Below are 72,089 nucleotides of genomic sequence, written 5' to 3' on the forward strand. Positions count from 1 at the left end.
TACATACATGATGGTTTTAGTCACATAAAGAACACAACCCATTACCAGTGCAACATTCCCATCACCAATGTCCCAAATCTCCCCCCTCCCACCCAAACCCTGCCTGTACTCTAGACAGGCTTTTTATTTCCCTCATACATTCTCATTAGGATAGTTAAAGCGTAGTTATTTCTCTAACTAAACTCATCCCTGTTTGTGGTGAGCTTCATGAAGTGAGCTGTAACTTCCAGCTCTATTCTCTTTTATGTCTGAAAGTTATTATTGCAAGAATGTCTTTCATTTTTCTTAAAACCCATTAATGAGTGAGACCATTCTGCGTCTTTCTCTCTGACTTATTTCAGTCAGCAAAATAGATTCCATGTACATCCATGTATAGGAAAATTTAATGACTTCATCTCTACTGACAGCTGCATAATATTCCATTCTGCATATGTACCACTGTTTCTTTAGCCATTCATCTGTTGAAGGGTATTTTGGCTGTTTCCAGACTCTTGCTATGGTAAATAGTGCCGCAATGAATATGTGTAAGGTTGGGATTTTTGTATTGTATTTTTGTGTTCCTAGGGTATATCCCTGGGAGTGGTATCGCTGGGTCATATGGGAGCTCGGTTTCCAGTTTTTGGAGAAATCTCCATATTGCTTTCCATAAAGGTTGAACTAAACGGCAGTACCACCAGCAGTGGATAAGAGTTCCTTTCTCTCCACATCCCGCCAACACTGCTTGCTCTCATTCTTTGTGATGTGTGCCAATCTCTGGGGTGTGAGGTGGTACCTCATAGTTGTTTTGATTTGCATCTCCCTGATGATTAGTGATGTGGAGCATTTTTTCATGTGTCATTTGGCCATTTGTATTTCTTCTTTGTCAAAGTGTCTGTCCATTTCTTCTCCCCATTTTGTGATGGGATTAAATGTTTTTTTCTTGTAAAGTTCTGTCAGTGCCTTGTATATTTTGGAGATTAGCCCCTTATCTGATGGGTATTGGGTGAATAGATTCTCCCAATCAGTGGGGGGCTCTTGTATCCTGGGTGCTATTTCTCTTGAGGTGCAGAAGCTTCTCAGTTTAATATATTCCCATCTGTTAATCTCTGCTTTTACTTGCTTGGAGAGTGCAGTTTCCTCCTTGAAGATGCCTGTAGTCTCAATGTCCTGGAGTGTTTTACCTACGTGTTGTTCTATATATCTTATGGTTTTGGGTCTGATATTGAGGTCTTTCATCCATTTGGATTTCACCTCGTACATGATGTTAGCTGGGGGTCTAAGTTCAATTTATTGGAAGTGACTAACCAGTTGTGCCATCACCACTTGTTGAAGAGGCTTTCTTTGCTTCTTTTAGGATTTATTACTCCTTTATCAAAAATTAGGTGATTGTATGTCTGGGGAACATTCTCTGAGTATTCACGCCTATTCCACTGATCTGAGGGCCTGTCTTTATTCCAAAACCATGCTGTTTTGATAACTCTTGCTTTGTAGTACAGTTTAAAGTTGGGGAAAGTAATTCCTTCCATATTCTTTTTCCCAATGATTGCTTTAGCTATTCTAGGGTGTTTATTGTTCCAAACAATTTCAAAAGTGCCTGATCCACTTCTTTGAAGAATGTCATGAGTATCTTTAGAGGGATTGCATTAAATCTGTACAATGCTTTGGGGAGCATTGCCATTTTAATGATGCTAATCCTGCCAATCCATGAGCAGGGTATGTGCTTCCACTTCTGTGTGTCTTCTCTATTTCTTGGAGCAGAGTTTTATAGTTTTTTTGTATAGGTCCTTCACATTTTTAGTCAAGTTGATTCCAAGATATTTGAGTTTGTGTAGCACTATTGTGAATGGGGTTGTTTTCTTAATGTCCATTTCTTCCTTATTACTATTGGTGTATAGAAAGGCCATTGATTTTTGTGTGTTAATTTTGTAGCCTGCCACCTTGTTATATGAGTCTATTATTTCTAGAAGCTATTTCATAGAGACTTTAGGGTTTTCTAGGTAGAGTATCATGTTATCTGCAAACAGCAAGAGCTTGTCTTCTTCCTTCCCTATCTGGATTCCCTTGATATCTTTTTCTTGCCTAATCGCTATAGCAAATACTTTTAGTGCTATGTTGAATAGGAGTGGTGAGAGAGGACAGCCTTGTCTTGTGCCAGAATTTAGAAGAAAGGCTTTCAGTTTTTCTCCATTGAGGACTATATTTGCCTCTGGCTTGTGGTAGATGGCCTTAACTATATTGAGAAAGGCTCCTTCTATTCCCATCTTGCTGAGAGTTTTTGATCAAGAATGGGTGTTGGACCTTATCAAATGCTTTCTCTGCATCTATTGAAATGATTATGTGATTTCTATTTTTCTTGTTATTGATGTTGTGTATTATGTTGATAGATTTGCGGATGTTAAACCAGCCTTGCATTCCTGGGATGAAACCTACTTGATCGTAGTGGATGATCTTCTTAATGAGGCATTGAATCCTATTTGCCAGGATTTTGTTGAGGATCTTTGCATCTGTATTCATCAGCAATATTAGTCTGTAATTTTCTTTTTTCGTAGCATCTCTGTCTGGTTTAGGTATCAAGGTGATGTTGGCTTCATAAAAGCTATTTGGAAATGTTCCTGTTTTTTTTGATTTCATGAAAGACTCTTGCCAGGGTTGGTAGAAAGTTTTGAAAGAATTCATTAGTAAATCCATCTGGGCCTGGGCTTTTGTTTTTGGGCAGACATTTGATTACTATCTTAATTTCCTCAACAGTGATGGGTGTGTTTAGATATGCTACATCCTCTTCATTCAATCATGGAAGATTTTAAGAGTCAAAAAATTTATCCATTTCTTCCATGTTTTCATTTTTAGTGGCATAGAGTTTCTCAAAGTAGTTTCTAATTACCCTTTGGATCTGTACCATAACAATAGGGATCTCTCCTCTTTCATTCCCAATACGAGTTACCAAGTTTCTCTCTCTCTTTCTTTATTAGTTTTGCCAGTGGTCTATCAATATTGTTTTACTTTTATCAAAGAACCAACTCTCTTCTTCCATTGATCTTTTGGATTGTTTTTCAGGTTTCACTTCACTGATTTCTGCTCTCAGCTTTGTTATTTCCTTCTCACCTATTTTTGGTTTCGGTTCCTTTTGTTGAGTACTTTCTGCATTACTATGAGCTGTGTCATTAAGCTATTCGTGTATGCCCCTTCTTCTTTCCTGATGTGTGCTTACAAAGCTATAAATTTTTCTCTCAGTACCGCTTTTGCTGTGTCCCATAGGTTCTGATAGTTTGTGTCTCCATTGTCAATTGTTTCTAGGAAGGTTTTGATTTCCTCTTTGATTTCATCTTGGACCCACTGGTAATTCAATAGTAGGCTGTTTAACTTCCAGGTATTAAAGTTTTTCTTCTGTGTCACTTTGTAGTTCACATATAATTTCAGGGCTTTGTGGTCAGCGAAGGTAGCCTGCAAAATTTCTATCCTCTTGTTATCATGGAGGTATGTTTTATGTGCTAGCATGTAGTCAATCCTGGAGAATGTCCTATGTACATTAGAGAAGAATGTGTATCCAGGCTTCTGGGGTTGGAGTGTCCTGTATATATCTACTACGCCTCTTTCTTCCATTTCTCTTTTCAGGTGTAGTATATTCTTGTTGGGTTTCAGTCTGGTTGACCTGTCAAGTGTTGACAATGCCATTTTGAGGTCTCCCACAATTATTGTGTTGTTATTGATATTATTTTTTAGATTTGTCAACAATTGTATAAATATTTTGCTGGCCCCTCTTTCAGTGCATATATGTTTAGGAGAGTGATTTCTTCCTGCTGTATGTATCCCTTGACTAATACAAAGTTTCCATATTTGTCCCTCACAACTTTCCTAAGTATAAAGTTTGCATCATCTAATATTAATATTGCCACTCCAGCTTTTTTATGGGTGTTTTTTGCTTGGATGATTTTCCTCCAGCCTTTTATTTTGAGTCTATGTTTGTTGTGACTATTCAGGTGCCTTTCTTGTAGGCAGCAGAAGGTTGGATTGCGGTTTTTTTTTTTTTTATCCATTTAGCCACTCTGTGGCTCTTAAATGGTGCATTTAGTCCATTGACATTGAGAGAAAGAATTGTCCTGGGAGATATTGCCATCTTTATATCGAAGTTTGGTGTGTCTGTTGATCAGTCTTGTCTTAAAGTAGGCTGTTCAGTTTTTCTTTTAAGAATGGTTTTGAGGCCGAGAGATAGCATGGAGGTAAGGCGTTTGCCTTTCATGCAGGAGGTCATCAGTTCGAATCCCGGCGCCCCATATGGTCCCCTGTGCCTGCCAGGAGCAATTTCTGAGCCTGGAGCCAGAAATAACCCCTGAGCACTGCCAGGTGTGACCCAAAAACCACAAAAAAAAAAAAAAAAAAAGAATGGTTTTGAGTCTGTAAAGTTTCTGAGCTGTTGTTTGTCTGTGAAAGCATGTATTGTTCCTTCCAACCTAAAAGTGAGTTCTGCTGGGTGCAGTATTCTAGGCAAAGCACTTATTTCATTGAGTTTTGTCACTATGTCCCACCACTGCCTTCTGGCCTTGAGTGTTTCCGGTGACAGGTCTGCAGTAAATCTCAAGGATGTTCCCTTGAATGTAATTTCTCTTTCAATCTTGCTGCTTTCAGAATTCTGTCTCTATCTGTGGGATTCATCATTGTGACTAGGATGTGTCTTGTGGTGTTTTTTCTGGGGTCTCTTTTAGTTGGTACTCTTCGGGCATGCAGGATTTGATTGCATGTATTCATTAGCTCTGGTAGTTTCTCTTTAATGATGTTCTTGACCGTTGATTCTTCCTGGATATTTTCTTCCTGGGTGTCTGGGACTCCAATGATTCTTAAGTTGTTTCTGTTGAGCTTATCAAAGACTTCTATTTTCATCTGTTCCCATTCTTTGAGTAATTTTTCCATTGTTTGATCATTTGCTTTTTTCCAATTTCTTCTGCTGTATGGTATTGTTATTCATCTCATCTTCCAGTATACTAATTTTATCCTCAGCTGCTGTTAACAGGTGGGAAAGCTCAACCATATTTTTCTTCAATTCATCTACTGAGTTTTTCAGACCTGTTATTTGACCTGAAGTTTTTGTTTGGAGTTTTCTGATTTCTATCTTCATATTCTCTTGATTCTTTTTAGTGTTCTCTTCTATACTTTCTTTGAGTTCTTTAAACATCTTCCCTATTGCGACTCTAAACTCCTTATCTGAGAGACTAACTAGTTGGTTGGTCATGTTCAAGTCATCAGAGTTGCCATCGTCATTCTCTATGTCTGGCGTTGGCCTTCATTGTTTCTTCATTGTCACACTTGTATTGTGGTTTTTTCTATGTGTTGTGGTTGTATTCATTGGCTAAATGATGTGCACAGCTGAGAATCAAAGTGGAGTGGCTGGGCTCCTCTGGCTCCACCCTTTTTGGGCTTGTAAATTCATCTCCAGGGAAGGCTCCAGGGAAGGCGAGCCATCTGCAGATGAGTCACACACGGGATAAAATCACGGTCTCGAAAATGGCTGAGCACAGCACAGGAAGACCAGGCACGATAGGGGTTGCTGGCCATCTGAGTTCCAGCAGAGTTACAGTGGGTTCCCCCTTTTCAGGTTTGTAAACTCACCCTCCAGGGAAGGCAAGCCTGTCCGCCAGATGAGCCACACACAGGATGAAATCAGGCCAAAAATAGAGCACAGCACAGAAGACTGGCAGATAGGTGTGCTGGCATCTGAGTTCCAGCAAAGTTCAGCGGTTTCCCCTTTCTGGGCTTGTAAACTCACCTCCAGCGAAGGCTCCAGGGAAGGTGAGCCATCCGCAGATGAGCCACACACAGGATAAAATCAGGCCAAATATGGAGCACAGCTCAGAAGACAGACAGATAGGGGTGCTGTCATCTGAGTTCCAGCAGAGTTCAGTGGCTTCCCCCTATCTTCCTCCTCTTAAATACTTCCAATTTCCTCCATCTTAATCACCTCTGGTCTCTCCCTTTTCAACTTAGACTCAGGGAGGTTATTTTCCTCTGCTTGGATTCTCCCTCTCTGATTCACACCTGCTTTAATACCAGGGCTCACCTTGTTCTTCCATTTCTTTCAGAGGTCACAATCCTAGTTGATCTATTTTCTGAAAACTGTATTTTGTGCAATTTTCAAATTGTTTCTTTCAGCATTATGGGTCAATCTCAGTCCTAGTAACTCGGAAAGGTTGAAGCAGAATCTCTGCCTGTCTTTTTTTAAAAAAGGATTCATTCCCCTTTTTGTAGTTCCATGTTGCAGTCAGATGTTCTCCATGAGTGTACAGATTCTGTTCAATATGCAAAGAAAAGTGTCATATAATCTGCCTTTTGAGGAGTTATTTCTAAGTATAATTCAAACTGAAAACTGGTCTCTTCCTTTGGGAAGAACTATGGATGCTATGATGCTTCTGATTTACTGCAAATGATCATTAGAGAGTTACCCTTTTCTTCCCTGGCTGTACTAGTACAAAGTGTGCTATTTCTACATTGCTTAACATCCTGCAAAGAATTATGTAAAGTACATAGATATTCATGTATGCCCTCCAACTTTGCCACACCCAGAAATACTCAGGAGTTATTCCTGGCTCTGCACTCATGAAGTATTCCTAGTGGTGCTTGGAGGGACCATCTGGGATACAAGGGATTGATCCCAGGTGGTGGGTCAAGTGCAAGGCAAATAACTTACCTGCTGAACTATCTCTCTAGCCCCCAAAGAAAGTTTGTTTCTCTGGGCACATTGAGAAAAGGCTCCAGTGGAAATGCAGGGGAAGGACAGTAGCAGTAGGACCAAGATAATACATACTCCAGTGGCACCCAGCATTGACCAGGAAAAGTCTGAGCACACAGAGCCTGTCTGGAGAAAAAGCTTTTATTTCAGTGCACAATGGAACCCCAATGAAAGGTCCATGGAACACACACACACACACACACACACACACACACACACACACACACACACATTTGTTTGTTTCTTTTGGGGGGAGCTACCCCAGAAGCACTCAGGGGTCACTCTTAGCTCTGCTCTCAGAATTCGCTCCTGGGAGGACATAGTTGGTGATGGGTATTCACCTGATTCAATGTTAATATGTACCTAAAATACTACTGTGAAAGATATGTAAGCCGTAATGGAAAAAAATTGTTTTTAATCAGAAACTTTCTTTGACTTACATGTATTATTATTATATCAATTATACTATATGTTATGTTTGTATCACTATATTATGTTAATCAATTTTGTCTCTTGAATAAATTCTTACAATAAAATAAAAAAAATCGCTCCTGGAATGCTCAGGGGATCATATGGGATGGGAGTCAAACCTGGGTCTGTCCTGGGTCAGCCTCATGCAAGGCAAAATCTCTACTCCAGTGCTATCTCTCTGGCCTGTTCCTCTTTCTTTCTTTCTTCTTCTTCTTTTTCTTTCTTCTTTTCTTTCTTTCTTTCTTTCTTTCTTTCTTTCTTTCTTTCTTTTCTTCTTTCTTTCTTTCTTTTCTTTCTTTCTTTCTTTCTTTCTTTCTTTCTTTCTTTCTTTCTTTTCTTTCTTCTTTCTTTCTTTCTTTCTTTCTTTCTTTCTTCTTCTCTCTCTCTTTCTTTCTTTCTTTCTTTCCTTCCTTCTTTCTCTTTCTTTCCTTCTTTCTCTTTCTTCTTTCTTTCTTCTTTCTTTCTTTCTTTCTTTCTTTCTTTCTTTCTTTCTTTCTTCTTTCTTTCTTTCTCTTTCTTTCTTCTTTCTTTCTTTTCTTTCTTTCTTTCTTTCTTTCTTTCTTCTTTCTTTCTTTCTTTCTTTCTTTCTTTCTTTCTTTCTTTTTTCTTTCTTTCTTTTCTTTCTTTCTCTCATTCTTTCATTCTTTCTTTCTCTCCCTTCCCTCTCTCCCTTCTTCCCCCTCCTTCCCCCTCCCTCCCCCTTTTACCTCCCTTCTCCCTTCCTTCCTTCCTTAGTCCCCTCCCTCCCTCCCTCCCTCCCTCCCTCCCTCCCTCCCTCCCTCCCTCCCTCCCTTCCTTCCTTCCTTCCTTCCTTCCTTCCTTCCTTCCTTCCTTCCTTCCTTCCTTCCTTCCTTCCTTCCTTCCTTCCTTCCTTCCTTCCTTCCTTCCTCCTTCCTTCCTTCCTTCTTTCCTTCCTTTGCCACACCCGGTGATGCTCAGGGGTTACTCCTGGCTCTGAGCTCAGAAATTGCTCCTTGCTTGGAGGACCATTTGGAACACTTGGGGATGGAAATACTGTCCATCCTAGGACAGTTGTGTTCAAGACAAAAACCCTACCACTGCACTAAGGCCCCAGCCTGTTTCTTTTTTAATGTTTATTCTTTGGCGCAATTTTTGAGCATAGAGCCAGGTGTGAGTGCTGCCAGGTGTGACCCCCCCCCAAAAAAAAAGAGTAGTGATTCATGACTTCCTCTCAAAAGAGATGTGTTTCTGGAAGCTTTGTTTTGTACTCAGAGGATTGTCAGAATGATATTTAAGATATTAGCAATACATTAAAGGTAGACAAGGTAAATGATGTTTTCCAAATTTCCCTCAAAGAAATAATGAGAAAGAATTAAACAATTCTGCTTTATAAGGTCTTACAACTTTATTCTGAGTCAATTTATCTGAGTCCATTGGGACTATTTATCAAGAGTATATTTTAAATAAGTGCTTAATATGATTTCTAAATTAATATAAAGTAATAAAATTCAATTTTGCGTTTTCAGCTGTCTTAGTTTTTAAAGAAATAGCCTAGTCTAATTCAAAAGCGTATTGCAAATGTGTTCTCTGTAATCTATTTAATCATGTCCGGGGAGAGCTATGCTTTTACACAATGTGAGGCTATAAATCAAGCGCCACCAGGTGGCAGTTTAAACAAATTGCCAGTATAGCCTCTGGATGGATATAAATAACTCCAGTATGCCAACTTTAAAAGCTTTGTTGGTTATAGCACATAATCACAATGACCAACATCACCATATATATAGACACATAAGAAATGAAGTGGGCTTTATAGAAAACTGTGGTTAAAGTGATGTAGTAAATTGACGAACTTCCTATCCAAATCTCATAACTTTTCTTTCTGAATTCTTTCCTACTTTCTTAATTTAGAAGAGTGGTTGTCTAGGAAAGATATTTAATACATCAGCCATTGGATTCCATTTTTATTGGGTACCCATCTCATGTCAAATTCCAATGTAAAACATGTGGTTATATGGAAAAACTCATATCTAGAAAAGATAAATAATTTTAAATATAATTATAACATATCAATGAGGAAGAAAAAAACTGTGAGTGAGATTTCTTTTTATATAGTGGTACCTAGTTATGAGCAAATGAAATTGTCCTAGATTTCTTTAAGAAGGGTGTCATTTTTGGGTCTGAGAGAATGTATAGCAGGTAGAGTGTTTGCCTTGCACATGGCTGATCTACATTTGATCCCAGGCCCCCCTTATGATTCCTCAAACAATTCCAGAAGTAATTAGTGTGTACAGAACCAGAAATAAATCTTTAGCATCGTTGGATATTACCCCTTCCCCACAAAGAAGGATGTAGTTATGGATATCTATAGGCAGAGATATTAAATCTTATTGAAAATTCTGTTTATTAAATGAAATCTTGGGTTTCCCACATGGCTGTAAAAGTGTGATGATTAAAATAAGATATTAAAGCAACAATATTCTAAATAAATGTGGGAAATAAAAGATTTGCTCAATAAATAACAATTAATATTTAGTAGCTATGATGATACACATAATATAAATAAAATATCTTTATTAGTTTTCAATTATACAAAGTTATTCTACAGGTTCAAAGAAGTTTAATTTTTTTGATCACAGTCCTAGTGAGTGTCGAGAACTTAATATTGTATCTATGACCTACCTGCCTGAGTTCTACTTTGACCATTCATTTATTCATGTTGAATGTTAATAATATCTACCAGAAAATTAATGATATGCTGCTCAATGATGCTATAAAGCTGTTGTTTGATATGTCACTCTTATTGATTTATCTTTTTCTTTTTATTAAAAGTGACTTATGATATGCTCAAATGATAAATCTTAGAAGTTGGCAGTTAGTAGTATAAGCCTACAAAGAGCTGTCCAGAGTAGAGACTGCTTTCTCTTTCTGAATAAGGAAACTTGTGATTTTTTAAAAAAGGAAATTCCCAGAAAGCAATTTGGCTATTTATATCATTAACACTGAAACAAAATATTCATTGAATGAATGCTATTTTTTTTTAATAAAAAGGAGTAAAAGGAAGAGATGAAAGGGCAGAAAATGATAGTGAATGAAAAAAAAATACAATTATTGGCCTATGTGTATCCTCCCTGTCGCCTTCTCCTGCTCTCTGGACCTGGTCTTGAATAAGTAGCTGCACGCACTGGTATCTTGCTTTGCTCAGTAAATATGTTCAATGGGCAGGGGAAAATGATTATTTCCCATTGCACTGTTATTAGAAATTGAAGTCCCCACATAACAGAAGCAATTTTTCGGTTCTGTTGAGCTGCAGCTTGCTACCTTGTGAGAAATAAAGGCTGTGCAAAACATACACCCTGAGATGACAACTTTAAGCTTTAAAACATCAAAAAAAGGCATCTTTTTCCATTTAAGGCAACACTCACACACACAAGCATACATACCACACATACAGAGAGTAAGAGAGAGAGAGAGAAAGAGAGGGAGAGAGATGGAATTAAGGTAAAGGAGGAAATTTTCAAATTGGTAAATTGGGGAATACTAATTGGCTAATCTCTTATTCAACTTGTGGCAATGCATGCATATAATACTTTTGGCTTGAGACAATTAAAGAGAACAGAACTGATTTCATTTTACAACATGTCTTAAATTTTTATTACACTCTATCATCTTTACCTATCTACAACTATCTACAAACAATCTTGCCTTATTTATTCTTGGTGTGGCAGTGAGGCACAAGTTAGGGTAACTATTTGCACATAGGCTGATTTTATTTAGGACACAGACCTCTAAGTCTGTACTGATTTGTGTGGCAAATAAGGCAATTCCCTCCAATTTTAAGGGATTTTAGTTTTGTAAAAGTCTAAGTTGCAAAGGGTAGCCTGAGAAACAAATAGCAGAAGAAAATTGATTGGCTACTTGGCCTGAGGGCTTGTCATGTCTAATTCATTTTCACTCAGATGGCAATGAATACTTTGTTATAGAAAACACAGCAGTTGTTGAGCATGTCCCACACCTTTAAGCATAGGATAGTACAATAAAGAAGGTGGATTTATGAAAGAGCAACATTATACCTTAGAGTGGCTGAGGATAGCTGCAATATGGAAGTAGGCACACGTATGGTAAAGTTTATAGGAAGGAATCATGTAATCATCCTCTTTAGTTAAAAAGCTGGACATTAGGGCCGGGGAGATAGCATGGAGGTAAGGCATGAAAGGTAAGACCTTTCATGCAGAAGGTCATTGGTTCGAATTCCTGCATTCCATATGATCTCCCGAGCCTGTCAGGAGCGATTTCTGAGCATAGAGCCAGGAGTGGCCCCTGAGCGCTGCTGGGTGTGACCCAAAACCCAAAACCCAAAAAAAAAAAATCCTGGACATTAACTTTTAATTTATTCTCTCTCCCAATCTATTTATGTTATTTCTAACATTTTACTATCTTAAAAACACAATTCCTTTTATTCTTGAACATTATGTCTTATTTTAGGAAGCCCCTATGTCTCATTGCTAAGTTCTACCTGCCTAACTTTAGTAGAATCAGTTTTCCTTTCCTCCCATTGCCTGCTCCACAGTCTTCTCTATATTGAGTGCTTCAATTATTCCATCATTAAATTAAAAATTATCCAAAGAGAATCTTGCTGGGATCTTATTTAATTAATTACACTGATGTTTATTGAGCATCTACTATGAGTCTTACCTTGCCACTCATATCAAAATGCTTAAGAATCTTGTGGATAATGTTACCAGACTCACATTCTTGTTTTCAGGAAATCAAGACAGAAAGTTTAGGAAAAGAAACAAGATTGCAATTACTTATTTGAGGAAGGGCATGGCAGGGTAGAGCAGAGCAACTGTAAGCTGTTTAAGGATAGTTACTTAAGAAAGAAGCTGGGGGGACAAGAGATAGCACAGCAGTAGGGCATTTGCCTTGCATACAGCCAATCCAGGTTGGACGGTGGTTCTATTCCCATACCCTGGCACCCTGGCAGGCACGGGGGACCATAATTTTCTTCTTTTTTATTAATATCTTTATTTAAACACCATGATTACAAATATGATTGTATTTAGTTTCAGTCCTGGTAAAGAACACCATACTGTAACAGTGCAACATTTCTCATTACCAATGTTCTCATAATCGCCCTCTTCACACCACACCCTGCTCTATACTTCTAGACCTGCATTCTAATTCCCTCATTACAATTCACTTTGATATGGGATAGTTCTAAATGTAGTTATATCTCTAACTACATTAATACTCTTTATGATAGAGCTTCATGAAGTGAACTGGGAACTTGCAGTTCTCCTCTCTTTGTCTCTGAGGATTATTGCAAAAATGTCATTTAATTTTTTAAAACTCATAGATGAGTGAGGACTATTCTATATCTCTCTCCCTCTGACTTATTTCACTCAGCATAATAGATTCCATGTACATCCATGTATAGAAAAATTTTATGACTTCATCTTTCCTGATGGCTACATAATATATACATATATGTATATGTATATGTATATAATATACATATATGTACCAGTTTCTTTAGCCATTTATCTGTTGAAGGGTAACTTGGTTGTTTCCAGAGTCTGGCTATTGTAAATAGTGCTGCAATAAGTATCATTGTGATGAAAGAAATTTTTAATTCTTTTTTTATTTCTTTAACAACTTTATTACATACATGATTGCGTTTGGGTTCCAATCATGTAAAGAACACCACCCATCACCAGTGCAACATTCCCATCACCAGTGTCCCAAATCTCCCCCCTCCCCACTCAACCCCCGCCTGTACTCTAGAAAGTCTTTCTATTTCCTCGTACATTCTCATATTAGGATAATTCAAAAACGTAGTTATTTCTCTAATTAAACCCATCCCTGTTTGTGGTGAGCTTCATATGGTGAGCTGTAACTTCTAGCTCTTTTCTCTTTTGTGTCTGAAAGTTATTATTGCAAGAATGTCTTTCATTTTTCTTAAAACCTATAGATGAGACCATTCTGCATCTTTCTCTCTCTCTCTCTGACTTATTTCACTCAGCTTAATAGATTCCATGTACATCCATGTATAGGAAAATTTCATGACTTCATCTCTCCTGACAGCTGCATAATATTCCATTGTGTATATGTAACACAGTTTCTTTAGCCATTCATCTGTTGAAGGGTATCTTGGCTGTTTTCAAGGAGTCTTGCCTATGGTAAATAGTGCTGCAATGAATATAGGTGTAAGGAAGGGATTTTTGTATTGTATTTTTGTGTTCCTAGGGTCTATTCCTAAGAGTGGTATAGCTGGGTCGTACGGGAGCTTGATTTCCAGTTTATGGAGGAATCTCCATATTGCTTTCTATAAAGGTTGAACTAGACGGCATTCCCACCAGCAGTGAATAAGAGTTCCTTTCTCTCCACATCCCCACCAACACTGCTTGTTTCTCATTCTTTGTGATCTGTGCCAATCTCTAGGGTGTGGAGAGGTTGGTGGTATCGTCATAGTAGTTTTGATTTGCATCTCCCTGATAATTAGTTATGAGGAGCATTTTTTCATATATCTTTTGGCCATTTGTATTTCTTCTTTGTCAAAGTGTCTGTCCATTCTCTTCTCCCCATTATTTGCTTTTGTAAATTTCTGTCAGTGTCTTGTATATTTTGGATATTAGCCCCTTGTCTGATGGGTATTGGGTGAATAGTTCCTCCCAGTCAGTGGGGGGCTCTTGTATTCTGGGGACTATTTCCTTTGAGGTGCAGAAGATTCTCAGTTTAGTATATTCCCATCTGTTAATCTCTGCTTTCACTTGCTTGGAGAGTGCAGTTTTCTCCTTGAAGATGCCTTTAGTCTCAATGTCCTGGAGTGTTTTACCTACGTGTTGTTCTATATATCTTATGGTTTCAGGTCTGATACCGAGGTCTTTCATCCATTGGATTTAACCTTCGTACATGATGTTAGCTGGGGGTCTAAGTCAATTTTTTGCCAAGTGGCTAGCCAGTTGTGCCAACACCACTTGGTGAAGAGGCTTTTCTTTGCTCCATTTAGGATTTCTTGCTCCTTTATCAAAAATTAGGTGGTTCTATGTCTGGGGACGTTCTTGTGAGTATTCAAGCCTATTCCACTGATCTAAGGGCATCTATTCCAATACATGCTGCATTGATAACTATTGCTTTGTAGTACAGTTTCAAGTATGGGAAAGTATTCCTCCCATATTCTTTTTTAACAATTATTGCTTAGCTAATCTAGGGTGTTTATTGTTCCAAATAAATTTCAAAAGTGCCTGATCCACTTCTTTGAAGAATGTCATGGGTATCTTTAGAGGGATCGCATTAAATCTGTACAATGCTTTGGGGAGTATTGCCATTTAATGATGTTAATCCTGCCAATCCATGAGCAGGGTATGTGCTTCCATTTCCGCATGTCCTCTCTTATTTCTTGAACAGAGTTTTATAGTTTTTCTTTGTATAGGTCTTTCACATTTTTAGTCAGTTGATTCCAAGATATTTGAGTTTGTGTGGCACTATTGTGAATGGGGTTGTTTTCTTAATGTCCATTTCTTCCTTGTTACTATTGGTGTATAGAAAGGCCATTGATTTTTGTGTGTTTAATTTTGTAGCTTGCCACATTGTTATATGAGTCTATTGTTTCAGAAGCTTTTTGGTTGAGTCTTTAGGGTTTTCTAAGTAGAGAATCATGTCATCTGCAAACAGCGAGGAGCTTGAGTTCTTTCTTTTCTATCTGGATTCACTTGATATCTTTTCTTGCCTAATCACTATAGCAAGTACTTCAGTGCTATGATGAATAGGAGCTGGTGAGATGAGGACAGCCTTGTCTTGTGCCAGAATTTAGAGGAAAGTCTTTCGTTTTTCTCCATTGAGGACAATATTTGTCTCTGGCTTGTAGTAGATGCCCTTAACTAATAATGATAAGGTTCCTTCCATTCCCATCTTGCTGAGAGTTTTTGATCAAGAATGGGTGTTGTACCTTATCAAATGCTTTCTCTGTGTCTATTGATATGATCATGTGATTTCTATTTTTCTTGTTGTTGATGTTCTGTATTATGTTGATAGATTTACAGATGTTAAACCATCCTTGCATTCCTGGGATGAAACCTACTTGATTGTAGTGGATGATATTCTTAATGAGGCATTGAATCCTATTTGCCAGGATTTTGTTGAGGATCTTTGCATCTGTATTCACCAGAGATATTGGTCTGTAATTTTCTTTTTTTGTAGCATCTCTGTCTTGTTTAGGTATCAAGGTGATGTTGGCTTCATAAAAGTTGTTTGGAAGTGTTCCTGTTTTTTTTGATTTCATGAAAGAGTCTTGCCAGAATTGGTAGAAGTTCCTTTCGAAAGGTTTAAAAGAATTCATTAGTAAATACATCTGGGCCTGGGCTTTTGTTTTTTGGCAGACATTTGATTACTGTTTTAATTTCCTCAATAGTGATGGGTGTGTTTAGATATGCTACATCCTCTGTATTCAACCGTGGAAGATTATAAGAGTCCAAGAATTTATCCATTTTTTCCAGGTTCTCATTTTTAGTGGCATAGAGTTTCTCAAAGTAGTTTTCTGATTATCCTTTGAATCTCTGTCATATCAGTAGTGATCTCTCCTTTTCATTCCTAATACGAGTTATCAAGTTTCTCTCTCTTTCTTTGTTAGTTTGCCAGTGGTCTATCAATCTTGTTTATTTTTTCAAAGAACCAACTTCTGCTTTTGTTGATCTTACGGATTTGTTTTTTGGGTTTCCACTTCGTTGATTCTGCTCTCAGCTTTGTTATTTCCTTCTGTCTTCCTATTTTTGGGTCCTTTTGTTGAGCACTTTCTAGTTCTATTAGCTGTGTCATTAAGCTATTAAGGTATGCCCCTTCTTCTTTCTTGATGTGTGCTTGCAAAGCTATAAATTTTCCTTTTAATACCGCTTTTGCTGTGTCACATAGATTCTGATAGTTTGTGTCTTTATTGTTATTTGTTTCTAGGAAGGTTTTGATTTCTTCTTTGATTTCATCTCAGACCCACTGGTTATTCAGTAGTAGGCTGTTTAACTTCCAGGTATTAAAGTTTTTCTTCTGTGTCTCTTTGTAGTTCACATATAATTTCAGGGCCTTGTGGTCAGCGAAGGTAGCCTGCCAAGTTTCTATCCTCTTGCTATTATGGAGGTATGTTTTATGTGCTAGCATGTAGTTAATCCTGGAGAATGTCCCATGTACATTAGAGAAGAATGTGTATCCAGGCTTCTGGGGGTGGAGTGTCCTGTATATATCTAGTAGGACTCTTTTTCCATTTCTCTTTTTAGGTCTAGTATATTCTTGTTGGGTTTCCATATTTGTCCCTTACAAACTTTCCGAAGTATAAAGTTTGCATCACCTGATATTAGTATGACCACTCCAGCTTTTTTATGGGTGTTGTTTGCTTGGATGATTTTCCACCAGCCTTTTATTTTGAGTCTATATTTGTTCTGACTATTCAGGTGTGTCTCTTCTAGGCAGCAGAAGATGGGTGTAGTTTTTTGATCCATTTAGCCACTCTGTGTCTCTTAAATGGTGCATTTAGTCCATTGACATAGAGAGAAAGAATTGTTCTGAGAGATAGTGCCATCTTTATATCGAAGTTTGGTCTGTCTCTTGGTCAGTCTTGTTTTAAAGAATGTCTTGTCTTTTAAGAATGGTTTTGAGTCTGTTTCTGAGCTGTTGTTGTCTGTGAAACCATGTATTTTTACCTCCAACCTGAAAGTGAGTTTTGTTGGGTGCAGTATTCTAGGTGAGCACTTATTTCATTGAGTTTTTGTCAATATGTCCCCACACTGCCTTCTGGCCTTGAGTGTTTCCGGTGACAGGGTCTGCAGTAAATCTCAAGGAATGTTCCATTGAATGTAATTTCTCTTTTCAATCTTGCTGCTTTCAGAATTCTGTCTCTATCTGTGAGATTTCGTCATTGTGACTAGGATGTGTCTTGTGGTGTTTTTTCTGAGGGTCTCTTTTAGTTGGTACTCTTCGGGCATGCGGATTTGATTGCATGTATTCATTAGCTCTGGTAGTTCTCTTTAATGATGTTCTTGACATTGATTCTTCCTGGAGATTTTCTTCCTGGGTTTCTGGGACTCCAATGATTCTTAAGTTTTTTCTGTTGAGCTTATCAAAGACTTCTATTTCCATCTGTTCCCATTTTTGAGTAATTTTTCCATTGTTTGATCATTTGCTTTAAGGTTTTTTCCAATTTCTTCTGCTGTATGGTATTGTTATTCATCTCATCTTCCAGTACACTAATTCTATCCTCAGCTGCTGTTAACATATGGGAAAGCTCAACCATGTTTTTCTTCAATTCATCTACTAAGGTTTTCAGACCTGTTATTTGACCTGAAATTTCAGTTTGGAGTTTTCTGATTTTTATCGTCATATTCTCTTGATTCTTATTATTGTTCTCTTCTATACTTTCTTTGAGTTCTTTGAACATCTTCCATATTGCGACTCTAAACTCCTTATCTGAGAGACTGACTAGTTGGTTGTTCATGTTCAAGTCATCAGAGTTGCCTTCGTCATTCTCTATGTTTGGCGCTGGCCTGCGTTGTTTCCCCATTGTCATACTTGTATTGTGGGTTTTTCTACTTGTTGTGGTTGTATTCATTGGCTAAATGATGTGCACGGCTGGGAAGAGAAGTGGAGCAGCCGTGCTTCTCTGGCTCCACCCTTTCTGGGCTTGTAACCTCACCTCCAAAGAAGGCTCCAGGGAAGGTGAGCCGTCAGCAGATGAGCCACACACAGGATGAAATCAGGCCGCGAAATGGAAGCACAGCACAGAAGACAGGCAGATGGGGGTGCTGGCATCTGAGTTCCAGTAGAGTTGTATGGCTTTCCCCTTTCTGGGCTTGTATAGTCAGCCATTTCTTACTCACTCACTTGCTTGCTGGGTAACTTTAGAATGCAGTTTTTTGGGGGTTTGTTTCCCAGGGCTTTGAGGAGTGTTTCAAGGATTCAGAAAAGACAAAGAACCACAGGACAGGGCTCCCTTGAGGTCCTCATTATCCTCTGAAGAAGCACAGCAGGGCGGAGACTCCACAGGTGAAGCAATCAGCACTTCACCTGGCAGTCTCCTCAGTCAGCCATTTCTTACTCACCGATGAAAGGATTTTTGTATTGTATTTTTGTGTTCCTAGGTTATAACCCTAGGAGTGGTACAGCTATATTGTATGGAATCTCAATTTCCAGTTTTTGTAGGAATATCCATATCACTTTCCATAAAGTTTGATCTAGACGGCATTCCCACCAGCAGTGAATAAGAGTTCCTTTCTCTCCACATCCTCGCCAGCACTGTGTGTTCTCATTCTTTGTAATATGTGCCAATCTCTGTGGCATGAGATGGTACCTCATAGTTGTTTTGATTTGCATCTCCCTGATGACTAGTGATGTGGAACATTTTTATGTGCTTTTGGCCATTTGTATTTCTTCTTTGGCAAAGTGTCTGTTCATTTCTTCTCCCCAGTTTTTGATTGGATTAGATATTTCTTGCTTGTAAAATTCTGTCAGTGCCTTGTATATTTTGGATATTAGCCCCTTATCTGATGGGAATAGTTTCTCCCATTCAGTGGGTGGCTCTTGTATCCTGGGCACTGTTTCCTTTGAGGTGCAGAAGCTTCTCAGTTTAATATATTCCTATCTGTTTAGTGAATGATCTTATTGATGAGGCATTGGATCCTATTTACCAGGCTTTTGTTGAGGATCATTGCATCTGTGTTCATCAGGGTTTTTGGTCTGCAACTTTCTCTTTGGCAGCATCTTTATCTGGTTTTGGTATCAAGGTGATATTGACTTCATAAAAGCTATTTTCAAGTATTTCTGTTTTTTCAATTTCACGAAAGATCCTTGCCAGTATTGGTAATACTTTCTCTTGAAAGGTTTGAAAGGGGGCCTGGAGAGATAGCACAGCAGTGTTTGCCTTGCAAGCAGCCGATCCAGGACAAAAGGTGGTTGGTTCGAATCCCGATGTCCCATACAGTCCCCCGTGCCTGCCAGGAGCTATTTCTGAGCAGACAGCCAGGAATAAACCCTGAGCACAGCCTGGTGTAACACCCCCCCCCAAAAAAAAAGAGAAAGGTTTGAAAGAATTTGTTGTGTATGTAAACATTTCCATGGTATTATTATGTTGCTGATCCTAAAATGATCAGTGATTGTGCCCTACCCTAGGGAAGGAGAAGAATGTCAGGTCACACAATCAGGGTAGGATCAGTAACATCATAATACCATGGACATGTTTACATACACAGCAAGAATTCATTAGTAAATCCATCTGGGCCTGGGCTTTTGTTTTGGGGCAGACATTTGATTACTGTTTTTATTTCCTCAATATTGATGGGGGTGTTTAGATATGCTATATCCTCCTTATTCAACTGTGTACGGTTATAAGAGTCCAAGAATTTTCCATTTCTTCCAGGTTCTCATGTTTGGTGGCATAGAGTTTCTCAAAGTATTTTCTGATTAATCTTTGAAACTCTGCAGTATCTGTACTGATCTCCCCATTTTTATCTCTAATACAGGTTACCAAGTTTCTCTCTATCTTCCTTTGTGAGTTTTGCCAATGGTCTATCAATCTTGTTTATTTTTTTTGAAGAACCAATTTCTTCTTTCATTGATCTTTGGATTGTTTTTTGAGTTTCCACTTCATTGATTTCTGCTCTCAGCTTTGTTATTTCCTTCTGGCTCCCTGTATTTGGATCCTTTTGTTGATCATTTTCTAATTTTATAAGCTGAGTCATTAACTATTCATGTTTGCTCCTTCTTTCTTCCTGATGTGTGCTTGCAAAGCTATAAATTGTCCTCTCACTGCCGCTTTTGCTGTGTTCCATTGATTCTGAATAGTTTGTGTCTTCATTGTCATTTGTTTCCAGAAAAGTTTTGATTTCCTCTTTGATTTCATCTCAGACCCACTGATGGTTCAGTAGCAGGCTGTTTAATTTCCAGTTGTTAAAGTTCTTCTGTGTCCCTTTGTAGTTCACATCTAATTTCAGATCCTTATATTCAGCAAAGGTAGTCTGCAAAATTTCTATCCTCTTGATTTTATGGAGGTATGTTTTATGTGCCAGTATGTTGTCTATCCTGGAGAATGACCCATGTACATTGGAGAAGAATGTTTATCTAGGTTTCTGGGGATGGAGTGTCATATATATTAGCCCTCTTTCTTCCATATCTCTTTTCAGGGGTAGTATATTTTTGTTGGGTTTCAGTTTCGTTAACCTATTAAGTGTTGACAGGGCCATATTGAGGTCTCCAACAATTGTTGTGTTATTATTGATATCTTCTTTCAAATTTGTCAATAATTATATTAGATATTTGCTGGTCTCTCATTGGGTGCATATATTTTTAGTACTGAGATTTTTTTTGTTGCACATATCCCTTTATTAGTACGAAGAGGCCATCTTTGTCCCTTACAACTTTTCTGATTCTAAAGTTTGTGTTGTCTGATATTAATATGGCCACCCCAGCTTTAAGGGTGTTGTTTGCTTGGATGATTTTCTTTCAGCCTTTAATTTTGAGTCTGTTTGTTCTGACTTGTAAGCAGCAGAAGGTTGGATTCTTTTTTTTTTTTTTTTTTTTTTTTTTTTTTTTTTTTTTTTGGCTTTTGTGCCACATCTGGTGATGCTCAGGGGTTACTCCTGGCAATGCCCTCAGAAATCGGTCCTGGCTTACGGGAATCTAACCGTGGTCTATCCTAGGCTTCCGTGGGCAAGACAGATGCCTTACACCTTGCATCACCACTCCAGCCCTGGATTTGTCTTTTTGATCCATTTAGCCACTCTATGTCTCTTAATTGGTGCATTTAGTCCATTGACACTGAGGGAGATTATTTTTATGGATTTAATGTCATCTTTGTGTATAAGTTTTATGGGTCTGTTGGTCTGTCTTGTCTTTAAGTAGACCTTTTAGTTATTTCTTTAAGGCTGGTTTTGCATCTGTACAGTTTTTGAGCTGTTGCTTATCTGTTAAGCTATGCATCCTTCTTTTCAACCTGAATGTGAGTCAGGCAGGGTGCAGTATTCTAGGTGAAGCATCCATTTCATTCAGTCTTGTCACAAAATTCCACCACTGTCTTCTGGTCTTGATAGTTTCTTATGACATGTCTGCTGTAAATCTTAAGGATGCTTCTTTGAATGTAATTTTCTTTTTTGATCTTTCTGCTTTCAGTTTTCTATCTCTATCTCTAGGATTCTTCATTGTGACTAGGATTTGTCTTGGGGTGTTTTTCTTTGGGTCTCTTTTAGCTGGTACTATTTGGGCATGCAGGATTTGGTTGCATGCAGTCTTTAGCTCTAGGAGTTTCTTGTGATGATGTCTTTGACTGTTGATTCTTCCTTGGGATTCCCTTCCTGGGCCTCTGGAACTCCAATGATTCTTATGTTGTTTCTGTTGTTTATCAAAGTCTTCTATTTTCTATTTTCTGTTCACATTCTTTGAGTACTTTTTCCATTGTTTGATCGTTTGCCTTAAGGTTCTTTTCCAATCTCTTCTGCTGTATGGAGTTGGTCTGCCTTTGATCTTCCAGTTCATTGATTCTGTCCTCTGCTGATATTACCCTGTTAGAGACTTTTCATTGAGCTTTTCAGTTCAGGTACAATGTTTTTCAGATATTATTTCAGTTTGAAGTTTTTTGATTTCTGTCTTTGTATTCTGTTCAGCTTGGGCTATGTTTTCTTTGATTTCCATGAGGATTCTCCATATATCTAATCTAAACTCCTTATCTGAGAGATTAATCAGATGGTTGGTTTTTTTGGGGGGTCATTAAAGCTATCATCTTTATTCTCTGTGCATGGTGTTTGCCTGCAAGGTTTCCCCATTGCCACGCTTGTAGTGTGATTGGTTTTTCTGCTTGTTATGGTGGGATTCATCAGAAAGAGCACGTGGCTGCAAAACAAAGTAGAGCAACCATGCTCTTCTGGAACCTCTAGGAGACAGTTTTTGCTGGGCCCTTTCTTGGCCCTCTCAGGAGAGTTTTCAGAGACAGAAGAGTAGAGAAACACTCAAAGGTGGCATGTCCCCTCAGTCTCTCTCAGTTAGTAATCTCACAGCAGAGGCATATCACTCCTGCCTGCCTTCACAGACAAGGAATGGATTTGAGGACCAGAATTTTCTAGTACTGAGCCAGGAGTAACTGCTGAGAGTCTCTGGGTGTGGACCCCCCCCCCAAAAAAAAAAACAAATGAAAAGAGAAGCTGGGGAAAGATGAAAACCATTCTTTTTATATTCTCTTAAATAGATGGAAGAATGGGTACTCTGTATAGGGTTTAAGATATGCAGGATGATAAGATAAAATTATTGGGAAAAAGCAGGATGTTTAATAAAATTATCTTTTGCATTCTGATCCATTTTTCAGGAAAGTTTACTGAGGCCATCTCTTTTTTTTAAATTAACTCACTGGTATAAAATGATTATTTTAAAAAATTAGATTATTATGCTTTACAAAGTTGTTCATAGTTAAGTTTTAGACATGAAAAATTTGAGCACCAGTCCCACCAGCATCATCCTCCCTCAACCAAATTTCCCAAATTCATCCCATAGGACCTGCACACATTTCCAACTCAGTCTTCCTATCAGACAACTTTTTAAGTTTGGTTGTTTAAATTTTTTAAGTTTATTCTCATTATTTTATTGTTGTTGACTCTGCAGTTTAAATGTTTAGATTTTTATTTTCATAATATCACCAATGCACCTGAATCCTCTTGGCCCTTGGGTACAGTAAATTCACAGTTGTTTTTTTCCTTTCCACTCAATGTTTTTCATTCTTGACACTACTCTAGGGAAAAGAGTTTCCTGAACATCCCCCTCCCATTTAAACTATTGCATTTTTCATGCAGTTATTCTAAAACCATATATAAATTATATCATGCTATATTTATTCTTCTTCTGGCCTACTTTATTTAACATAAACTTGTCCAATTTCATCTATGTTGCCTTGAATTGCATCATTCTTTACAATTAGGTATTATTCTATTTTTATATATACCACATCTTCATTTTGCACTTATCTGTTGTTGCAATCTAGGTTGATTCCAACTCTTAGTTATTGTACCGAGTGCTGCAATGAATAGTGGTATGCATATGTTATTTTGAATGAATATTTTTCTTTTCTGGTGATAGATAACCAAAAGTGCAATTACTGGGTCATATGGCAGCTAGATTCTGAATTTATTGAGTACCCTCCATACTGTTTTTTATATAGGGTCTGAAACAGACAAAGTTTCAACCAGCAGTGGATGAAATTTCCTTTTTCACCATAACCAAGCAAACAAAGATTGTTCCAGTATTTTTGATATATGCTATCCTCACTGGTATAAGATTATATCTCATTGTTGTCTTGATTTATATTTTCCTAATGAAAAGAGATGATAAGCAGTTTTTTCATCTGCTTGTGATCACCTTTCTCTCTTTCTTTTTTTGTTTTCGTTTTTGGGCCACACCCGGTGACGCTCAGTGGTTACTCTTGGCTCTGGTTCAGAAATCTCTCCTGGCTTAGGGGACCATATGGGGCTCTAGGAATCGAACCCAGGTCTGTACTGTCTCAGCCACGTTCAAGGCAAACACTCTACCACTGTGCCATCACTCCAGCCCCAGCCATTCTCTTTCTAATCTTATATGACTTATTTCCTTCCTGTTCCTATATCACTACTGTTATTAGGAGCACTGTCCCCTGGTATAGGGAAAGGTACTTTAATACTCTTTAAAATGATGCTTATTTCTAATCATTACTTCTAAAGTGGCTTACAGTAGTGATTAGGAAAATATAGGTTTAAGTACTGGATCTACCACTTATTGACTCTGTAACCTTGAATAAGTCCATTAACCTGCCTAAACTTGAGATTATTCAGCTGTAAAAATGGGATTATAATAACACTTCCAATTTGTTGTAAGAAATAAATGAGAATATGCAGGAAAAGCCCTCAGTTTCATGCCTGGCATGCAACAACATCTCAATAATAAAAAAAAATGCATGTGATTTTATTTTTAAAACCCAGGGAATCAGTGTACCAGTGCATCTCAAGAGCACAGATAATGAATGCAGTGATAGTACAATAGGTAAGGCATTTTCCTTGTTTGTGTCTAACCTTGGTTCTATCCCCCCGCATCCTGTATGGTCCCCTGAGCATCACCAGGAGCAATTTCTGAGTATAAAATCAGGAGTAATCCCTGAACACCACAAGGTGTGGTCTCCAAAATACCCCCAAAAGGAAAAAAATAAAGCAGAAGATATTTTGAATCATATAATTTTCTGTGCTTGTTTGTCTTCATCTGTCTTTCTTTGGCATTTCTTCCCCCTTTTCTATTCCTATATTCTAACCCCAAAACTTGATTTAAAATTTCTATTCAAAATATGTTGTTTTCAAGTAGCAAGATGCTGAAGAGAGAGGACAGTCATCACTGAAGGGGGCAATTAATGTCCATTGGTGAATGTCAATGTGCACAGAGCAGATCTACCATTCAGAGGCTTATTAGTCAAGCGATTTTTAATCAAGCCAGATCCAGGTGGGAGATGACAAATTTGAGCCGACTAGAAAAATGAATGAGACAGGACAAAGGTTCACCAATGTAGAGAACAAGAATTTCCTATGGAGGACTCATGAAAATGCTGACTCTTTAGACAGAGAAAGCATGCTATTTAGTTTGAATTTAATGTATATCTGTATATACTGTACTCTCTTGGGCATTATCATAAAGGCCATAATTTTTACAAAGCTTAGTTTTTTTCCAATCCAAATTGAGGTTGTTTCTAAGTTAATGGTGCCCAGGGAGAGCGTATGGCTGATCTTTTTCTGAAAGTGTTCCCCAGGGTCTTCATTCGGAAACTCCTGCCTGAAAAGAGGAGACAACTTTGCTGAGATCATTCAAGCAAAAGGAAACATACTTTATTTACAGCATTACCAATAAATCCTACTGCATTATAAGTTCCTGCTCTTTGAGTAGTCTCCAAGAAACCTTCTCATAAAGGGAGTGGTATATATGTTGTCACTAAGCATGCCTGTTTAGGACACTTCTCTGAATAGTACGTCTGGAGCAAAGTGCAGCTAAATAACCCCAGGGAGAGTTTTAATACAGTATGATCAGCCCCAGCTTTTTTGTATCCCTCACCACTTTTTATTTCTTTACTTAGCTAGCAAAAGCATATTACCTAATAGCCTGGAGAAAATTCCTCATAAATATACTAGCTTTCATTGGATTTAACTACAAGTTTTCCCTTTGTTTCTTTTCTTCTTTCTCAATTTTCTTATTAACCAGTTTTCTTAACTGTGCTTTGTCTGTTCTTTGCTTCCTTTTTGTTTTTATCCATTTTTACATGTTCATTGATGTAGAAAAAACTTTATTATTTCTTTTATTTAAAAATTTTATTAAATCATTATTAAAAAGTTGGTGATAACAGAGTTTCAGGCATTCAATTTTCCCAATATTCATCCGCCCATATACTTCACTCCCCCCCTTTCTCTCTCTACTGGCATTTTCATTTCTATGTCTAGAGCCAGTGGTTTGCTCATTTTTGATACCTTTCATTCCTTAGACATATTGCTCTATATACCACAGATTAGCTAGAACATCCTGTATTTATTTTTGTACTTTCTGATTTATTTCAATTAATGTAAGTTCTATCCAAGTTGAAGACTTGTGTCATTTTATCATCCTTTATGAATGCATTGTATAACATCATGTATATAGATATAGGTATGGAATATTATATCTCTACATGGGACAAATTAATTATCCACTCTTGTGTAGTTGAACATCTAGGTATTTTTCCTATTCTGGCTATTGTATTAAGTGTTGCAATGAACATAAATTCACATATATCTTTTCTAATGAATATTCTGTGTATTGGGGCTAGATATAAAGAAGTGGAATTACTGGATATATGAAAGATTCATTCTTTTGAGAAATCTCCATATTGTATTCCATGGAGGTTGAAGCAGACATTCTCATGTATAGTGCCTGAAAGTTTCTTTTCTCCTACTCTGTTCTTGCTCCCAACACAAATTGTTCTGAGCCCTTTAAATATATGCCATTCTCACAGGTGTAATTCTCATATTCTTCTCATTTAGATTTCCCTGTGAGGAAATCCAAATAAGTGAGGATGTCTTCTTTTCTTTGTTTTGGTTTTTGGGTCACTCCCAGTGGTGCTCAGGGGTTACTCCTGGTTGTCTGCTCAGAAATAGCTCCTGGCAGGCACAGGGGACCATATGGGATACCAGGATTTGAACCAACCACCTTTGGTCCTGGATCGGCTACTTGCAAGGCAAACGCTGCTGTGCTATCTCTCCAGGCCCAGATGTCTTCTTTTCATATGCTTACTGGACATCCATTTTTCTTTTTAAGAGAAGTATCAGTTTATTTTCTCTTACCATTTTAAAATGGGGTTATTAAATAAAATAAAATAAAATAGATTTACTTATTTTATTTATTAAATAAAAATAAATTTATTATTGTTAAACCTTTTTTGCTGTTGTTAAGTAAGATAATCATCATTTTCCCCCAGTGCTCTCAATCCAGTGTCAGAATATATTGTCCTTTTCTGGCATTATTTTTCTTTTTTTCCTTTTTTTTTTTTTTTTTTTTGGTTTTCTTTTGGGCCACACCCAGTGGTGCTCAGGAGTTACTCCTGACTGTCTGCTCAGAAATAGCTCGTGGCAGGCACGGGGGACCATATGGGACACCGGGATTCGAACCAACCACCTTTGGTCCTGGATTGGCTGCTTGCAAGGCAAACACCGCTGTGCTATCTCTCCGGGCCTGGCATTATTTTTCTTTAAAATTATTGACCATATCTTAAAGATGAGTCTAATAATAGTCACAACTTGCATTTTATTAGTTTTTTAATGTTTTTGAAGTGTTTATTTCCTTGTTTAGTTTTAAAATTAGGCCTACCAGAGAAAATTTCAATGTTTATAAATTATAGCAGCCTTCTAAATATGAGTTCATCAAGATTACCATAGTCATGGACCCTGATAAATAGCAAATGTTGATGTACTTGAAACAAAACTGAAGAACCTAAATACTTGGCTTTTCCAGAGCTCATATTCATCACACAGAAGATCAATGCAGTGCTCGCTTCAGCAGCACATATACTAAAATTGGAACGATACAGAGAAGATTAGCATGGCCCCTGCACAAGGATGACATGCAAATTTGTGAAGTGTTCAATATTTTTTGGTCTCACTCATCTATGGGTTTTAAGAAAAATGAAAGACATTCTTGCAATAATAATTTTCAGACACATTGGTGATGGGAATGTTGCACTGGTGATGGGTGGTGTTCTTTACATGACTGAAACCCAAACACAATCATATATGTAATCAAGGTGTTTAAATAAAATAAAAAATAATAATAATAAATTAAAATAAATAAATAAATAAAATTATTTCATTAAAAAAAGTTCAATGCAAAGTTCTAATAAGTATAGAACTAATACTAATAAGTATTATACTATTGATATAAAAAAGTGCCATCAGCACATAAAGGAAAGTTTGATTTTTTTTCCCCTGATGGTAAATGAGTGTCACAGAGCCTATAGGTTTTTTTTCAGACTGTCATATGCTGTGCTGAGAACATTTTAAGAAAAGAAGCAACATAAAAATAATATGAATCAAAATATAAAATATGTGGTGTATTTTTGTCATTAGTTACTAAATGTATATGGAAAATATTAGTTATATAAGAGTAGTGAAAGATTTTTTTATTTGTCTGTTTTTGGGCCATGCCCACTGACACTCAGGGGTTACTCCTGGGTATGCTTTCAGAAATTGCTTCTGCCTTGGGGACCATATGGAACGCTGGAGGATCGAACTGCAGTCCTTCCTAGGCTAGCACAAGCAAGGCAGACGTCTTACTGCTTGCATCACCACTCCGGCCCTGGAGAGTAGTGAAAGATTTGTCCAAATGTTTTGCTGCAAAAATTGTGAAGACATCAGATTATAAAATTAAGAATATTGTTAAATGTTTGGAGAATGATTTTAGAGAGGTCCCTGAGTTGTATATCCTGTTTTAACAATTTTTAACATAAATTACTTAAAGACCATTTATCATATATTGAACATAATTAATCATAATATATTTGTTTCCAGATAAATGGAGGCAAAATTATTTAAAAAACGAAAAAAAGGGGAAAAAAGTAGAAAGAAAACAGTACAGCAATAAGAGAACTTGTGAATATTATTGTATCTCCCAATGAGGTCATTAAGTCATTGTCAGACGGCTTAGTAAGCTCTTGTTGCTAGTTGATCAATCTGTTACTTCTTTTATTTTTAAACATTAAATTGGTGTGATCCTATGGGTATGACAGTATTAAAAAATCGAGTTGTAAAATGGCTGTGAATGTGGCCATACAGTTCAGAAATACCAAACACTATTGCTGATACTGCAAATTTTGTGGGGCGTGTTTTTGGCTGCTAGGCCTTCAGGAAATTTAAGAAGGTAGTGGGACGGGGCCGGGCGGTGGCGCTAGAGGTAAGGTGCCTGCCTTGCCTGCGCTAGCCTTGGATGGACCGCGGTTCTATCCCCCGGTTTCCCATATGGTCCCCCAAGCCAGGAGCGACTTCTGAGCGCATAGCCAGGAGTAACCCCTGAGCGTCACCGGGTGTGGCCCAAAAACCAAAAAAAAAAAAAAAAAAAGAAGGTAGTGGGAGGGTGCCTGCACTTACTCCAAAAAAGTCCTGGTGATGTCAGTCCAAATCTTTTGTATCTCTAGTTTGGTCAGATTGGTATATCTACAGAGAGGTGTATAGGAGTGGTAAGCACAACCATTGGTGAAAGAGCAATTGTGGGTGATGCAGCTGGCATGGCTTTAGCAAGACTAACTCTCTCTTCCTAAAATTATCACTTTCAGCTGCAAGACCAGGTACCATTATTTTTCATGGCTTTGTATACTATATATATGTATATATACTATATATATGTATGTATGTATGTATGTATATATATATATATCTTCTGAGAACTGGCCAAATGTAGACATGGCAACTGTTTGTAAGAGTGTTTTCCCAGTTTTTCTTCATGTCAGAATAGATACATTAGCCCATTTTGATTAGTTTTCCTAAATGAGTTATTAATTGGCTTTTTGTTTGCTTGTGTTAACTAATATAGCTGTAATTTTGTTCCATGGAAGTAAGAATATCTATGTTACCCCACTTTTTCTGAGATTTTTGTCCTTAATAGAGGACCAATGTGATCTCTGTCCAGAGACTAGACTTGTCATAAATTACGTTGATCAGTATCCTACCTATGTTATTGAAAAGACTACAAATGTTCAGAGCAAATAGTGGACACTTGAACCTTTTTTCTTGAGGAAAAAGGCTAAAAGACCTTTGGGAACATCAAACTTTAACCAAGCACTGAATTCAATAAGAAATAATGGATATGGGTAAGTTTGTGATTGTTTTCTATTTCTTGGCATCCTGATTTAATTAAATTTAATTAAAATAAGAAAATAAAAATTTTGATCTTGCCCAAAGAACAGACTCTTTACAACTTGGCATGATTTCACAAACTAATTATTGGTTTCAGAGGAGACTTATCACAGGGAACTGGCTGAAGATAAGGATTCATTAATATTCTATTATTATTCATTTGCTGTAATTGAGTTAAGAGCTGGATAAAGGAGAAAAGACAATAATGGAACTAATAAAACTAACAGAACTAATGGAACTAATTGAAAAGACAATAATGGAACTAATAGAAGAAATTTTATTTTTAAAAACTGAATTGATAAATAAGAAATTTTAAATAAAGGTTGAAGAAAAATGAAGACTTAGAGTGTTTATATGGTCATTATTTATATTGATGAGGAAGTAGGAAGAGAGATGAAGTGATAGCTGAAAATAAAAGAGCCACAAGTTGATATGGGGAATACTAGAAATGGGTTTAAGGGAATGGCCCAACAGAAGTATTCAATAAACAAAGGGAAATTTGTGTCTGATATTCAGAAAAGAGATGTAAACATTGAAAGCTTTTGATTAGTATGCATAGAATATGATAGATATAATAATGCAGAGAAAGTTGGAATTCTTGAATCTGATCCTGAGTTTACAATCAACTCTCTGGATAAAATTGAACAACTTGACGATTGATCTTTCTGGACATTAAAATATTTCTCTACGTTCTCCTCTGTAAATTGTGTTGAACAGTGAAATGCCTTCCCTGGCTTTATCACCTACTTTATACTTTGTGTAATGGGCTCAGGAGAAGAGACACATGGGGAATAAACCATGTAACATATATCATGGTGTGGGGGACCTACCTCTACTGAGTTGAAAATATTAAGAGACAAAAGGTTTACCTTGCTTGAGCAAGACAAAATTAAATGAACCAATTTCAAGTCTCTCTGTCTTTCTCTATTTCTCTATGTGCCTTCCTCCTCTCTGTCTGTCATCCTTCTTCCCACCACTCTCTCTTTTATTCTTATATGTTCAGGCAGGACCTTAGATAATTTCTCATGAATATATATCAGTTCAATTAAATAGATGTCCAGATACTGAACACTATAAAGAGTCCTAGGAAGATATGTGCTTACTATCAAGTATCCTTTAGTGATGTCCAGTGCATAACTCTTAAATAGATAGTACTCCCCTCTGAGAGAAAGACTTTATCATCTATATATATACTCCATGAAGAGCATGGACATAAATATTAACAAAAATGCTGCATAATATGAATTTTAAAAGCTAGAACAATGTGGCAAAAATTAAAGTTGCATAAAAATCTACTCTAAAGAACTTTGATTAGTATATTTAAAAATAATACATTTTGTGAAATATAAAAATATTTTAAATACATTAATACATGTTGAACTGTATAATGAAAGGAAATCACTCTTTTGTGAGGGTCAAACTCAATAATGCTCTGAGGTTACACCTGGGTTTATACTCAAAAATTACTCTTGTGGAAAAAAATATAACAAACAAATGGGACTGCATTAAACTAAGAAATTTCTGTACCTCAAGAGAAAGTAATCACTTCTGCACCTCACAGAAAAAGGTAACTAGGATATAAAGACTACACACAAAATGGGAGAAGCTACTCACCCAATACCCCTCAAAATATCTAAGTTATACAACGCACTGATAGAACTCAGCAAAAAAAATACATCTAACCCCATCCAAAAATAAGAAGAAATCAACATTTATTTTATTTGTTTTATTTTCTTAAAGAAAAAATACAGATAGCCAAAAGGCACATGAAAAATTGCTCCATATCACTAATCATTAGGGAGATTCAAATCAAAACAAAAATGAGGTATCATTTTATACCACAGAGACTATCACACATCACAAAGAACAACTAGTGCTGGTGCACATGCAAGAGAAAGGAATTCTCATTCACTGCTGGTGGGAATGCTAACTAGTTCAGCGTTTTTTGTAATACAATATGAATATTACTCAAAAACTTGGAAAATGTGGGGCCAGAGCAATAACACAGTGGGTAGGGTTTTTATCTTGCACAAGGCAGGCCTGGGTTTAATCCCCAGCATCTGATATGGTCCCCTGAGCCAACTGGAAGTGATTTCTGATAATAGAGTCAGGAGTAACCTCTGAGCACCACCAGGTGTGGCCCCCAAACAAGAAAGAAGACAAAATTGTAAAATGAGCTCCCATATGATCCAGCAGTACCACTCCTATGGATATTCCCTAGGAACACAAAAACACCATACAGAATATGCCCTATACACTCTTACATTTATTTAAGCACTATTTGCAGTATCAGAATCTGGTAATAACTCGAATGCCTGAGAACAAATGAGTGGCTAAAGAAACTGTGGTATATCTACACAATGAAATACCATGCAGCTGTTAGGAAATAAATGAAGTCATGAAATTTGCTTTTACATGGATGTATATGGAGAGAATTGTGCTGATTGAAATGAGTCAGAAGAATATATATATGCATATATAATATCACTCATTTATGGGCTATAAAAATAAAAATAGTATAGTAATAATATCTAGAAAAAATAGAGAGGAGGGCAAGTCCAAAGTAGGAAGCTTGCCACAAATAGTGGAGCAGTGTAGTTAGGGCAGAGAAAGAACCATTATGATAATGATACAGATAGCCAATAGTGATCAGTTGGAACTTATCACTTGGGACAATAATTGGGTATTGGACAGAGATAAAGTGATACCCATGGAGCCCCTTCATTAACAATAGTGCAAACCACAATATGTAAAATGGAGAAATGGAAGAGAGAGAAAGAGAGTGAGTGAGAGAGTGAAAGAATGAGAGAGAGTGAGTGAGAGAGAGAGAGAGAGAGAGAGAGAGAGAGAGAGAGAGAGAGAGAGAGAGAGAGAGAGAGAAGACTATTATGCCTGCCCAGAGGTAGGCAAGGTAGAGAATGGGAGGGAAACTAGGACATTGGTGGTAACTAATGTTCATGGGTTGGTGTATATTTTAAAACTAAAACTCAGTCATGAACAAATTTGTAATCATGGTGTTTAAATCAAAGAAAAAAATTGAAAAAAAAATAAAAAAGAAAGAAAGAAACAATGACCAGGATACTAACACTGACCCATTATGGAAGAATATCATTCACCAAATATTCATTTGATAAAGGGTAGCAATGGTAGAGCTTGATAGAAAAAATCTTACCCCATCATAAAAATGGGGATAAAAGATGAACAAGAACTTTCTCAAAGTAGAAATATGGATGGCCCAAATGCACATAAAAATGGTCTTCATCACTAATCACCAGGGATATGTAAATCAAAGCAACAATGAGGTATCACCTCACACCACAGATACTGCTGGTATACAAAAAGCAAGAAAGGTAGAAAGGTACTCATTTACTCCTAGTGGAAATGTTAACTGGTCCAGACTTTTGGAAAAACAATATGGATATTCCTCAAAAGAACTAGGAATTGAGCTCCAAAATGACCTGGAAATATGCCTTATGAGTTCCAAAACACAATGCAGAAAAGACTTCTGCACTCCTATATTTATTACAAAACTATTCACAAATGCCAGAATCTGAAAACAGCCAAATGCCCAAGAACAGATGAGTGGATAAAGAAATCATGGTACATCTACAATAAATACTAGGCAACTGTTAGAAAAATGAAGTTATAAAATTTGCAGATACAAAGATTTATATTATGCTGAAGAAATGAGTCAGAGGAAAAGGGATAGACAGAATAATAACACTCATTTCTGGGATATAAAAATGTTTATAGTATTACCCAAAGGCAGTAGGGATTATGTCTAGGAGGACTGATCCATGGGTGGAAGATTGCAATAATGAGCAGGGTAAGGTAGTGAAGGCAGAGAAGGGACCATTAAGACAATGATAGTTGTAAATATCATTCTGGACAAGAACTGGAAGATGAATGGAGGTAAAGTGATATGCATTATACTCTTTCAGTTAGCAATATTGCAAATAATAACGTCTAAAGGAAAACAGGGGGCCAAGCAATAGCTCAGCGGTAGGGCTTTTGCCTTGCATGTGGCAGACCTGAGATGGACGCAGGTTTGATCCCCAGCATCCCATATGGTCCCCCAAGCCCGACAGGAGCGATTTCTAAGCACAGAGCCAGGAGTAACCCTTGAGAGCAGCCAGGTGTGGCCCCAAAACAAAAATAAGCAAACAAAAGAAGAACAGGAAGAGTGAAAGAGAGAGAGGAAGAGAGAGAGAGAGAGGAAGAGAGAGAGAGAGAGCGAGAGAGAGAGAGAGAGAGAGAGAGAGAGAGAGAGAGAGAGAGAGAGAGAGAGAGAGAGAGAGAGAGAGAGAGAGAGAGGAAGAAAAATGTCAGAAGCAGACAGGGCAACAGTGGGAGGGCGGGAGGGAAATTTCGGACATTATTGGCTGAAAATATGCACTGAATGGGTATTAGGCATTATATGATTGAAATTCAATCATGAACAACTTTGTAAATGTGTATCTTATTGTGATTCAATTAAAAAACATATTAAAAAAGAATTACTCCTGGTGGTATTTGGGGAATATTTGAGATTCCAGGGATTCAAAAGTAAGGAACCCACCAACTGCACTATTGCACCAACCTCCAAAATAAGTCACTACTAATTGAAAGATAACTTTAGAAAAGGAATAGAAATATTGATAAACATATGAAAAGCATTGATGAACCAATATTAGAGTAATAAATGGCCCAGAAAGATTAACAGAGGCACATATAGGAAAAAAGGACATTAACTTGAACTAAAGAAACCAGTAAGTCTTAAATCACAAAATTACATATATTATTTCATTTATATAGATTTTCTAGTTTAGAAATTGTGAGGCTAGAAAACTCTTGAGACTAGTCCAACCCACCAATAATTATCACAGGACTTACAGAAAACTGAAGAGTTGGTTTGAGTTTAGTATTTGTAACTGATTTGGATAAAAATGTAGGAGAGGCAGATTTTGGTGAAGGATAGAATTGAATGGATTTAAGGAATGTTGTGGACTATGAGGGTCATTTCATATTTTCAAACTTTTATATCAAATAATTATCTTATAATTGAGTCCCAAGTATTGCTTTCTGAAATGGAAAGTTTTGAAATGGAAAGTTTTGTTGCACTGAAGTTGAGGAAATTAAGGAACCCTGAAGAGACAATGTATAAATTTTACTAAATCACTCCATGATCCATAGATGAGAATAAATAGAGATATAGAGCTAAAGAGATGATGAATAAGAACTTGGAGTCTCAGAAAGTGATTGATAGCATGCCAAGTGATTGGGAGGACTTTAGTACCAGTGAGCAAAGAGAAGAATAAAAATAGAGATCAAGGAATACGTAAAGGTATGTAAGAGAAATCAGCTTCCATTCATCTAGTTCTGAGGAAAGTTCTTAGAATAATATATGCTCAATGGCACAACTAATTTGATAGTCTTTTTAATAAAATACATCAAAACACATTTAGTATGCATATATATCATTTAAACCATATTAAATGCTAATATCATATAATAATAATAATAATAAAAATGTCAATTTTCTTTACCATTTTTTTGTAGGGCCACATTTTACAGTGCTCAAAGATTCTTCCTGGCTTTGTGCTCTTGGAACACTTCTGGAAGGTTCTCAGGGTCCTCCTGGGTTCCCAGAGATTAAACCCAGGTCAGCCTTAAGCAAAGCACGTGCTTTACCTGCTGTACTATTTGTCCAGTCCTTCTTTCTGTCTACTAGAGAAAAATGTTCTTATGAATCTTTGACATACTTTCTGCATCTAATTTTAGGTAACTGAAGAACTTTACTTTTTCTGATGTATTATGAGAAGCATTTATTTAACATATGGCTATTACTGTGCACGGGAAATGAGGTATGAACAATAAAGACTTTTGTATGACTTTAGTTCTATATCTCTCTCTTCAAAAACTCTTGGAAAAAATGTTAGGGAATACTGAAAATAGTCATTCATCGGTTTTTGTTTTATACATAATTGGAAAAACTAGAAAATAAGTTGAAATTTTGTATTCCAAGTTTTCAATGATTTCACTTGATGTGATTAGATCTAAGTATCTTCTGTTATGTATTTGGACATTTTCTACTTATATAATCACATGTTAGTTCATTTATTATTACCCAGAATTTAATTTACTTCATCTAATAGCAATTATTTATGTAATTCTACCCTTTTAGGCAGTATTTTTTTATTTTACAAATGGGAAATCAAAGTCAGAGAAGTGATTTAGTTACTGAGATTAAATTAATACTGGAACAGGGAATCAAATCTTGACTAGGATGTATATTTTATGTTTTAAATGCCAATGTAAAAATATCATCAAGGATAAGATATGACCCTATTATAAAAAGACATGAAATATTTATTAACTAGGTTCATACAATGATACGAACCTTTTATTATGTGTATTGCTGGAGATCCAACTAATGTCGTCACAATGCAAGGTAAGTAAGTGTTCTAAGGCTAAGCCACATCCCAGCCCTTTACATTTTATTTTTAGAGAAATCATTGGCATTGTAACAAATTATACATTAGTGGTATGAAATTACAGGTCTACGTAAGTTTCTGGAATGCTTAGGAATAAGTAAGATAAGCAAGAATTTATCTTCATATTGAGATCATTGTTATTTTATGGATTATGATCCCTTTGTGAATTGGCTTGCAGAGTGGTCCCTTGAAAAGTTTTGTCTTTAGGCTTAAGATTTGAAGTGGTTCTATAATAAAGCTTAATTTGTAAAAAAAAAAAATTATCTCTAGTTTTACATTGGATCAAGTTCATGGATAGATATTTTTATTTTTTAGTAACATACATTTTTGAAACAGAAATTACTATTTTTATTGATACACTATTTTTTTGTTTTCCTTCTTGGCACCAAGGAAGAGTGCACTTCTTAATCCAATTTCTCGAAGTTAAGTAAAACATTATATTTTCTTTGATTATGATAAAATTAAAATTAAAGCATTTAGGGGCCAGGAAAGTGGCACTAGAGGTAAGGTGTCTGCCTTGCAAGCGCTAGTATAGGAAGGACTGTGGTTCGATCCCCCGGTGTCCCATATGGTCCCCACAAGCCAGGAGCGATTTCTGAGGGCATAGCCAGGAATAACCCCTGAGTGTCAAACAGTTGTGGCCCAAAAACCAAAAAAAAAAAGCATTTAATTTTTATATACCCTTTAATCTGCCTCCATTTCCTGTGGAAATCCACATAATGATGCATCCATCATCTTTGGATAGAATGGAGCAGAAGCTACTGCCAAGCTTCAATAGATACATAATAGGAACAAAAGTAAACCTACCTTAGTTATTATAAACCATAGAAATTTAGCGTTGTTACAGGAACATAACCAAGCTAATCATGGCAGCAATTATATTTACTAAAATTAAACAACTTTTATCTCATAAAAATAAGTATATTAATGGCTAAGACAGTATAAAAGAGTTAATTAATTGTGACTTATTTTAATGACTTGCCTGATTCTTCTTAGAAGCATCTTAACTAGTCATACCAGGTTTCTTTGCAATTGTACTAAATAAATATTGTGAGCAAACATATCCCCAGCAATAGTCCTTTAGAGAATTCAAAATGATTGGATTGGACCAGTGGTCCAGGCAAATAAACACTATTTGCTTCCTTTTCCCTTTCACTTTCTCTGAGAAATGAAGAATACTCCAGTCATTTAGGTTCCTCCATGGGGACAGTGGTGACAATGATCCCTTTATTCTCTGGAGATGCCATGTCATGGTTAAGTCACTTGAAACTGTTTAATAATATGTGAAGGTCTTGTTGGGTTATGAAGTCCCAGAGCCACTTCATCATATATTATCTGCCACCTCCCTCATTTGTTCCCATGAACAGAAGAGTCTCCCAGGATCCTTATAAAGTGGATGAGCTATCACAAGCATGACAATAATAGGAAAGAGGTGGAGGAAAGTGTCTCCACTGTTAGCAAGCACAAGTTGAACATATCCTAATAAGTGACAGCAACAGGTGATAAAGAGCTAATTCTAAAATTCTAACAATTCACCAATGGCACCATTTATCATTCCAATTTTAGTATATGTGCTGCCGAAGCGAGCACCAATGTGACCCTTTAATTTAACAGAAGATGATATGTAGGTAAAGAGGCAAATGTTTTCATGTGAAGAACAAAGGATGTGGAACAAATTATCTTTTCTCCAAAGTGATCTCTACCATTTACCAATATCATCACTACATGTTTCTGTTTAATATAAGCACAGTTCATCGCCAGCCCAGTGAGTTCAGTGATACCTGCTATGTGTGTTCATTCTCACTATTCTTCACAGAAACTTTAATATTTTTGTTCTATATTCTTTCCTTTGTACTGAATCAGGTAACATATACAGTAATATCGAGATATCTACAGATAACCTGTCTCTTTCAGGGTCATATTTTTCTTAAATATTCAATGATAACCTAAATTTCTATGCTGTCTAATTCAAAATTCTATGTTTTGTCTTATTTGACTTCTTGGGATTTTATAAGTATCCTGAATTATATACACATATTTCATAAATAGATCCTGGCAGTGCTTTTCCCCTTTACTATCTGATCTCAGATGACTGTTGGACATTCCTGTAGCCCCCAGCCCCACCCTTATTGTTTGTAACCCTTCTCCAAACTCATGTTCTTAATCCCTACACAGTTTCCTCTACCTCTGATCCCACGTACTCTCATTTTTTTTGTTTTGTTTTGGGGCCAGGCCCGCCAATGTTCAGGGGTTACTCCTGGCTCTGCTCTCAGAAATAACTCCCATCAAAACAGGAATTGAACCTGAGCCAGACAAGTGTGAGGCAACCCCACCCACTGTACTATTGCTCTGCCAAACCCCCACACTTTGATGGAGGATTAACTTTATATCTTCTCTGCACAGTAAGGATTGACTCTAACAGGATTATATTCAAGATTTAGGGACAGAGTGATAGTTCAGCAGCTAGGGCACTTGCCTTCCACTCAAGGGTCAATCTCCAGCATCCTATATTCTCCCCAAACACTGCCAAGAATAATTAATGAATGTAGAGTCAGGAGTAACCTCTGAGCACTGCCAGGTGAACTCCACATTCTGCCCAATTATGTTAATATAGCGTTAGAATTGGAGTGAGGAAGGGGTAATGTTATCATTATTTTCTTATCACTAGACTTTGTTTTTTCCAAATGTAATTGTCTAAATAGTCTCTTTAGAAGCATCACTTTGGAATTTGTCAGGCAAATAAAGTTCCAACTAATGAATTACAATAGCCGGGACTAGGAAAAAAGTTGACCTCTAAACTAAACTATCTTTGGAGTTATTTCTCTAATGGAGCATTAAAAAAGGAATTGCTGAGAACTTGTTACATTAGTGTTTTCTTGCAAGATCAGGTTACGTTCTACTTAAAAGAATAGTTTGGGGGCCAGAGTGGTAGCACAGCCGGAGGGCATTTGCCTTGCATGTGGCTGACCTCCGACTGATGCGGGTTTGATCCCTGGCATCCCATATCATCCCCTGATCCTGGAGCGATTTCTGAGCTCAGAGCCTGGAGTAACCCCTGAACCCCCCTAAAAAGAAAAAAATAATTTGATGATATCGCCCTGACTTGAAGATTGGGCCTACCATTTTTCTAGGACCAAACTAAAGAATCAAAGTGAAAAATTGGGTAATTATATTTTAACAATCATTTTCTGATTATAAATAAATAAAAATCAGAGAAAAGTTGCCAGATACCTGGATCCAAATTAACAGTTACCTAATCTTAGTCATATTGAAAAGAAGAAAAATAAACTCTTAGTTTTTTTTACAATGTTCTGACTCTTGTTTATTGCTTTATTCATTTATTTGACATGCTGCATTAGAAAATGTTACTAAAATAGAAATCACACCTAACCTCTTCAAATATTTACTTATTACTTTTTAATCTGCTAGTGCTATTTTTATTTTGTTTATTTGTTTTATTTTGACTACTGAGAGCATTACCAATCTCAGGTTATTCTTCCTATAAACTTAATATCATTTCAGTGCTAACCACAACGCTTATAGTCTTTTATATTACATGAAACAATTTAGTTTCTCGTCACTGCAAATGTCTTCATTTCAGAAAAGAATCTTGGCTTTATTAAAAAAAACAGCAACAACCTAGTTTTCCTTCAAATTGACAAAGAGTTCTATTTTTAAAAGTTTTTTTCTGAAAGTGATTTGCTTTCCACTTCTGAAGAAAATAAAAAGATGCATCCTATCAACCTTGAAATAAACCCTTCCCCTATATCTAAGTGTTCAGCATCTTTTATCAGGAATTGGCAAATCAAAACCATATTGAAATATCAGCTATTTTATGTTAGGCAAATTCTCATCAGAAAAAAATGTATTAGAAGTTGGGGGAAAGAAAATCCTGGCACATTACTGGTGAGGATATAAATTTATATACCCATGATTTAAGACAATGGAGAGGTTCCTCAGAAATTACGTACAGACTATGATATGATCCAGAAATTCATTTTCTGAGTATACCCAAAGAAGATTAAAAAATACTTTGGTGAAATATCTGTGCTCCCATGTTTGCCACAACATTATTAATGAGCCCAAATATGGAATCAATGTGTTAGGCAATGGGTAAGTAGATATAGTATATAGATATGCAGTAGATCTATATTTATCTATTAAGACATTAGCTTTATTGGGGCCGGAGAGATAGCATGGAGATAAGGCGTTTGCCTTTCATGCAGAAGGATGGTGGTTCGAATCCCGGCATCCCATATGGTCCCCTGAGCCTGCCACGAGTGATTTCTGAGCATAGAGCCAGGAGTAACCCTTGAGCACTGCTGGTGTGACCCAACCCTCCCCCCCCCCAAAAAAAAAACAGAAAAAAAAAGACATTAGCTTTATTAAGAAAAAACTGTACATTGTGGGTTGATTTGAAGTTTAATATACTAAATCAAAGAAGTCACATGCAAGGAAAAAAACAGCTGCATGATTTTACTTCTATTTGGAATCTAAAAGAAGTCAGATTTAAGGTAGTTATCAAAGTGGGCAGGTAAGGGAAATGGGCTAATAATCACCAGAGGGCGCAACATTAAAGTTAAAAAGGATGAGAAAGTCTAGAGATTAAGTACACAGTATGTTTAGTATAGATTATATTAATGCTGTGGTAAAATATTGGAAATTTACTAGAACTAGGGTTTGGCCATTATCATTACAAATGCATTGTTGGAATGGAATAAAGTGTCTCTGGTCATCAGCTGGGAGGAATGTCCTTGGTCCCAAATGCACTGGGAAGATGAAATTCATCTCTCACTGCATGGCATGACAGGGTTAACACAAGCTATTCTATGTTAAATTAGTCTAAAGAAGTCTCTTACAAAGTCTCAACCAGGAGATCAAGGCACTTTTTGAAAACAAATAATAGTTTTGAGGTCAAATAATGAGAAAACATTGCAGAATAACATTTTTCTTTTATTTTTGTATCACACCCAACTATTCTCTAATTATTACTCTGTGCCTAGGAATCACTCCTAATGTTGCTCAGGGCACCATATGTGGTGTGAGGGCTTAACCCCAGTTTGGCTGCCTGCGATGCAAGTGCCTACCCATTTGACTATCTCTCTGGCCTAGTGTCTCATTTTTAGATATTTGTTTCTTAGCCTCTCATCTGCTGTCAATCATTATGCTTTTAACTATGTTCTTTCCAATATCTCAAACTTTCACCCCCCTCCTCTTTAACAAAATTCATTTTTTAGTTAGTTCACTGAGTCATTTATTTCAATTATGTTGCCTGAGCAGAATGAAATCCCTCTTTGTGTAGCTTCATAGCATTGTATAACTGTTCAAAGTAGTACTACAACAATCATTTTGTATTTTATCTCATACATTATACCTTTACCACTAGACTGTGAACACTATGAGGACAAAGAACATGCCTATATATACATGCATATGTAAATATATATAAAGTATCTTTTGTATTTGTATTTGATAGAACTCAAATAAATAGCTGTTGATAGAATAAGTGACCACAGGAGACATATTTGCATATCACTGACTCAGAGATATCCTTTAGCAGAGAAATCATATATTTTCTAACTCTAAATTTCGCATATTTTTTGATCCACAAACATTTTTTTCGTGTTTCTTTAACATCTTGCAGAATAAGGATTCTAAGAAGCACATGTTAAAAATTCATTTCTAAAACCAATTGGCCATACGTTTTTTATGTATTAGAATTTAAAAGTCTTAAATTTTATGTATTTTATTCCACTCATTTAGCAGAGAAAGAAAATAATAAGCTACAGTGATTGTATTTCCCCTTAATATCACACAACTAGTTATTAACACAAAAAAGATGGAAAATCAGTGTTCTCATGCATAGTCTAGTGAGTGCTCCATATTCTTATATTATATAAAATTCAGTTGTGAAATAGAAAAATAACTGATTATTAGGAATTTCATTTAGAACCACTCTATTTTCTCTTTATTTGCATTAAAGCTTTATTTGTGACTTGTATAATAGCATTTATTTAGATGTAACTATTTAACATTAATGACTACTGTGAAAATCTAAATGATTGCATTTTAAATTAATCCTATAATAAGTTATTAGATAACAAATAAAAGGATATTTTAGTTCCCACTCTTTAGTATATTTCTTTTCTCTGTTCTTTAATCTTACTAACATGACTGCTTTCTTTCTTTGTCACATACCTTTTCTAGCAGGAGTTTTTAAAATTATTAAGATTAAATTAGAAGACCTAACTTAGCTTCTGGCCGGCATTGCCAAATTATCAAGTGGTCTCTCAGTAGAGCAGTGCTTCTCAATTATTTTCTGTCATGACCCCCTAGGAAGAAGAAAACATTTTTCGCGCCTCCCCCGGTGACTGTAAATAGTATCTTTATTAAAAAAAAAAAAAACTTTAACCTGCAAAACAAAAATATATAAAATAATTTGAGCTGATTTTTTAATCAGAGGTGATGTCTGGATTAATGGCTCCAGTGAGCACGTTTTGCAATGCATAGCTTTTTGAAGCGGGGTTTGAAGTAAGACACAGCAACTCTCAGCTCCAGAGACAAAAAGAGACATAAACACGGGCCTTAGCTTGTTATGACAGTGTTTGTCGAGGTCAAACGCGCCCCCTCTTTACGGAGCCTCGGGCCCCCCCCCGGGGGGGCTCGCCCCACTATTTGAGAAACACTGCAGTAGAGCTACAATGCTCCAACAGAAGTGGACATTGCTAGGCTGACACTGCTCTGGCAGAATCCTAGAGCAAAGGTTTTCCATGGAGATATGGGCTGAAAACTTCTGCTTCACAGACATTATTATTGAAGAATAGAAAAAGACTCAGTTTATATTGTATTTTATTAGTATGGAAAACATGATGAAGCAAGATAAGATATAAAGTATAGTATAAGAAATGGTGACACAGAAGAGTAAGAAGTGAAATTGCTCCAAAGAATAGATGATAAGAAGAAGATAACAAATATTTGCCTCAAAAAACATTTGCAATTTTATTTGTTAATTGCCTTCTGTGCATATAGAGACTCACCAACAATTGATTTTGAGGGCTACCACTTGACTAACCTTTTCCCGATACTGGTATTGCTTTAGCAGATAAGGGTTTCCTCACCTCTCCTTCTGCTACTTCCTTACTTCCTCCAAAACTTTTATACACAGACCTTTTTTTAAACATATACTAAAAAACAAGTCAGAGTTATTGTATAATAATGACACTGGAGTTTAAAATCATGATTGTTCAGATTTTGACTTCTCCACCCACATTCTATTGGAGGGAAAAAAATTCAAATACATGGCCTTATCACAAGTCAGATATAATCCACACAGAAACCAATACAGATTGGCAAATGTTTTATGAAATTAATGCTCTATGATAAGTTCTTTTCTAAAGAAATATTTTCAGACAAATTAGAGCAGTTGGGAAATCAGACAGAACCTTAAGGAATTTATAGGCTAAAGAATAAAAGATGCTAGACAAGTTAGTGGCATCTATGTACTAAAGCCTGAGGCAATTCATTGTTCTGTTTAAACTGCACACAGTAACATTTAGTACAGTGTTTAGCTCCTGGGGCAATGCCTATCAGAGTATGAGACCTTCATAAATATTTACCAAATAAAATATTTGTTAACCCGCCATTTCCTCGAATAAAATACATCCAAAAGTATCTCTTTCATGGATTTAGTGGGGATGAAATGAAATAATGTCTAAAATCTTGAAATAAAGACTGGCAGAGAGTAGTGCCAAACTGAAAAGATTAAAATTGGAGCCCAGCTGTGATAGGACAATGGTTGCTTCAACTCCTCAAAGATTCATATCCTAATGCCTAGAAGCTATGAATGGTAAAGGGACTTTGCAGATTTGATTAAGTTAAAACTCTTTAGCTACAAAGATTATCCTGGATTATCTCAGAGGATCTAAGGTGATCACAAGCATCCTTAAAAAAGTAAAACCAAGGTCAGAATCAGAGAAGATTCAGTAGAAACAGAGGTCAAAGGGATGAGGTCAAGTGTAAAGAAATTCGGGAAGCCTTTTGAAGCTGAAAAAGAAAAAGAACTAATTCTTCCTTAAAGCTTTCAAAAGAAATGCAACCCGGTCAACTCTTAGATTTTTAGATCAGTGAAACGCATTTTAGACTTATGACATTCTATAAGATAATAATTTGCATTGATAGCTTTCAGTAACTTGTTATAGCAGTCATAACAAATATACCTACAGTGTTCTTTCCACTTTATCTTGCTGCCTTCTGCAAGATTAAGTACAGAATTAGATACAAAAAAGATTTAATATTTGGCAGCCTACAGTTGTTGTCGTTGTCTTTTTGAATTTCTTTTTTTCATGATCTGCTTGCTATCTATCATCGCATGACTAGATTATTTGACAGGTTTCTTCCATCTATCTGATTACTTCTGTGCTCACTAATTGAAGAGCTTTGTGGAAAGAAAGAGCAAAAGGACAGGAGAGAACAGAAATATTGCTGTAAAAATTAAGAACTTTTTTAAGGAAAGGCTGATAATTTGTGGGTATTATCTTATTAAGCTAGAAAATATATGACATCCTTGAATGGTTTATTTTCCTTCAGTCTTTCCTAAGCATGTTTCACCATGCCTCTTGCCTGTTTCTCCTTAAAATATGTTCAGTGTGTTTTGGATAATAAACGTATTTGTTTAATGATAGCCTAAATTTGAACTTCAAATCTTCTGTGCATTTAGGTAATTATTAAATAGTAATCTACTTGGTTCATTACTTAAATATCTCTGAGAACTTTGGATGTAAGGAATATTTACATGCAAATACATTCTTGTTGAGAATACAATGATGAGTGAACAGATAGTTTCTCAGCGGTGGGCCAGAGTTGTGGTACAAGTGGTAAGGCATTTGCCTTGCACGTGCTAACCTAGGACAGACATCAGTTCGAACATATCGGCATCCCATATGATCCCCCAAGCCAGGAGCGATTTCTGAGCACATAGCCAGGACTAACCCTGAGCATCACTGTGTGTGGAATTTTCTTTGCTGTGAACTTATACCAATGCGGGAGACAAATATATAGATGCAAATATGCTGTGTATGTGAAAAAATATTAAATTGCAAAAGTATCATCTTCTAGTGTTTGTAAGAGTGAGGTTTATGAGAAAAGGTGTCTTTAGTGAAGTTATTTAAGGGAAGGCCTTAGACATTTCATTAAACTCTGACTACCTTGATGTTAAATAGTCTTCTAGTAAACATATTTATGATTCTACAGAACTATAGGTATATGACCAACTCTCCCCTCCACAATAAAGCTTATAAATAAACTGAATATATTTGATAATATAAGTTCAGCAATTCTAAAACGTTTTGAACCAGATGAATACAAAATTTATTGCTTCTATGAAAGTTAAATTAAGAATTATTAGCGATCAGTAGCCTTTTATATAAGGAGGTAGTTTGGGGAGCATTCTAGAAAAAAGGCATAGCATATACAGAGACCCTAAGGCATATACAAGATTAGAATTTTCATGTTTAATCTACTAACATTAGAAAACTGTGTCATGTTTTGAGGTGTGTTTGGAGCCCTGGCAGGGGATAAATTCCACAGGATCTTGTAGGAAATAGTAGGCAATTTGATTTAATGTGATTCTTATAAAGCTGACATACATTGAACTTGAAAATGCTCATGGTTATATAGAAAAAGGATCTTAAAAGAATAAGACTGAAAGTTGAAGGACATATTTATATACTTTGCAGAATCCTGAGTGGAACTGATGAAGACATTAAATAAGGTGGTAGAAGTAAAATGTAGCTGGAAATATAATAGGATGAATTTAAAATAGATTAAATAGTGGTTAAGTAGAGCTCCTGGAGCTTGAGTATATAGAAGAACAGAATGTCATCCTAATTCAGATAGGAATTAGAAAGGTAGGTTTTAAACTTAGAGTTGATCATAAAAGGCAAACAAAACCTATAATGAAAAATAGTCATTATGTGACTAGTCAGCATAACATATGCAATGACAAACTCTAGTGAAGTATGAATATATATATATATATATATATATATATATAGTGAGGTAATTTTTGACAAAGTAGCTGAGAATATGAAATGCTGTAAAGACAGCCTCTTCAACAAATGGTGTTGGGACACTTGGATAACTATAAGAAATTAAGACTGGATATCTCACACTTTACACAAAATTCAACTCAAAATAGATCAAAGATATTGAGATCCAACCGAAACCTATAAACTTTACTGAGGATAATATAGGCAGAATGCTACAAGATTCGACCTCAAGGAAGCCTCTAATGATATGATGCAAAAATGGCAAAAAAAAAAAAAAAAGGCAAAGTCTACAGAATCAAAACTAAACAAATGAGACTCCATCAAGCTAAAATATCTCTTTATGGCAAAAGAAACTATAGGCTAAAACTATGACAGCTAACTAATCAGAAGACACAGTATTTTCATTCAATACATCAGAAAAAGGGTTGATATCCATAATAATCAAAGTACTCGTAAAATTAAACCCCCAAATAAAAAACAATATCAAAAATATTGAGAAGAGAAGAACAGACATTTCTCCCCCTCCCCCCCCCCAAAAAAAAGATGTCCAAAGTTTAACAACCAAATGTGAAAAGATGCCTGTCAAGATGGCAAGCTGGGTGGAGAAGGTATGGGGTAACCTAAAAACATTGGTGGAGGGAGGTTGGCTTCAGTAATGAGATTGATGCTGGAACATTATCTAAAATTAACTATAAATAACTTTGTAAATTATGGTGCATTAATAAAGGAATTTTGTGTCATAAAGTACATCAAAAAAAGGAAACACTGTGATATTGGTTTCAGTGATTTTATTTTTTGCCAAGGAAAAGATAAGTAAAAACAGATAAATAGGATTACATTAAACTAAAATATTACCATGTAAATAAACTTAATAAAATATATAAATATAAATAAATATATAAATATAAATAAAAATATACTTACTTGGATAAAGTGTTTTTTTGCCAGCTAACAAGGGCTATTATGCAAGATCTCTGAAGCACTCAGAGAATTCAACGCCAAAAACACTTAGGGATGGAGAAACAATACAGAGGTTAAGACTTTTGTCTTGCCAACTCTGATTTGATACTCGAAACCATATATGATCCACTGAGCATCACCAAGAGTGACTCCTGATCACAGAGCAGAGTATAACTCAGAGTGTAATTACTGAGTGTAATCCAAAACCCAAACATAAAACAAACAAAATGATATTAAAAATTGGGATAGATGAACAGACACTTATCCAAAATAGATATACAGATGACCAATAAGCAAATGAAAAATGCTCATCATAACTGATTATCAGGTAAATGCAAAACAATATGATAGTGAAATGTCATCGCATACTAGTGAGAATGGTCTATATATAAAAAACAAAATAAGCCCAGAAACTGTAAATGCTATTGTAGTGTAGAGAATTTTGAACCCTTTTTTATTATAAGTGAAAAATGTAATTCTGTTCAGCCTCAATGGATAACAGAAAATTTCTTAAATGTTTTCAAGGTCAAAATTGTCAGTTTATTTTTTCTAATCAAAGTGATGGTGGGCAAATAAATGTATAAACTGAAAGGCTGTATGCTAACAATAAAACAATTTTTGTGTATATGTATAAAATGGAGAAGTTAAAACATTTCTATAAATTGAGAGATAAAACAAAATAAAATAGCAAATTTTAGGATATAAATTTGCTCTTTACCGCGATAGTAAGATGGTAGATGAGGAGTGAAATACCAATGATAGAAATATATCATTACTATCCAATGACTGCAGTTCTTCAAAAAATAGTCTGAGCAGTGGTGCAGCAGTAAGGCATTTGCCTTGCAAGCGGATCACAGTTCAATTCCCTGGCATGAGCAATTTCTGAGCTCATGAGTTCAGGAGTAACCCCTGAACGTTACCAGGTGTGACTCAAAAATTTAAAAAAAAAGTCTCATTTTTTTTCAATAGGAAGTGTCATTAACTAAATATGAAGAAAGATTAGAGTTAGTGGGAGATTTGAGGAAAAGAAAAATGAACATGAAATTCTTGTTCAGTATTCTGAACAATTCTGAACAAGACTAAATTGAATCTGTTAAATTATAATAGAATTGTACTACTTTTTTTATTGTTTGGGGCCACACCTGGTGATGCTTAGAACTCGGGAATTTCTCATGGCACTTCTCAGGGGCCCATATCTACCTATTGAGGCTGGGTCAGTTAGGCTAGGAAAGTGCCTAACCCACTTACTATCTCTCTGAGTTTTGGGAAATATTGACAGGGAACAATTTTGAAATAAAATTGGCTTTAAGCTCAATAATGTGACTTTAGGAATGCTCTGATACTTTAGTGGGATTGGATGTAGAAACAGAATTATAAAGTTTACCCACAATTATTGCTTTGCTCAGAGAGAAGATAAATTTTGTGGAAAACTTTTTCAAAATCAGTGATTGAGAAGATGTACAATGGAATCTGGACTGATTAGATTCATATTGTAGCAATTAGGAGGGCAGTTACTGTACTGGAAATTTGATGGCCAGGTACTTGTTTCTCTGGGAAATAAAGAAAAAGTAGTGGCTAGAGAGAAACAAGTTTGAAAGTGAATAATTTGAAGAGAAAATAGGACCTCAGTAAGGGAACGAATGTTTATACTGCATTGAAAAAGGCTGTTATGTTTAAAAAGGCCATGATGTTATTGATTTGTTCACAAATTTGTAAAATTTGTGAAAGATAAAAAGCTTGAATGAGAGATAAAACTATGGTCCAGAGATGGATTTTTTTTCATCTAGTAAAATATATTTCAAAGTACTAGGTGTGTATGTGTTTGTGTGAGAGATAAATATAGAGAGAGGGGGCCGGGAAGGTGGCGCTAGAGATAAGGTGTCTGCCTTGCAAGCGCTAGCATAGGATGGACTGCGGTTCGATCACCCGGCATCCCATATGGTCACCCCAAGCCAGGGGCGATTTCTGACCGCATAGCCAGGAGTAACTCCTGAGCGTCAAACGGGTGTGGCCCAAAAACCAAAAACAAAACAAAAACAAATATAGAGAGAGAAAGAGAAAGAGAGAAGAAGAGGAACTTTACAGAAAATTTTTAGAACAATTTTCAGAAAATTGCTGTAGAAATAGGAAGAATTTTATGCTGTCCCTGTTATTTATCTATAGGATATATTGGAGAAATAAAGCAACACGGGTTTCTCAAGATATATATATATATATATATATATATATATATATATATATATATATATATATATATATATATATACGCCAAGGTTTAAAGTTACTGTCTAAAGAAAGAACGTAAAAGTCAACACACTTTTAATGGCATATAAACCAAAGAAAAGTTATAATAAATTTGACTGTGAATATACAACATCTTGGAGTTTACTGGTAATCAAAGCAACTGACATCTGATGCGTTTGATTGAAAACATACTTAAAATTATCAGTGCCTGATATAGTTAAAAATTTGAAGTAGGAAACTAGTTTCCATTTAGCTGACTTCATGCTTTCCAACGATTATTTTTGCTCTGTAATTAGCCTTTTGTTGGACTTTATAAGAGCAAAAATGGCAAATCATAAGATCTAAGTGTCACCCCAGAAGAAGTTGAGACTTCTATAAATGTCTTGTGCATTCATTTGTCTCTGTGAGCTCTGATTTCACTGACTAAGTTGTTGAACTCAGCAGTGCACACGAGTTCATGAGGAATTTGATTTTGAATTGGGGCGATGTTTGTATGTAGTACTTTTAGAAAAATCCTTGCCTTCTCTAGAATCTTGGAAAAATATTCATTAGGAATTATATAATTCACTTGCATTATAGTAGCAAGTATGGAGTAATTCTTTCAGTCACATAATAGACTAAATATTTATCTCTTTAGGAATATTTTTGGAGAATTATATAAATTATATAATCATTTAATTCTATATATTATCATCTGCTATAATATATAATTATAAATTATATAAAAATGATGATGATTAATATCAGGATGTCATTAAGTCTCAGAAAAGCATGAAATGGTATCTCAGTACAACCACTCTATTTTATAATGGAAAAAGTTTTCTCTGTGATTGTTAGAAAATAAAAGCAAGTAAATAATACGGAGGGAAAAGAAGATTTGAGCTGAACTCATAAATTAAGGGAATACCAGTAGGTATTGTCTAAACTTGTAGATACATTAGGCCTTGAAGAATTATAAAAATATATAGATCTTTGGTTCACTATTTCTAAAAATAGAGGAGTATGGAAGAACTAACTGACTTTACAATATAAAATCTCAGTGCCGGGGCTGGAAAAATAGGATGGAGGTAAGTCATTTGCCTTTCAGGCAGAAGGTCGATGGTTCAAATCCCGGCATCCCATATTGTCCCCTGAGCCTGCCAGGAGTGATTTCTGAGCATAGAGCCAGGAGTAATCCCTGAGAGCTGCCGGGTGTGACCCCAAAACCAAAAAAAAGTAAAATAAGATAAAAAAAAATCCTCAGTGCCCAAATACTGGGCTTCCCCTTGCTTCTATTCAGCTTATAAATATTAGGGAAATATTAATATGCAGTATTATGAACTGTGCCAATGTACTTTGATAGTTTTCTTTGTGGATTCTCTATCTGAATAAGTAGGCATAAGAGTTTTTCTATTTATTAAAAGACCAAAGAAAGAGAGAAAAGCCAGGGAAAGTAAGGAAAGGCAGATGGGTGCTAACATGTGCAAGGGTCAGGGGCCTTGGTCACATCTGTGGTGAAGAGGAGTGGAATATGTATATATCTAATCTACAGAGCCAACAATACTGAAGCATGGGACCAAAAAATATATGTTAAGGATACAGATGTTGGGGATAGTGGTAAATGAATCTGGGAATGTTGATGAAGGGATGTTGAAACTGGTGATGGAATTAGTATTTGAACATTGTATAAATAAAAATTAAGTATGGACAAATGGTAAATCACTATGCCTAAATGAAAACATTTATTAAAAATAATGATCTGACAAAGGTCTGTTTTTACCATCTGAGACGAAGCAGAAGTCTTCCATACACCACAAAAGCACTGAGGGGAAAGTAAATAATCATGCAAGGAGTATATAGTTAATCCCATGACAGTATACTTCAGGGGTGGAGAAACCCTGTATCTCCTAGGCCAAGGAAATTCCCTCTATAATTTCCCCAATTGTTACTGTGCCTATGCAGGGGGAAAAAGAAAAGGAAAAAAAAAAAGCACAAAACAATCATTTTTCCACATATTTATTTATAGATAGATCGATTATTTTTGACATCTTTATTTTGGTATAGAGATTGAAGTTGATGGCTCCAATATTTTATTTTACTTTATTTTATCTTATCTTTCTCTTTTTTTTTTTTGCGCTCTGGCATGATTTGATTTCAGAACAGAGACTATTGTGTGGTGCTTCTCTTTATTGCTGTAGTGCTCACTGGATATTTAATTTGATATTTCTTTCTGTATTGTTGTGGTGTTTCAATTAACTTTTTCATATCCTCTCTCAAACTGAGATTAAAAGCCTCTAGAAGGACTCCGCCCATTTTCAGCATATTGACTTCTTTTTTTATTTTTTCTTATTTTGTACTCCAATTTATTGCTTTTCTTTCATTCCAACAAAACCACATAACTCGATTTATCTAGCTCCGCCTCTTAAATAGAGGGGGGAAAAAGGTAGGGTACCAGGGCCAAACAGCGTACTAATAGTAAGCTGGACAAAGAGGGGACCACCTACTCTAGCAGCCCTGGGGTGGGGGAGTGGTGGGGTACATGGGTTGCAGAAAGGGAACTGGGATAGGGGGAGGACAAATTTGGTGATGGGTATTCCCCTGATTCAATGTTAATACGTACCTGAAATACTACTGTGAAAGATATGTAAGCCATTATGATCAAAATAAAAATTAAAAATAATAATGATCTGTCCTATTTAGGCAAATAGAAGAGCAACACAGTATTGGAAGACTTATTAAATTTCATGACTTGTTATACAATTATAATAAGATAGCATGCCAAAGAACAGATGCTTAGATTAATGGAACCAAACATGTTTCAAGAGCAAACCTAAACAAATACCAACTAATTGATTTTTGAAAAGTTCAGTCAACTTAACTATATCAAATGTATCATATCAGTCAGTTTCTACTGTTTTAATTCTTGTCTTGCGCTGAAACTCCTAAAAAATTATATTTTGGGTCTTGATATACAGAATCATCAGTTTAATTTTTGTGGGATATTCTGCCTTCAATACTATTTGGTGGTTTAGTAAATATTTCATTGGAAAATTAGAGTTGTTTCTTTATGGAATCTGTAAGTATTAAATTAGAAATAAGTAACAGAAAGATAGCAATAAAATAAAATTGCATGGGAATAACTCTAAGAAAATATAAATGAGTTCTCTATGTGTAAAAACTGCAAAACTCTAATGAAAGTAATCAATACAGACATTAAAATGGAATAATATTCCATGATCATAGATTTGAAGACAATATTATAAAACTGTGAGACTAATCATAGAAAATAATTATTAGACCTCATTCTTTAAAAAAATTTCTTCATATATTTTATTGTTAAAAATGGCAGGAAAAATTGAGAGCTCTAGGAAAACAAATCTATATGATAATTTCTACTTTATTTAGTGCTGAATGTGTTTATATATGTATTTGTGTGTGAGAGAGGAGAGAAGGAAAGGGGAACAAAGAAGGTAAAAAAAGGAAGAAAAAATATGTAAAGCAAGTTTGTTATAGATTTTTTCTTACAAAACAGATCTCAGTGAAACATTAGATCATAAAACAATGTACATTTATCCCAAAATATTACTGAGCAACAAATATTAATTAAACAGTTTAATATTTGAATAAATATATTATGCCAGAATACAAAATAGACTGATACAAAATAAAAATCAGTTTGTACAGATTTTAGCAAACTGTATTAAGGAAAAATTCTGATGGATTACAGAATTACTCTTCACCCCATTCTATCAATGAATCTCTTATCAGAAGTTTCCCAGTTATTGGTGCAAGATTTATGGGAACTAAAAGTGTTTTGCTTTTTAGATCAAATATAACCTTGTTGTGAACTTTGTCTCTCTAGATGACTTAAACAAAACAATAATGTCTTATAAGTTTAAAAGAATTTATAAGTCAGGGCCAGCGAGGTGGCACTAGAAGTAAGGTGTCTGCTTTGCAAGCGCTAGCCAAGGAAGGATTGCAGTTTGATCCCCCGGCGTCCCATATGGTCCCCCCAAGCCAGGGGCAATTTCTGAGCGCTTAGCCAGGAGTAACCCCTGAGCATCAAACAGGTGTGGCCCGAAAACAAAACAAAACAAAACAGAAAAAGAATTTATAAGTCTTGTGGCCATAAGCAGATGGTGATGATGATTCTTTTTACTAAAGAAATCATATCTGAGAGTATTGAAGTAAGATTTAGCAAGGTAGCCAGCATGTAACCAGAAAGCAGCCACTAAAAACGATTGAATTCTTCCTTTAGTAACAATAACTCCTGTTCTATTGAACTTTCTTTTCCATTTTCTGTTGAAACTAATATTCTTTCTTTTGCTGACAAATTCTCAAACACATATGATCATGAGCATTATCTCTCTTTCCTTATATTCCTGGCTCTCTCGGGTTTTCTCTTTCTTCATTTATCCTTCTCTGCCCTCTTCCTAATTCCTTCCTTCTTTCTATTTCACATAAACCTCTCAATCACACACACCCCAACACATGTTTGGAAGCCAGTTGCTTCAGTGGTTCATTTCAAAGCTATTTAGAAGCAACACTCATTTTTCACTTTTTTCCCTCTCTCTTATCAATCACCTTAAACTCTTTGAAGTGAAATAAGAAAGTTCACCAGAGTCATTTTTCTGGTTGCAGAAAATCCTATCATTGCATTTTCACACTAGGATTATCATGCTGCCAGCATTGTTCCTGGAGTAAAACGGGGGCTTTTATCATCCTTTTATCTTAGCTCACATGGCGAAGGAAGCACATAAAGCAATATGGAAGGACATCACAGCCATCAACAAATCTTTCCTGGTGTTGTCGATATATTCTGCATCAAGGCTCAAGATATTCTATAATAATGAAGAGCATCTATAATTAGGCTATAATTAGAAATTAATCACAAATCTACAAGAGAAATTTCTGAGTCCTGACAAAGGTTCTATTTAAATAATATGTATATGCATCATTAATTGTTGATCTCAAACTGGGTCACTGGAAATATATTCATCTGATCTCTGGTAATTTTTTATGTAGAACACTTTACAAAGAAATTTTAATTACATGTGTAAATGCTCCCTGTGAGGGTTAACTTTCAAAAATTGTGAGGTAAAAGACAAATTCTACTTAAAAAGTTAATATAGCTAATAATAATTATTAACTGAAAGTCTTCTTTGTGAATGACTCTTCCCAAAGGCATCTATCTTCACCTTGTCTTTTGAGATAATAAGAAGTCAAGAGAAGCTCATATTCAACTGAAAATATGAGTTGTAATCTACAGAACCCACAATATTAATAATGAGAAAAATAATAATCCTGACAGAATCATTTATATTCAATACATCTATATAAATAATCACTAGCTCTATATAATATATGTACCTTTGCATCTATACTGAGGCTTGACACATTGAAATCCAATGAACTTTTGGTGAGAAAAAGGTTAGGATTGCTATAGAATTACCTCTGGTATCATAGTCACAGCTATGATTTCATGTATGCTCACACCTCTATACTTTATATTATGTTTATATATATATATATATATATATATATATATATATATATATATATATGAGTAGAGGCTTTCTATCAAGTAGGAAAAAATGAAATGCATTCTGAGGTTCTTGTGAGAGAAATAATAATATGGTGTCCTTAGTTAAGCTCTAAGTGATGTTCCTTTCTTGCGTTAGCTTTAAATTCTTATCATGTTACAAAATATGTCAGTATCTTCTTTATTCCACTTATAAAGTAATTGATGAAGACGAGTTATCCATATAGTGCAAATCTTTTTATCCACATACAGCTTCTATCATATACTTTATAATGGGAAACCACTTGGACTAATTATGCCTTGGTTCTCAAACTGTTAAACAGAAGTATTTATAGATATTCTATACACTGTTCCCCCACTTAAAATTTTGCCTATGACTGTGATAAACCCTTGCTTCTTATGTTCTACAGTCCTATTCTTGTCCTACAGCCTCTATAAAATATTCTCAGAAGAAACCTTAGCTTCCCCTCACCTTAATATTCCAGAAAGCTAACGTTTTTATCTAGTTTTCTTTGAATAGGTCTTCCACTTATTTAGTTAAGTTGTCTCTAAAGTACTTGATTTTCTGATGCCTTTTTTAAATTGAATTTTTAATATCCCTTTCTTATCTCATTATTTTCTATATAAAAAGCCATGAATTTTTACATTAAATTAAAATGCAAGCAGACACAGAAGGGACCACTTATACTAGCAGCCCAGGGGGCAAAAGAAAGGGATATGGGATGCATGCTGGGAACAGGGGTGGAAGGAGGACAACATGTTGGTGGGAATGCCCCTGATTCAATGTCACTATGTACCTAAAATACTACTGTGAAAGATTTGTAATCCACTTTGGTCAAAATAAAAATTATTAATAAAAATGCACTTTTCTTTATCATGATCTACAGGAGGCAAAATAAAACTTTTAGTAATTCATAATAAAAAGTTGTAAATCAAGTATAGGCTACACTTAATATTTATACATTAACAAATCATGTTTACTCCTATACTTTTAAATCTAGTCTAGAACATTAGTTCTATGGAACATTAGAAAAAATCAGAGGGCTATAAAACACACATTCCTGAACATTATCTCCTTGTATGTTTTGATTTAGTAGAGCTAGAACAGAGCCCTGGTATGCGACATATTTTTTTGAGTTTCTGTACAGTATTCTGAAGGAGAGCCAAAGCTCAAGAACTTCTTATCTGGACCACTGCATCACAAAAGAAGATTAAATTTGAATTTTTTATTATTTCTTTTTTTTGGGGGGCACACCCGTTTGATGCTCAGGGGTTACTCCTGGCTAAGCGCTCAGAAATTGCACCTGGCTTGGGGGGACCATATGGGACGCCGGGGGATCGAACCACGGTCCTTCCTTGGCTAGCACTTGCAAGGCAGACACCTTACCTCTAGCACCACCTCGCCGACCCTGAATTCTTTATTATTTCTATCAATAAATATTGAACCCATTGACATGTTCATTGAATAAGTGTATATAATGCTTATTATATATCAGGTACATTCCTAAGTACCTGAGAGAAAGAAGCAAAGAAAACTTTGTTTTTGTGAAAATTTTACTCAAATTGAGGAACCCCCACAATAGAATATATGTGTGTGTGTTTGTGTATGTATGTGTGTGTATTCATTGAGGCAATTCTAAACATTATATTAAAAATATGCATGAAGGAGTGGGAGCAATAGTGCAGCAATAAGACGTTTGTCTTGTACTTGGCTGACCCAGGACAGACCTGGGTTAGATCCCCAGAATCTCATATGGTCCCCCAAAGCCAGGAGCAATGTCTGAGCTCATAGCAAGGAGTAACCCCTGAGTGTCACCAGGTGTGGTCCCAAAACAAAAACCAAACAAACAAACAAAAGGCATGGAATCTACAAGACATAATCAGTGTGAATATATTTAAATGTGATTGGAAAATGAGATTAACCTGGAGAGGGGTCAGGAATGTTCACGGATGAGTTTCAATACAGACTTTTAAATGGGAATAAGGATGCTCCAACTATTTTCTCTAGCTGTTGTAACTAGAAGACAAAACCTAAATTCTTTGATTAAAGAAGTAGGCATTTTTTTTATCTGAAATTGTGGGTCTCAAAGGATTATTCGTGCTTTTTCAGGCAGCTCACCAATGCTGATACAATGCTGATAAAAAAATAACTGTGTAAACATAAATAAAGTTTATAACTCAACTAAAGATCATGAGAGGTATTTAAACAGCAATTGCTTTTAGGTAGAGCTTCAGAACTTAGAAGCTTCAACATACCTTTGAATGAACATTGATAGAAAAGTTCACCAATAAACCCAGGGTAGTTTCCTCTTACCTCATGACATTTCTGGTGCCTTCACACATGTAAGCAACATCTTCTTTTTGAGTGTAGTTTCATGGCTTCCCCTTGGTGTATTTTGGAAGGGACTTGAGTAGAAGTAATAATGAATGTGATGCTTTAAAATTTCACTATAAACAATATTTTCAACTGTTTTGCGACTGTTGATTCTATGAAGTATCAAAAGGGCTTTCTAAAGTGTGCTTCCTCAAGTTAGTAAAGGTCGAGACCAGATATAAGCATGTAATTTAAGTCTGATGCTACTCAGGGCTTCTCTAAATTACTTTCAAAATGTAGGGGGTAAAAAGGGGGAAAAGGAGAGTCAGTAACAGAGGGAGTAGCACTCATGATGTTAAGTGTATCGGTCACATGCAGAAGTGCCTTCATTAGAGATGGTTTTAGCTGAAAAGATTTTGAATATTAGGTGTCTTGTATATGAACTCCAGGATGTGGTTGTGCAATGTCAGAGTTAACCTGCATAATAGCTTTGCTGTCTTTCTACAAAGTAGAGTGAATGGAGAGAAAGAGAAAAATCTATGTACATCCCATTTCTTATGCAGAAATTCCTATTATCTCACAGTGCCCAACTAACCTTTACCAATAAAGAAGGGAAATGGGTATTTTTCTTTACATCTAAAAAGAACACTTAAATAGTTCATCGCCCTTGCCTCTGACACTTAGTGAAGCATCTATCTTTTAGAAAACTTGCTTTTAAAATACTGTTAAAATAATAATTTCCCAGTGTGAATAACTCTCTTTACTATTTGATTAGCATGAATCAGTCCCAAAGAACTGTAAATTTCTGACAGATAAAACTGAGTTTCTCTATACAAATGAAATTATCCTCTCTGGAGACAGGTGTTCTGTCTTAAATATCTTTTCTACAAAATTAATCTATATAAGGATTAAGTTGTTATGACAGATATGCCCTAACACAAGAAATTTTTACACTTATTTTAATAGATTATAATAAAATATAACACAGTATACATTATAAAATATAAATTGAGAGGGATGATATATTCAAAATAGTGACAATGAGTAGTCGCCTTTACTTTAGAGTTTGAAGGTATTCTAATAAGTCAAAATAGAATTAATATTATATATAGTATACAGCAAGTCTTCAAAGAAACATTGGTTTATTCAATGTTTTCTTTTACTTAAGTGCCAATGATTCCAAAATGATTTATGATTGAATTTCAGACATACCATATACACCATCCTTCACCAGTACACATTTTCCATCACCAATGTTCCCAGTTTCCTTCCCATCCTCCTTATTGCCTGCTCGCTGAAGCAGATATTTTACTTCTCTCTCTCTTTTTATCTTTTCCTTTTTTTTTCTTTTGTGATATGATAGTTTCCACTACTTTTAATGAAGAGGTACCATGAATATCAGTTCAAGTCCTTTTGGCACTCATTTCTTGTCCAGAGTGATAAGTTCAAACTATCATTGTCATAGTGGACCCTCCACTACCCTAAACACACTCCCCACTCTTTGAGACAAGCTTTCTACCATGGACTGGTCCTCCTGGGGCTCAACTTTATTGTCTCTGGGTATTATTACCATACTATCTAATTTATATATATATATATATATATGTATATACATATATATATACTACAAATGAGTGTGATGAGTATGTCTATTTCTCTTCCTCTGACTCATTTCACTCAGATAATACTCTCTATATCCATGCATGTATAAGCAAATTTCAAGTATTCATTTTTTTTCTAATAGATATGTAGTATTCTATCATGTAGAAGTACCATAATTTCTTTAGCTTCATTGTCCTCATGCATTGGGGCTGTTTCCAGATTATGGCTATTGTAAATAGTGCTGTGATGAACAGAGGAATGCAGAATAAATTTTTTTCATTGTGTTTTTGTTCCCCTAGGGTTTATTTCTAGGAGTGGTATTTCTGGATCATAGGAAAGTTCAATTTATAGTTATTTTTTTAAGGAATATCAATATTGTTTTCCAAAACATCTGGACTAGTCAGCATTTCCACCATCAGTGATTAAGAATCCCTTTCTCCTGAGTCTATGCCAGTACTGGTTGTTCTTGCTCTTTGTGATATGTGCCACTGTCTGTGGTGTTAGGTGATATCTCATCATTGTTTTGATTTGTACCTTCCTTATGATTAGTTATGTGGGACATTTTTATGTGTCTTTTGAACATCTGTATTTCTTCTTGGAGGAAGTAATTTAATTTCTTTCCCTTATTTGTTGGATTTTATTTTTCTTGCCAAGTTTTCTCACTGCCTTGTATATTTTATATATTAACTCCAAATTTGATGAGTATTGGGTGGATGGTTTCTCCCAATTTGTGGGTAGTCTTTGTATCCTAGTCACTGTGTCATTTGAGGAACAAAAGATTCTCAGTTTAATGTATCTCATTTTTTAATCTTTGCTTCCACTTAACTGGACAGAGGTATTTCATCCTTAAAGATGGCTATAGCTTTAAAGGCATGGAGTATTCTGTCTATTTTTTCCTCTATGTACCCTATGGTTTTAGGTCTGATATACAGATCTTTAATTCACTTTTATTTGACCACTGTTCATGTTGTTTAAAAAGGAACGAGTTCACTTTTTTCATGTATTTGACCAGTTTTTCCATCACCACTTGCTGTCGAGTCTTTCCTTGCTCCACTTTGTATTTCTTGTCTCTTTATCAAAGTATAATAGATTGTATACCTGGGGAGTCAGTCTCAGAATACTCAATTCTATTCCATTAGTCTGTGGGTCTTTTTATTCCAATACCTCATGCTGTTTTAATGACTACTACTTTACAGTACAGTTTAAAGTTGGGGAGACTGATTTATTTCTCCCATCTTTTTTTTCCCCAAAAATTGTTTTAGGTATTCTTGGAGAAAATATTTTAGGTATCCTTGGACATTTATTGTTCCAAATAATTTTCAAAAATGTTTGATATACTTTTTGAAAAAATTTATGGATATTCTTATAGGACTTATATTAAATCTATACAATTCTTTGGGATCTATTGCCATTTTAATGATGTTAATCCTCCCAATTCATGAGAAAGGTATATGTCTCCATTTTCTTGTGTCCTCTTTTATTTCTTGAAGCAGTTTTATGTAGTTTTCTTTGTATAGGTCTTTCACTTAGTTGTCTCTAAAGTACTTGATTTTCTGATGCCTTTTTTAAACTGAATTGTTTTTTAATATCACATTCTTATCTCATTATTTTCTATATTAAAAGCCATGAATTTTTGCATATTAATATTGTAGCCTGCCATTTTACTATACAGATCTATTGTTTTTTTAAGCTCTTTTGTAGAGTCTTTAGAAAATTCCTAATATAGTGTCATGTCATCTGCAAACAGTGAGACCTTGAATTCTTCCTTTACTATCTGGATACACTTGATACCTTTTTCTTGCTTAATTGCTTGTACTTGTAGTACTACATTGAATAGAAGTGGCAAGGTCGGGGGGAAACTTTTCTTGTGCCAGTTCTAATGCTTTTTAATTTTTCCCCATTGAGTATGTTTTCCATGGGCTTGGTTAAGTGGCCTTGACTGTATTGAGGAAAGTTCTTTCAATTCCCATCTTGTTGAGAGTTTTTATCATGAATAGGTGCTGGATCTTGCATCTATTGATATTATATTGATATTAGTAACATAATATGTTATATTTATATTGATATTAGTAACATAATATGTTATATTTATTTATTTATTTGTATATGTTAAAACATACTTGCATCCTGGAAAGAATCCAACTTAGTAAAATGTTGATTATATTTGCTAGTATTTTGTTGAGAATCTTTGCATCTGTTTTATCCAGAATATTGGCCCATAATTCTCTCTCTTTTTATTGTTTAGTGATATTTCTGTCTGCTATAGTATTAGCGTGATGTTACCTTCACTGAAACTTTTGGAAGTGTTTCTATTTCTTCAACTTCCTAAAAAGCCTGAAAAGGATTGGCATTAGTTCCTCTTTAAAGGTTTGAAAGAATTCACTAATAAATTTTCCTGGGCCTGGCTTTTGTTCTGTAGAAGCTTTTGATTACCATTTCAATTTCCTTGATAATGACAGGTCTATTCAGGAATTCCAAATCATCTTGGTTCAAGTGTGGAAGGCTATAGGAGTTGTGAATTTATTTCTTCCAGTTTCTCTGATTACTCACTGAATTTCTGTAGTGTTTGTAGTAACATCCCTTTTTTCATTTCTGATTTGGTTTTTAATTTTCTGTGAGTCTTGCTAATGGTTTATCAATGTTGTTTATTTTTTTAAAGAACTAACTCTTGCTTTTATTGATCTTATAATTTTTTTTGTATTTAGTTCATTAGTTTCTGCTTTAAATTTTATAATTTCCTACCACCTGTCTAATTTTTGGCTTATTTTTTTGGTTATTTTCCAATTTCTTAAGCTGTGCCACTAAGTTACTTGTGTGCCACTAAGTTACTTCCTTCCTAATAAATTCTTGCAAAGCTATAAATTTTCCTCTTAATACCACTATTGATGTGTCCCACAAATTCTGATAATTTGTTTTCTTCATTATTATTTGATTTCAGGAATCTTTTGAGTTTTTCTTTGATTTTTGTCACTGATCCACTTATTCAATAGTGAGCTGTTTAATTTACAGGTGTTATTTTTCTATGTCTGTTTGTAATTGTATTTTTCGTGCATCAAGCTCTAAGAAATAGTTGATAATATTTCTGTGATTTTTTTTTTTTGGTTTTTCGGGCCACACCCGTTTGATGCTCAGGGGTTACTCCTGGCTAAGCACTCAGAAATTGCCCCTGGCTTGGGGGGACCATATGGGACGCCAGGGGATCGAACCGCGGTTGCAATCTTTCCTTGGCTAGTGCTTGCAAAGCAGACACCTTACCTCTAGCGCCACCTCTAGTGGTCTCTATTGGAGATGTCCTATGTGTATTAGAGAAATGTGTGAATTCAAATTTCTGGAAATGAACAGCCATATAAATACCACTCTCTTTTATTTTTTTCCTTCAAAGTCAGTATGTCTTTTAAAGTTTTAGCCTGATTGATATATTAAGAGTTGACTCTGCAGTATTGCAGTCTCCCAATACAATTTTGCTACTATTGATGTTTTGCTTAATGCTTATTAGCAGTTGTTTTAACTATTTTATTGTCCCTTCATTGGGTGCAAATACCTTTAAGATTGTGATTCCTTCCTGATATAGACATTCTTGATTATTAAATAATTCCCATATCTTTCTCTTATAATCTTTAAAGCCTAAAGTATGTGACATCTATATTAGTATAGCCACCTCAGCCTTCTCAAGCAAATTGTCTTCTTGAAGAATTTTCCTCTAGCCTTTGCTTCTGTTTTATCTCTGAATACTCAAATGTGTTTCTTGCAGGTGGCAAAATCTTGGATTCAATTCTCTAATCCATTTTGCCATTCTTTGTCTCTTAATTGGTGTATTTCGTCTGTTAGCACTGAAAGAACTTATTGTCATAGAATTTAGTGTCATCTTTTTGTAGAATTTTGATGTGTTTGTGGGGTCTGTATTGCTTTAAAATAGACCCTTCAGTTCTTTTGAGGTTGACTGAGACTGAAAAGCTCCCAAGCTGTTATTTATCCATAAAGCAGTGTCCTTCCTTCAAACCATATCGAAAGTCTCACTGGGTTAAGTAACCATGGTGAGAAACTTATTTCATTACTATTTTTTTTTACTTTACAAAAACATATCTATAACTACATGCTTGAGAGCAGTTACAAAAACAGGTTCCATGGAAAGGTTAAGGAATCAGGTTAAGCCAGATTCTTTGTGCTGAGCTAAATTTATTTGCAGTTTTCTGTTGGTTCGGGGCTATGCAAACTTTTGTGGCTTGAATCAGGCAGGCGGTGGAAAATTTATTCAGAGTTCCTTTGATATGTGGGGTGCTCGGTCTCCCACATCTCCCCCTGTTTAGTATACAATATGGAAGGGACAGATGTGCCTCAGTGGACTGGCCACACTGGGTGAAGAGGTGTGGGGCTTCCAGTCACCGCATCTGCTACCCTTGATTCAGTCATTTCCAAAGCTTGGCAAGGCGGGAGCGCACAGATTGATGTCTATGTGCCAGCTCCTCGATAACTTCAAACTTAAGTGGTGGAGAGTTGGCAGGAGGGGAGATGTCAGGTGTCAGCTGGTCTTCTGAGGTGCATAGTTGTTGGTACAGAACCTTTGAGTCCTTTCTGGTTGCTTCATCCACTTGATTCTTTACGAAGGTGGTGAGTTTGCGAAAAGCCCAAGGACCAAAGGAAACTAGCAACATAAAGCCAATGAAGGGCCCCAAAAAGGCTGGGAGCACTGTTGTTATCCATGGAGTGGTAGAAAACCAATTTTTGTACCAGCTCTCACTCTGCTCTATATCTTTTTGTCTATTTACTAAATTATCCTCTATGTGTTAAATGCTATCTCTAGCTAAGCCGAATTTATTTTAAAAAGCAACATTTTACTCTAAGGATGACACAAATTCCCCCCTCCCTCAAAAAAATGTTAATTTTGAACCACGGCGGTTATTCTGCATTCTTTGCTAGGAAATCAACAGTAGTGTAAACTTCTTTAAGTTTGTAAACATTTGTAGCAACAGTTATAAGGCATTAGCAGATTCTAGAGTATGAACCAATGAATAAATATTTGTGCTTACACCAATAACACCTAGGCCTTTTAATAAGGCTAGGGTGATGGCAGTGTTTGATTTTTGTACTGCAGCGGGGGAGAGACACAAGATTATATTTAAGAGGTAATAAGGCAATTTTTGATCTAACAGTCAATTTAGACATTAAAACAACCAAAACACAGTGGTACTAGGACTAAAGAAACAAATGTAAAACAATGGGGGAGATAAACTAGTGAAACAGGCAAAAAACGTTAAATTGGGGGCAATCATGAACTGAAAGGAGAAATCAACGACAAGAATTTGATTACAATTTTAGGGGGAATCATATTGGGTACCAAAAGGCAAAGTTCAAGTTCCACCACCTGTTCCAAGGTGATGCCGAAGTGAGGCTTGGGGCCGGATTGCAGAGCGAGGGGGTCAGAGACAGGCAGGGGGTCGCCAAAACTGTGTCCACATTTTATGCTGCCTGACTTTAAATAATAAACTTAAAGACATTTAAAAAAAATACAACGAACCAGTACCCTGTACCCAGGCGAGGGGACACCCAGATAAACCCACACCTCGTCTCCTGAAAGAAAAGACAGCCAACTCCCCTGTGGACTCATGCTGCGAGGCCCTCCCTACTAACTCTCCCTAACGCGGACTGTTCCTTGAAACTGGGCCTAGGTCCAAAAGTATCCCCAATGCAAGAACTCTTCCAAGACCTCCCTGCCGCAAATTTTAATAATCTGAAGAAGGTCAGGGGATGTGTTAGGAAGATGCCTGGGAACCCACACACCACAAGAAAAACCCAAAAGACAATGGGAAAAACTGTACTTCCAACATAGGCATAAAACCTGTAATACACCACCTCTTACCTGCTCTCCCCCAAATGTAAGGTAGTCCTCTGCACCACTTTGGTTCCTTAAAAACTTTGCTAACTTATTTTATTTTTATTTATTTTTTTTGTTTTGTTTTGTTTTTTGTTTTGTTTTGTTTTGTTTTTAATTTATTTCTTTATCTTTTTTAAATGATTGTCCTACATATATATTGATGAGCACATACTTTTTTAATTCCCTTTTTTTTTTCCCCCCTCGTTTTTGGGTATGTGACCTGTTTCTGTTATCCCATCAATCCACCCACAAATATACAGACATTATAATGTAGCACCACTTCCCCCTGCAAAGGCACACTAAGTAAAAGGGAAATCTTACATAAAAAAAAAATAATAACTAACAAGTTTAAGAAAAATCATTTAAGTTCAGTTTAAAAGTTTTTAAACAATTGGTGATTGTTAATTATAAAATTTTTTTTGAATGCTGAAGTCTTACAGAAGTCAGGAGGCATTCCCGTGGCATTCAAAAATAACCATTTTACCTCCTGCCAAGCTGTTTTCTTACAGACTTCCTGCAGCTTCCCGCAGTCCTGTCCTCATTCACTTTAAAACAGCCTGTCACCCCTCCTACTAGCCCACCATTCCTGCCGGACCTGTTTCTGACTGACTCTGCCTAAGGGGAATGCTGGATGATACTCTGCCTGGCAGCCCTTCTATAAACCTTCAGCATGCCCACTGCTACCAACAACCCTGCTGACCTCCACTGGGGAGCTGAGACTCATCAAGGCATACCTTTGACACAGGTTATGGGCGTGGGACCTTGCTTACTCGGACCATATATGCGCCCCTCCTGTCCAACTATTAAACATTTGCAATTAAACCATTGTGGTTAATAACACTTCCATCTTCATTGAAGCCCCCAGCTCCACTGGACATTCTCCCCATATTGTTACTAAAATGTTTCTTGCTTATCATGACTATTAGCTTTGTTAATGCCTAGATTAACCATCAAACCTGTTGGTCCAGTTTCCACCTCGAACCTCATCCTGCAGATGGTCAACGCCTCCACCATCACTGACCCTGCCTATCTGCTATTCATCTCAACAGCCCTTCATTACTATTTTTAATATATGCTCCACTGGTCTTTGAGTCTGGAGGGTTGCTTGTGATAAATATGCTGTAAATATTAAAGATATTTAATTTCCATTTTTGATCTTACTGTCTTTTAATATTCCATATCTATCTTTGGTGCTCATCATTGTTACTAGGATGTGCTTTTGGGTGCTTTGATTTGGGTTCTTTTGGCTGGAACTCTTCAGGCATCCAGAAAGAGGTTGCATGCATTCTTCAGTTCTGGAACTTCTCAGCAATGATGTCTGTGACTGTTACTTCTTCATAGGGGTTTTCTTCCTGCCTATCTGAGCCCCAATTACTGTTATGTTGAATTTATCTCATAGATATTGTTGTCCGTTCACTTATTTTGAGGATATTTTTCATCTTAGGTGCATTTATTTTAAAGCTCTTTTCCAACTTCTTCGCTTGGATTGAGGTGTTATGCAGTTCATCTTAGAGCTCACTGATTCTGCTCTCAACAGTTGTTATTCTGCTGGTGAAGACTTTCAGTGATTTTTGTTTTCATTTTGCCTACTGAGTTTTTTTCTTGCTATTTCTGTTTGAAATTTTCTCATTTTTACTCTCTTATTGTCTTGAGTCTTATGGCTGTTTGTTCTATTTGTTCCATTTTTTTCCTTTTTTGAGTTCTTTGAAGATACTCTACATTTACTTCCTAAAGTCGTTATCAGAGAAGATATATAGATGTATATAAATGGTTAGGACTAGTTAGGTGTTCAGAACTACCATTTTTATTCACTGAGATTGGTAGTATTCTGTGTTGTCTCACTATTGTGACTTTGCTGCATGCTGATGCATTTAATGTGTTGTCCAAGGGCTCAATGACTAGAAGGAAAATGCAGCTGAGGAACAGAGAGGAGCAGCTGTGCTCTTCTTATGGTGCATTGGTTCCACATCTTCTATTTTGTGTGCTGTGCTACTCTTAGAAATCCCCTCTTGCAGCACCTTGGCTTGCCTATTCATTAAAAGAGAGCCAGGTCCCAAAATTGCTTTGACTAATGTTTATAAAAAATTTATAAGAAAACTTCCAGGCTAAATTTGAATTAAACTAGTGACATTTGAAGAGCTGGTTTTATTTTATCATTCATCTTTAGTTGTTTTAAAACCTATTGACAATATATATATGAAAAATGCATATATGTATGTAATATATACCTGTATGTATATGTATCAACACATTATATCAATATATACATATGCACATTTATATATGAATGACTTATACTTATACTTATCTTACATTTAGCATAAATTTAGCTTACATTTAGCTTAAATTAGTTACATTTATTATGATTAGATAGTAGCAAATTTTTTTATAATCTATCATTCATTAATGTATATATATTTTTGTGTGTGTTTATTTATTTTAACAAAGTAACACTTCTTTTGACAATTGGCAGCAATATATGACAGTTCCAAGACAATAAAGTGTAAAATTCATTCTGAATTTTGGACCAGTTAGCATGCTTTATCATCCTCTCCATCTGCAATATCTACTATAGTACTTTCATAATTTTGAGGGAGGCCATTTCCTTATAACCTCAAAAAAAAAAAAAAACAAAAAACAAAAAACCCTTCATGTCCTCACCCACATACAAGTGAAAAAAGGGCACATTTGACACATATCTAATCAAACTAGTGGTCTAGGTGAATTCAGATCTCAATAATGGCTGTTGCAATGCTCAGTAAACAGATCAGTGTATTTGAAGTTGTTCTCACTAGGCACTAAAGTAGGAGTTTAGTTATTAATAGCATGTATGATGCCTTTAGGTTCCAATTACAAACTAAATGGTGCACTTGGTCTTGATAGTATATAGCAATGTGGGAGCCATGCCACCAGAATGCAATGGAAAGTACACTATATCTTTACTATAGTAAGGATCACATATTATTGCCTAATAGATAGACCCAAGAATGCACGGATGATTTCTGCAATGGAGAGATGTTCATGATAGGCTTTCTTAGCAGAAATGGCAATGGCATATGTGGCTAGAGGGAATTGGATTCGAATACAGGGAATCAGGTTCATCATAAATTTTGTCATTTTAACATTTAGGATTCCACTAAACTTGAGAGAAGCAGAAAGGGAGAACATAATCTGGCTAATAAAGTTATTAAATTTAGAGTAGATTGCATGTAATTATCTAGGTTTCTAGAACAAATGAGGTCTTGGATGATCTCATTGTTTATCATTAAGGGATAAATAGAGTGCTCCAGAGTTATGGTGGAGTTAGAGAGCTCCACCACATCTGTAGAAATCTGAGAGGGACTGATAGATGGATAACTCCATTTAAATTTACCATAACCAAAAAACAGAGGTGAACCCAAAGCATTTATATTACCTAAACTATGAAAACCAACACTGAAAACCTGTATATTGGTCAGTCAGCTTATAAACTTTTTCCAAGAGGTCACTCATATTATTTCTTTGTTTGTTTGTTTTTAGGGAACACACCTGGTGATGCTCAGGGGTCACTACTGGCTATGTGCTCAGAAATCCGTCCTGGCTTGGGGGACCATATGGGACGCTGGGGGATTGAACCAAGATTAGCACGCACATGTGCTTTGGCGCCAGTCACTGTTATTCTTGACAAAGATTATATTGCTCAAGTTCATAAATATTAACAGACAATTCCCAGCTTGTCATGATGTACTCAGGGTAAAGTTTTATTTAGGTCAAATTTCATCAATGACTGGCTTCCAGGTTTAAAAATATGGGTGCATGTTTACTAGCACCATTTTCATTAAAGAATGTAGTATCTTCTCCTGATGATTTTGTTACTGGTCATCTTGCATGGGATGCCACTTTACTATCAGTAGATCCCCATAGCAAGCATTTCAAATTGAATTTTAGCCTAGTTCAGATAGATATTGATGCACTCACACAGGACTAGGACTTATAAAGCTTTGCAAGATGTGAGGCAGTTAGGGGATGACAACAGAGATCTCCTACTAAAAGACTACTAGGGAGTCCAGAGGCAAAGAACTCTCATTAAATATTCTTTCAATTACCGCTATCCTATCATTCCTAATAAACAATTCACTTTCATTGATAAATCTATAGATAAAAGGACTTTCCTAGAGAGCCTTTATATGCTAGGACATTAATTTCTTATCCTCAGTAATGTAAACTAAAATTGCCTAAGTACAGCGTATGTGCACCAAATAAGAAAGATTAATACAAGCATTTGTGAGAAAAATTACAACTTTGAGCTTATATCTTTAATTTAATCTTAGTTACTATTCGGCAATTGATTTCATCACCATTTCTTATTTTTATAAACCTACTTGCCAATTCTGTCTTTTGCACAAATAGTTTCTGCCATTTCTATTTTATTTTTTGTTAGTTATATCAAATGTGTAAAACTCTTTAATGCACATTTCTTCCCATATTATTTTGCTTGTGGTTATAAGCACTTGTTTTATTTTAACGATTTGCCTCTCAGTAAGTTTGTTTGAATTTATGTCAGCACCATCTCTTTCTCAATTAAACTAACTCACCCCAAGGTTTCCAAGACCGTGAGATCAAATTTATTGATGACTTCAATTTTTAAAAGCTAATCTTCTTTTAGTATGTGAAAAACTTCAGCTCAGTAGCAAGGTCTTATTACAAAGAGAAAACATAAAGTAATCATTATAATGTCTGTTATTGTGATAGGTTATTACTATCCACTGAATTTACTTAGAATTCTGGAATATGTATTCTGCCTTATATAAGCAACTTTCTAGGGGACACCAAAATACAAAGAAATACAGTGAAGTGGTACAAGAAATTAAAAATACAAATGTCCCTTTGAATGTTCAATGATAAAATCTAAACTTAATGAATAAGTATACATATGAAAAATTACCTTGAAAGTATAGGTCATTTCCAGGATAGAAAGGCTATGGTAGTTTTGACACATATAAGACATAGATAAGTTAAAGCTAATGAAATTGTTTAACTACAAATGTTCATGAAAGTAAATGCTCAAAACAGGGAGAAGGAAATGTGTGCCTCAATGAATAGGTGTCACGTTTAATAGACAACATCTTGAGATGTTGCTTCCAAATCTGCAAATAACAAAATTCTACAAAAACTCTAATTTTTACATAAAGATTAAAATGACAAGCCTCATAATACTGTCTTATTTTCTTAATGAGATCTTGTATTCAATGTACTGAGTATGTACTGAGTATTAGGTATAGATTCACTTTATAAGTCTTTAAGTCAACTTCTGAGAACTTCTGACAACTGCTATGGTTTTTAACATTATAATATACATGTTTCAATGATTTTCTTAACATATATTAAAAATAACTAAGTTCCTGTAGTTGGGGTGGTAGAATTGGGCCATCTGGACTTTGTTATGATTGAACTGGAGTTGACTGCATGCAAGCCAAACACTTTATCATTTGTGTTACCTCTCTGACTCACTGATTTATTTTTACTAAACATCATTATGTTTGGTATAAATCTATAGTTGCTTTAATAATTAAAATGTTATTTAAAATTGATTATTAAATTAAACATAATTAATTAAATCAATATAAAATTACTTGACTTTCTTGATGGCTATTTCCATATTTCCAGGGTGATGGAATAAAAATATTTTTATCATAAAAAGATTTAAAAAAACTTCTTTGATACCTTACATACATTTTTCAGGCCAGGTCAGAATTATCTGGCTATTTGTTAAAAGTATAAAATGTGAACCTCATTCTAGACCTACTTAAACAGAACTCTTCAGATAATTTAGGATAATTTCTAAAATAGCTATTTTCCTTGTCTTTACGCTATGCTTCTTCCCATTGGCATTTCCAAATTTCAATAAATGGAACGTGTACTTCTCTGTATGTATTCTTCATTCAGTATTTTTGCTTTTTGTGAGCTGAAATAGTATATCTAATTTAAATATAGAGAAATATGATCCCAATCTGGGTGATTTATACACACTGTCCTAAACATGGATTTTATTTCCTACTATTAATCAGCACAGCATAAGTGTTAACCTGTTACATTTGAGAGAACAGGTTAAAGTGACCCAATTCTGTTCTCCTACTCACTGAGAAGCCACACATGTTTAAGGCAGAAGTATTTAGTCTGAAAGTGCTGAAGAGCAATATTAGTTTTACCATGAATAGGTCTATTCCTACAACATAAAAAAGCATCTTAACTATAATTGAATTAATGGTCTCCTCTTATATCTACTTTTTTATGGCATTTTTTGCTCATAGTAATTAGTGACTTTGTGGTAATTTATGGATCTATATCTGTGGTCAGAATTTATTATCAATTAATAAAATTTATCAGGTTTTTGATAAACGCTGGGAAAATCATTAATATGCATGTAGAGATTATTAAACAATATTGATATATTTTACAATCAAATATTTTAGTCTAAATCACTTACAGTCTTACTGTGAGCCACGAGAAATAAATGAGGGAATTACATCAAGTAAAATCTGCTCTAGAGAGACTGGCAGCAAATCTTTCTGGTACCACCAGAACCATGTTGACAAGAAATGTGCTTTTCTTGCAAATATAAGTATTATATTGAGTTGATTTTGGGGGGTGTTTACCAATAATAATAAATAATTTAGTATTTTCAGTCCCACATGGAGTATTTTCCTTCCTAAATTTTCAGGGATCAGGAGACAGTGGAGTGCTTCTGTTCTCTAAGAGGTAGACAGACTATCAAAAAATGCTCACCCTAGATCCAGTTTAGGTCACTTAAAGCAATAGGTCTTTATACTGACTTCCTAACTCCTAAGCAAGACTTCTTTATTGGTTGATGAATTCCAGGGACTGGAAAATTTGAGAAATCCATCTGGGCTACATCTGTGATAAAGACATTCAAAATGTAGATTAAGATAGAAAAAGACTTTGAGAAAATTAGGGAACCAGAAGAATGAGAACTAACAAGGACTCTGCCTATAAACAAAACATCTTTGGAAACTGAGGTCCAGATATGTAATAGTTGCCAATGTCACCAAGCGGATTATTAAAAGAGAGTATAATCACAGTCAGGCATAAAGGCACATTTATGGTATTCTTATCACATAAATGATTTGGATTGACTCCTAAAGTAGGAACAGGGGAGCTAGAGAAATAAAGCTAGAAAGATATAAGGGGTTAGGATTTTACAATTGTTTTCTCCTGAGAAAACCTTGAAATTCCTTCTCAATTTGATAGGTAATATATACCTCCAGAAATAGCATGAGTTTGCTTGTTTGTGTTTTTGTCTGTCTTTGTTTTGTTATTTTTTCCATTCTCAACCATATATGGTTCAGCTGAAAGCGTTGAGACTTTTTCTATGACTGTGGAACTATTTTCTAATTGCTCTTCTGCATTCCTTTTCTATTTATCACATAGTTACACTGTGTAATTTTCATCTCACTGAACTCTTTATCAATATTCAGCCCTTTCCACCTATTATTTTCTTTGTTTGACTGCACTATTCCTTTGTTTCTAA

At 35.6% G+C, this 72,089-nt stretch overlaps 1 non-coding gene across 1 annotated transcript; it reads left to right on the top strand.

Moving 5' to 3' along the window:
* Positions 1-27,168: 27,168 nt before the first annotated feature.
* On the top strand, positions 27,169-27,275 carry LOC125995943 (U6 spliceosomal RNA). The gene has a single exon (XR_007491188.1). It is a non-coding gene; the product is annotated as a U6 spliceosomal RNA (small nuclear RNA).
* The last annotated feature ends 44,814 nt before the right edge of the window (positions 27,276-72,089 follow it).

Source organism: Suncus etruscus, chromosome 1 (genome assembly GCF_024139225.1).
Source record: "Suncus etruscus isolate mSunEtr1 chromosome 1, mSunEtr1.pri.cur, whole genome shotgun sequence".
In the NCBI taxonomy this organism is placed as follows: Eukaryota; Metazoa; Chordata; class Mammalia; order Eulipotyphla; family Soricidae; genus Suncus; species Suncus etruscus.